The sequence below is a fragment of the Dendrobates tinctorius genome, unplaced genomic scaffold (genome assembly GCF_039654945.1).
Source record: "Dendrobates tinctorius isolate UK_male_01 unplaced genomic scaffold, ASM3965494v1 ptg000173l, whole genome shotgun sequence".
Taxonomy (NCBI): Eukaryota; Metazoa; Chordata; class Amphibia; order Anura; family Dendrobatidae; genus Dendrobates; species Dendrobates tinctorius.
This window is the reverse complement of record NW_027361840.1, coordinates 10,479,474-10,551,269: the sequence shown is the minus strand read 5'-3', so window position 1 is coordinate 10,551,269 and position 71,796 is coordinate 10,479,474. Positions and strand designations below refer to the sequence as shown.

The 71,796-nt window shown below is 46.7% G+C and overlaps 3 protein-coding genes across 3 annotated transcripts in view; 2 read left to right on the top strand and 1 right to left on the bottom strand.

Moving 5' to 3' along the window:
• Window positions 1–21,079, bottom strand: part of LOC141054062 (uncharacterized) — a 30,645-nt gene extending 9,566 nt beyond the window's left edge. The window contains exon 1 of the mRNA XM_073551239.1: window positions 20,804–21,079. Coding sequence (XP_073407340.1) covers window positions 20,804–20,896 — 93 coding nt within the window. The 5' untranslated portion in view covers window positions 20,897–21,079. The remainder of the gene's footprint in view (window positions 1–20,803) is intronic.
• A 9,953-nt stretch (window positions 21,080–31,032) lies between these two features.
• Window positions 31,033–49,615, top strand: LOC141054063 (uncharacterized). The gene is made up of 4 exons (XM_073551240.1): window positions 31,033–31,278; window positions 35,689–36,459; window positions 36,916–36,984; window positions 47,265–49,615. The coding sequence occupies exons 2-4, from the start codon at window positions 35,724–35,726 to the stop codon at window positions 48,410–48,412; spliced, it is 1,953 nt and encodes a 650-aa protein (XP_073407341.1). The 5' UTR covers window positions 31,033–31,278; window positions 35,689–35,723; the 3' UTR covers window positions 48,413–49,615.
• A 12,633-nt stretch (window positions 49,616–62,248) lies between these two features.
• LOC141054060 (uncharacterized) lies at window positions 62,249–68,694 on the top strand. Its single transcript, XM_073551237.1, has 4 exons — window positions 62,249–62,405; window positions 63,914–63,998; window positions 64,472–64,561; window positions 64,662–68,694. The coding sequence occupies exons 1-4, from the start codon at window positions 62,388–62,390 to the stop codon at window positions 68,417–68,419; spliced, it is 3,951 nt and encodes a 1,316-aa protein (XP_073407338.1). The 5' UTR covers window positions 62,249–62,387; the 3' UTR covers window positions 68,420–68,694.
• Window positions 68,695–71,796: the final 3,102 nt, after the last annotated feature.

The following is a 71,796-nucleotide window of genomic DNA, read 5'->3' as shown; positions in this document are numbered from 1 at the left end:
GAATAGCTTTGCCAGAAGGATCATAGTTTTGGAATGACCCAGCCCAAACCTAGATATTAATACAATTGAAAATCTGTGATGACCTGTAGAGGGTTCTGTACACAAGAGATGCCTCAGCAATCTGACATGTGGAGCGACTGCAAGGAAGAAGGGGCAAAAATTGCCAATTTCTCGATGTGCCGCGCCAATAGACTCTGACCACACAACACTGAATGCTGTCATAAATCCAAAGGGAACTTAAATAATTATTTTTCCACCTCCCCAAACAATTAAGTTTGTTTTTCTATTGAATTGTATTTATTATAGGTGACATTAAAAATGGAGAAAGTTCTGAAATGATTCTTCTTAGAAGGATTTTTTACATGACGAAAACCTGGCATTTTAATAGGGGTGTGTAGACTTTAATATTCACTGTATATATAATGAGTTCCCCCTAGTGGTGGCTATATAAAAGTATGTTGTGAGCTCCATCTAGTGGTGACAGTATAAATCTGTATGTAGTGAGCTGTATCTAGTGGTGGCTGTATAAATCTGTATGTAGTGAGCTCCCTCTAGTGGTGAGTGTATAAATCTGTATGTAGTGAGCTCCCTCTAGTGGTGACTGTATAAATCTGTATGTAGCGAGCTCCCTTTAGTGGTGACTGTATAAATCTGTATGTAGTGAGCTCCCCCTAGTGATGGCTGTATAATCTGTATGTAGTGAACGCCCTCCAGTGGTGACTGTATAAATCTATATATAGTGAGCTCCCACTAGTGGTGGCTGTATAAATCTGTATGTAGTGAGCTCCCTCTAGTGGTGACTGTATAAATCTGTATGTAGTGAGCTTCCCCCTAGTGGTGGCTGTATAAATCTGTATGTAGTGAGCTCCCCCTAGTGGTGGCTGTATAAATCTATAAGTAGTGAACTCCCCCTAGTGGTGGCTGTATAAATCTTTATGTAGTGAACTCCCCCTAGTGGTGGCTGTATAAATCTGTATGTAGTGAGCTCCCCCTAGTGGTGGCTGTATAAATCTGTATGTAGTGAACTCCCCCTAGTTGTGACTGTATAAATCTGTATGTAGTGAGCTCCTCCTAGTGGTGGCTGTATAAATCTGTATGTAGTGAGCTCCATCTAGTGGTGACTGTATAAATCTGTATGTAGTGAGCTTCCCCCTAGTGGTGACTGTATAAATCTGTATGTAGTGAGCTCCCTCTAGTGGTGACTATAAATCTGTATGTAGTGAGCTCCCCCTAGTGGAGGGTGTATAAATCTGTATGTAGTGAGCTCCCTCTAGTGGTGACTGTATAAATCTGTATGTAGTGAACTCCCCCTAGTGGTAGCTGTATAAGTCTGTTTCAGGGCTTTGGAGTCATAGTCGTGTAGCATTTTTGCTGAAGTAGGTGTCCATTTTGGTGGAGTTGAAGGTGGACTCTGTATCTATTTTGGTGGCATCGGTATAAAATGGATCGACTTCGACTAGTAAAAATATAATTGGGTACAGTAGTTCAATGCAATTTTTTTAATATGGGAAAGTTATGAAATCTCCTGTTAATGTCTGTCTTGTTCCTGATCTGAGGCTCTTGGCTTTTAGTTGAGATAAATCTGTGCTGCACTTTATGTACATGCTCAGTAGTGACCAGAGCTGTAAAGTCAGAAGTCAGGGAAATTGAGGGGTCAAAATCAGGGGTTTGGCTAACCAATTTCACAGCCCTGGTCTGTATGTAGTGAGCTCCTCTAGTAGTTACTGTATAAATCCATATGTAGTGAACTCCATCTATCAGCGTCTGTACATATCTCTAAGTAGTGTGTGATCCCTCTAGTAGTGGGTGTTTAAATCCATATGTAGAGAGCTCCCCCTAGTGGTGACTGTATAAATCTGTATGTAGTGAGCTCCCCCTAGTGGTGACTGTATAAATCTGTATGTAGTGAGCTCCATCTAGTGGTGGCTATATAAATATATATGTAGTCAGCTCCCCCTAGTGGTGACTGTATAAATCTGTATGTAGTGGGCTCCCTCTAGTGTTGGCTGTATAAATCTGTATGTAGTGGGCTCCATTTAGTGGTGGCTATATCAATCTGTATGTTGTAAGTTCCCTCTAGTGGTGGCTGTATAAATCTGTATTTTGTAAGTTCCCTCTAGTAGTGGCTGTATAAATCTTTATGTAGTGAGCTCCCCTAGTGGTGGCTGTATAAATCTCTATGTAGTGAACTCCACCTAATGGTAGCTGTATAAATCTGTATGTAGTGAGCTCCCCTAGTGGTGGCTGTATAAATCTCTATGTAGTGAACTCCATCTAGTGGTGGCTGTATAAATCTGTATTTAGTGAGCTCCATCTAGTGGTGACTGTATAAATCTGTATGTAGTGAGCTCCCCCTAGTGGTGGCTGTATAAATCTATATGTAGTGAACTCCCCCTAGTGGTGGCTGTATAAATCTTTATGTAGTGAACTCCCCCTAGTGGTGGCTGTATAAATCTGTATGTAGTGAGCTCCCCCTAGTGGTGGCTGTATAAATCTGTATGTAGTGAACTCCCCCTAGTGGTGACTGTATAAATCTGTATGTAGTGAGCTCCTCCTAGTGGTGGCTGTATAAATCTGTATGTAGTGAGCTCCATCTAGTGGTGACTGTATAAATCTGTATGTAGTGAGCTTCCCCCTAGTGGTGACTGTATAAATCTGTATGTAGTGAGCTCCCTCTAGTGGTGACTGTATAAATCTGTATGTAGTGAGCTCCCCCTAGTGGTGGGTGTATAAATCTGTATGTAGTGAGCTCCCTCTAGTGATGACTGTATAAATCTGTATGTAGTGAACTCCCCCTAGTGGTAGCTGTATAAGTCTGTTTCAGGGCTTTGGAGTCATAGTCGTGTAGCATTTTTGCTGAAGTAGGTGTCCATTTTGGTGGAGTTGAAGGTGGACTCTGTATCTATTTTGGTGGCATCGGTATAAAATGGATCGACTTCGACTAGTAAAAATATAATTGGGTACAGTAGTTCAATGCAATTTTTTTAATATGGGAAAGTTATGAAATCTCCTGTTAATGTCTGTCTTGTTCCTGATCTGAGGCTCTTGGCTTTTAGTTGAGATAAATCTGTGCTGCACTTTATGTACATGCTCAGTAGTGACCAGAGCTGTAAAGTCAGAAGTCAGGGAAATTGAGGGGTCAAAATCAGGGGTTTGGCTAACCAATTTCACAGCCCTGGTCTGTATGTAGTGAGCTCCTCTAGTAGTTACTGTATAAATCCATATGTAGTGAACTCCATCTATCAGCGTCTGTACATATCTCTAAGTAGTGTGTGATCCCTCTAGTAGTGGGTGTTTAAATCCATATGTAGAGAGCTCCCCCTAGTGGTGACTGTATAAATCTGTATGTAGTGAGCTCCCCCTAGTGGTGACTGTATAAATCTGTATGTAGTGAGCTCCATCTAGTGGTGGCTATATAAATATATATGTAGTCAGCTCCCCCTAGTGGTGACTGTATAAATCTGTATGTAGTGGGCTCCCTCTAGTGTTGGCTGTATAAATCTGTATGTAGTGGGCTCCATTTAGTGGTGGCTATATCAATCTGTATGTTGTAAGTTCCCTCTAGTGGTGGCTGTATAAATCTGTATTTTGTAAGTTCCCTCTAGTAGTGGCTGTATAAATCTTTATGTAGTGAGCTCCCCTAGTGGTGGCTGTATAAATCTCTATGTAGTGAACTCCACCTAATGGTAGCTGTATAAATCTGTATGTAGTGAGCTCCCCTAGTGGTGGCTGTATAAATCTCTATGTAGTGAACTCCATCTAGTGGTGGCTGTATAAATCTGTATTTAGTGAGCTCCATCTAGTGGTGACTGTATAAATCTGTATGTAGTGAGCTCCCCCTAGTGGTGGCTGTATAAATCTATATGTAGTGAACTCCCCCTAGTGGTGGCTGTATAAATCTTTATGTAGTGAACTCCCCCTAGTGGTGGCTGTATAAATCTGTATGTAGTGAGCTCCCCCTAGTGGTGGCTGTATAAATCTGTATGTAGTGAACTCCCCCTAGTGGTGACTGTATAAATCTGTATGTAGTGAGCTCCTCCTAGTGGTGGCTGTATAAATCTGTATGTAGTGAGCTCCATCTAGTGGTGACTGTATAAATCTGTATGTAGTGAGCTTCCCCCTAGTGGTGACTGTATAAATCTGTATGTAGTGAGCTCCCTCTAGTGGTGACTGTATAAATCTGTATGTAGTGAGCTCCCCCTAGTGGTGGGTGTATAAATCTGTATGTAGTGAGCTCCCTCTAGTGATGACTGTATAAATCTGTATGTAGTGAACTCCCCCTAGTGGTAGCTGTATAAGTCTGTTTCAGGGCTGTGGAGTCATAGTCGTGTAGCATTTTTGCTGAAGTAGGTGTCCATTTTGGTGGAGTTGAAGGTGGACTCTGTTTCTATTTTGGTGGCATCGGTATAAAATGGATCGACTTCGACTAGTAAAAATATAATTGGGTACAGTAGTTCAATGCAATTTTTTTAATATGGGAAAGTTATGAAATCTCCTGTTAATGTCTGTCTTGTTCCTGATCTGAGGATCTTGGCTTTTAGTTGAGATAAATCTGTGCTGCACTTTATGTACATGCTCAGTAGTGACCAGAGCTGTAAAGTCAGAAGTCAGGGAAATTGAGGGGTCAAAATCAGGGGTTTGGCTAACCAATTTCACAGCCCTGGTCTGTATGTAGTGAGCTCCTTTAGTAGTTACTGTATAAATCCATATGTATTGAACTCCATCTATCAGCGTCTGTACATATCTCTAAGTAGTGTGTGATCCCTCTAGTAGTGGGTGTTTAAATCCATATGTAGAGAGCTCCCCCTAGTGGTGACTGTATAAATCTGTATGTAGTGAGCTCCCCTAGTGGTGACTGTATAAATCTGTATGTAGTGAGCTCCCCCTAGTGGTGGCTATATAAATATGTATGTAGTCAGCTCCCCCTAGTGGTGACTGTATAAATCTGTATGTAGTGGGCTCCCTCTAGTGTTGGCTGTATAAATCTGTACATAGTGAGCTCCTCTGAGTAATGACTGTATAAATCTTTATGTATTGAGCTCCCCTAGTGGTAGCTGTATAAATTTTTACATAGTGAGCGCCTCCTAGTGGTGGCTATATAAATTTGTATGTAGGGAGACCCCCCCCAGTGGTGACTGTATAAATCTCTATGTAGTGAGCCCCCCTTTGTGGTCACTGTATACATCTGTATGTAATGAGCTCCCCCTATTGGAGAATGTGTAAATCAATATGTAGTGAGCTCCCCCTAGTGGTGACTGTATAAATCTGTTTGTAGTGAGCTCCCCTAGTGGTGGCTGTGTAAATCAGTATGTAGTGAGCTCCCTCTAGTGTTGGCTGTATAAATCTGTATGTAGTGGGCTCCATTTAGTGGTGGCTATATCAATCTGTATGTTGTAAGTTCCCTCTAGTGGTGGCTGTATAAATCTGTATTTTGTAAGTTCCCTCTAGTAGTGGCTGTATAAATCTTTATGTAGTGAGCTCCCCCTAGTGGTGACTGTATAAATCTATATGTAGTGAACTCCACCTAATGGTAGCTGTTTAAATCTGTATGTAGTGAGCTCCCCCTAGTGGTGGCTGTATAAATCTCTATGTAGTGAACTCCATCTAGTGGTGGCTGTATAAATCTGTATTTAGTGAGCTCCATCTAGTGGTGACTGTATAAATCTGTATGTAGTGAGCTCCCCCTAGTGGTGGCTGTATAAATCTATATGTAGTGAACTCCCCCTAGTGGTGGCTGTATAAATCTTTATGTAGTGAACTCCCCCTAGTGGTGGCTGTATAAATCTGTATGTAGTGAGCTCCCCCTAGTGGTGGCTGTATAAATCTGTATGTAGTGAACTCCCCCTAGTGGTGACTGTATAAATCTGTATGTAGTGAGCTCCTCCTAGTGGTGGCTGTATAAATCTGTATGTAGTGAGCTCCATCTAGTGGTGACTGTATAAATCTGTATGTAGTGAGCTTTCCCCTAGTGGTGACTGTATAAATCTGTATGTAGTGAGCTCCCTCTAGTGGTGACTGTATAAATCTGTATGTAGTGAGCTCCCCCTAGTGGTGGGTGTATAAATCTGTATGTAGTGAGCTCCCTCTAGTGGTGACTGTATAAATCTGTATGTAGTGAACTCCCCCTAGTGGTAGCTGTATAAGTCTGTTTCAGGGCTGTGGAGTCATAGTCGTGTAGCATTTTTGCTGAAGTAGGTGTCCATTTTGGTGGAGTTGAAGGTGGACTCTGTTTCTATTTTGGTGGCATCGGTATAAAATGGATCGACTTCGACTAGTAAAAATATAATTGGGTACAGTAGTTCAATGCAATTTTTTTAATATGGGAAAGTTATGAAATCTCCTGTTAATGTCTGTCTTGTTCCTGATCTGAGGCTCTTGGCTTTTAGTTGAGATAAATCTGTGCTGCACTTTATGTACATGCTCAGTAGTGACCAGAGCTGTAAAGTCAGAAGTCAGGGAAATTGAGGGGTCAAAATCAGGGGTTTGGCTAACCAATTTCACAGCCCTGGTCTGTATGTAGTGAGCTCCTCTAGTAGTTACTGTATAAATCCATATGTAGTGAACTCCATCTATCAGCGTCTGTACATATCTCTAAGTAGTGTGTGATCCCTCTAGTAGTGGGTGTTTAAATCCATATGTAGAGAGCTCCCCCTAGTGGTGACTGTATAAATCTGTATGTAGTGAGCTCCCCTTAGTGGTGACTGTATAAATCTGTATGTAGTGGGCTCCCTCTAGTGTTGGCTGTATAAATCTGTACGTAGTGAGCTCCTCCTAGTAATGACTGTATAAATCTTTATGTATTGAGCTCCCCTAGTGGTAGCTGTATAAATTTTTACATAGTGAGCGCCTCCTAGTGGTGGCTATATAAATTTATGTAGGGAGACCCCCCCAGTGGTGACTGTATAAATCTCTATGTAGTGAGCCCCCCCTTTGTGGTCACTGTATATATCTGTATGTAATGAGCTCCCCCTATTGGAGAATGTGTAAATCAATATGTAGTGAGCTCCCCCTAGTGGTGACTGTATAAATCTGTTTGTAGTGAGCTCCCCTAGTGGTGGCTGTATAAATCAGTATGTAGTGAGCTCCCTCTAGTGGTGGCTGTATAAATCTGTATGTAGTGAGCTCCCCCTAGTGGTGACTGTATGAATCTGTTTGTAGTGAGCTCCTCCTATTGGTGACTGTATAAATCTGTATGTAGTGAGCTCCCCCTAGTGGTGACTGTATGAATCTGTTTGTAGTGAGCTCCCCTAGTGGTGGCTGTATAAATCTGTATGTAGTGAGCTGTATCTAGTGGTGGCTGTATAAATCTGTATGTAGTGAGCTCCCTCTAGTGGTGAGTGTATAAATCTGTATGTAGTGAGCTCCCTCTAGTGGTGACTGTATAAATCTGTATGTAGTGAGCTCCCTTTAGTGGTGACTGTATAAATCTGTATGTAGTGAGCTCCCCCTAGTGGTGGCTGTATAATCTGTATGTAGTGAACGCCCTCCAGTGGTGACTGTATAACTCTATATGTAGTGAGCTCCCACTAGTGGCTGTATAAATCTGTATGTAGTGAGCTTCCCCCTAGTGGTGGCTGTATAAATCTGTATGTAGTGAACTCCCCCTAGTGGTGACTGTATAAATCTGTACGTAGTGAACTCCCTCTAGTGGTGACTGTATAAATCTGTATGTAGTGAGCTTCCCCCTAGTGGTGACTGTATAAATCTGTATGTAGTGAGCTTCCCCTAGTGGTTGCTGTATAAATCTATATGTAGTGAACTCCCCCTAGTGGTGGCTGTATAAATCTTTATATAATGAACTCCCCCTAGTGGTGGCTGTATAAATCTGTATGTAGTGAGCTCCCCCTAGTGGTGGCTGTATAAATCTGTATGTAGTGAACTCCCCCTAGTGGTGACTATAAATCTGTAGTGAGCTCCTCCTAGTGGTGGCTGTATAAATCTGTATGTAGTGAGCTCCCTCTAGTGTTGGCTGTATAAATCTGTACGTAGTGAGCTCCTCCTAGTAATGACTGTATAAATCTTTATGTATTGAGCTCCCCTAGTGGTAGCTGTATAAATTTTTACATAGTGAGCGCCTCCTAGTGGTGGCTATATAAATTTATGTAGGGAGACCCCCCCAGTGGTGACTGTATAAATCTCTATGTAGTGAGCCCCCCCTTTGTGGTCACTGTATACATCTGTATGTAATGAGCTCCCCCTATTGGAGAATGTGTAAATCAATATGTAGTGAGCTCCCCCTAGTGGTGACTGTATAAATCTGTTTGTAGTGAGCTCCCCTAGTGGTGGCTGTATAAATCAGTATGTAGTGAGCTCCCTCTAGTGGTGGCTGTATAAATCTGTATGTAGTGAGCTCCCCCTAGTGGTGACTGTATGAATCTGTTTGTAGTGAGCTCCCCCTATTGGTGACTGTATAAATCTGTATGTAGTGAGCTCCCCCTAGTGGTGACTGTATGAATCTGTTTGTAGTGAGCTCCCCCTATTGGTGACTGTATAAATCTGTATGTAGTGAGCTCCCCCTAGTGGTGACTGTATGAATCTGTTTGTAGTGAGCTCCCCTAGTGGTGGCTGTATAAATCTGTATGTAGTGAGCTGTATCTAGTGGTGGCTGTATAAATCTGTATGTAGTGAGCTCCCTCTAGTGGTGAGTGTATAAATCTGTATGTAGTGAGCTCCCTCTAGTGGTGACTGTATAAATCTGTATGTAGTGAGCTCCCTTTAGTGGTGACTGTATAAATCTGTATGTAGTGAGCTCCCCCTAGTGGTGGCTGTATAATCTGTATGTAGTGAACGCCCTCCAGTGGTGACTGTATAACTCTATATGTAGTGAGCTCCCACTAGTGGTGGCTGTATAAATCTGTATGTAGTGAGCTTCCCCCTAGTGGTGGCTGTATAAATCTGTATGTAGTGAACTCCCCCTAGTGGTGACTGTATAAATCTGTACGTAGTGAACTCCCTCTAGTGGTGACTGTATAAATCTGTATGTAGTGAGCTTCCCCCTAGTGGTGACTGTATAAATCTGTATGTAGTGAGCTTCCCCTAGTGGTTGCTGTATAAATCTATATGTAGTGAACTCCCCCTAGTGGTGGCTGTATAAATCTTTATATAGTGAACTCCCCCTAGTGGTGGCTGTATAAATCTGTATGTAGTGAGCTCCCCCTAGTGGTGGCTGTATAAATCTGTATGTAGTGAACTCCCCCTAGTGGTGACTATAAATCTGTATGTAGTGAGCTCCTCCTAGTGGTGGCTGTATAAATCTGTATGTAGTGAGCTCCATCTAGTGGTGACTGTATAAATCTGTATGTAGTGAGCTTCCCCCTAGTGGTGACTGTATAAATCTGTATGTAGTGAGCTCCCTCTAGTGGTGACTGTATAAATCTGTATGTAGTGAGCTCCCCCTAGTGGTGGGTGTATAAATCTGTATGTAGTGAGCTCCCTCTAGTGGTGACTGTATAAATCTGTATGTAGTGAACTCCCCCTAGTGGTAGCTGTATAAGTCTGTTTCAGGGCTGTGGAGTCATAGTCGTGTAGCATTTTTGCTGAAGTAGGTGTCCATTTTGGTGGAGTTGAAGGTGGACTCTGTATCTATTTTGGTGGCATCGGTATAAAATGGATCGACTTCGACTAGTAAAAATATAATTGGGTACAGTAGTTCAATGCAATTTTTTTATAATATGGGAAAGTTATGAAATCTCCTGTTAATGTCTGTCTTGTTCCTGATCTGAGGCTCTTGGCTTTTAGTTGAGATAAATCTGTGCTGCACTTTATGTACATGCTCAGTAGTGACCAGAGCTGTAAAGTCAGAAGTCAGGGAAATTGAGGGGTCAAAATCAGGGGTTTGGCTAACCAATTCCACAGCCCTGGTCTGTATGTAGTGAGCTCCTCTAGAAGTTACTGTATAAATCCATATGTAGTGAACTCCATCTATCAGCGTCTGTACATATCTCTAAGTAGTGTGTGATCCCTCTAGTAGTGGGTGTTTAAATCCATATGTAGAGAGCTCCCCCTAGTGGTGACTGTATAAATCTGTATGTAGTGAGCTCCCCCTAGTGGTGACTGTATAAATCTGTATGTAGTGAGCTCCCCCTAGTGGTGGCTATATAAATATGTATGTAGTCAGCTCCCCCTAGTGGTGACTGTATAAATCTGTATGTAGTGGGCTCCCTCTAGTGTTGGCTGTATAAATCTGTACGTAGTGAGCTCCTCTGAGTAATGACTGTATAAATCTTTATGTATTGAGCTCCCCTAGTGGTAGCTGTATAAATTTTTACATAGTGAGCGCCTCCTAGTGGTGGCTATATAAATTTGTATGTAGGGAGACCCCCCCCAGTGGTGACTGTATAAATCTCTATGTAGTGAGCCCCCCTTTGTGGTCACTGTATACATCTGTATGTAATGAGCTCCCCCTATTGGAGAATGTGTAAATCAATATGTAGTGAGCTCCCCCTAGTGGTGACTGTATAAATCTGTTTGTAGTGAGCTCCCCTAGTGGTGGCTGTGTAAATCAGTATGTAGTGAGCTCCCTCTAGTGGTGGCTGTATAAATCTGTATGTAGTGAGCTCCCCCTAGTGGTGACTGTATGAATCTGTTTGTAGTGAGCTCCCCCTATTGGTGACTGTATAAATCTGTATGTAGTGAGCTCCCCCTAGTGGTGACTGTATGAATCTGTTTGTAGTGAGCTCCCCTAGTGGTGGCTGTATAAATCAGTATGTAGTGAGCTCCCTCTAGTGGTGGCTGTATGAATCTGTTTGTAGTGAGCTCCCCTAGTGGTGGCTGTATAAATCAGTATGTAGTGAGCTCCCCCTAGTGGTGACTGTATGAATCTGTTTGTAGTGAGCTCCCCTAGTGGTGGCTGTATAAATCAGTATGTAGTGAGCTCCCCCTAGTGGTGATTGTATAAATCTGTATGTAGTGAGCTCCCCCTAGTGGTGACTATGAATCTGTATGTAGTGAGCTCCCTCTAGTAGTGGCTGTATAAATCAGTATGTAGTGAGCTCCCTCTAGTGGTGGCTGTATAAATCAGTATGTAGTGAGCTCCCCCTAGTGATGACTGTATGATTCTGTTTGTAGTGAGCTCCCCTAGTGGTGGCTGTATAAATCAGTATGTAGTGAGCTCCCCCTAGTGGTGACTGTATAAATCTGTATGTAGTGAGCTCCCCCTAGTGGTGACTGTATGAATCTGTTTGTAGTGAGCTCCCCTAGTGGTGGCTGTATAAATCAGTATGTAGTGATCTCCCTCTAGTGGTGGCTGTATAAATCTGTATGTAGTGAGCTCCCCCTAGTGGTGGCTGTATAAATCAGTATGTAGTGATCTCCCTCTAGTGGTGGCTGTATAAATCAGTATGTAGTGAGCTCCCCCTAGTGGTCACTGTATGAATCTGTACTGAGCTCCCCCTAGTGGTGGCTGTATGAATCTGTAGTGAGCTCCCTCTAGTGGTGGCTGTATAAATCAGTATGTAGTGAGCTTTCTGTCTTATTCAGCATAGAATTTTGCATGTAAAAATGGAATGGTGAATATAACTGTTCTTCTAATTAAAAAAAATTGACATTTGATCCCATACCAGCTGATGTATCTCTCTTGGGCCTAGTTTAAAGGGCAAGTAGTATCCACCTCTAATTACAGGGAGTACATGTTTCAGATCACCATACAGATTTAAATATTAGACAAAAATAGCATAACTAAACAAAAAAATGCAGTTTTTAAATAAAGGTCTTTATTATTAAGGGATTAAGAGAAAAATAAATCCAAAACGATCTACTTACAGCCAAAGCTAACGGACAATACTCTATACTCCTGCTTCTAGACCTGTCCTCTGCTTTCGAAATAGTTGACCACTGCCTTCTACTACAGATCCTCTCCTCATTTGGCATCAAAGACCTCACCCTATCCTGCTTCTCCTCATACCTTTCCAACCGCACATTCAGCGTCTCCCACTCCCACACTACCTCCTCATCCCACCCTCTCTCTGTTGGAGTCCCCCAAGGCTCTGTTCTAGGACCCCTACTCTTCTCAAAATATACACTTGGCCTGGGGCAACTTATAAAGTCCCATGGATTCCACTACCACCTTTATGCTGATGACACTCAGATCTTCCTCTCTGGCCCAGACGTCACCTCTCTGCTGTCCAGAATCACAGAGTGTCTATCAGCCACATCCTCCTTCTTCTCCTCTCGCTTCCTCAAGCTCAGTGTGGACAAATCTGAACTCATCATCTTTCCCCCATCTCACAGATCTTCCTTACCCGACCTTTCTATACCAATTGATGACATCACGCTTTCCCCCGTACCAGAGGTCCACTGCCTCGGATTAACCCTTGACTCTGCTCTGTCCTTCAAACCGCACATCCAAGCTCTCTCCACCTCCTGTCGCCTCCAGCTGAAAAATATTTCCAGAATCCGTCCCTTCCTCAACCATCATTCTACTAAAATGCTTGTACATGCCCTCATCATCTCCCGCCTCGACTATTGCAACATCCTTTTCTGTGGCCTCCCTGCTAACACCCTCGCACCTCTCCAGTCCATCCTTAACTCTGCCGCCCGACTAATTCATCTCTCTCCTCGCTACTCCTTTGCTTCTCCCCTCTTCAAATCTCTTCACTGGCTCCCATTCCTTCAGCGTATGCAATTCAAATTACTAATACTGACCTACAAGGCCACCTATAACCTGTCTCCCCCATATATCTCTGAACTAATCTCCCGATATCTTCCCTCACGTAATTTTCGGTCCTCTCAAGACCTCCTTCTCTCCTCCACACTTATTCGCTCCTCACCCAACCGCCTCCAAGACTTCTCCCGAAGAGCCCCTATTCTCTGGAATTCTTTGCCCCAACACGTCCGACTATCAACCACAATCGGATCCTTCAGACGGAACCTGAAAACCCATCTCTTCAGGAAAGCTTACAGCCTGCAATCATCCCCGCTGCCTCCTCACCACTACTGGAGCTACCGCCTCACCATCACTGGAGCTGCTGCAACCCCCCAACCTACTGTCTCCTTCCCCCACCATCCTGTAGAATGTAAGCCCGAAAGGGCAGGGTCCTCTCCCCTCTGTATCAGTCTGTGATTGTTTGTTTACTGTAAGTGATATCTGTACTTTGTATGTAACCCCTTCTCATGTACAGCACCATGGAATCAATGGCGATAGATAAATAATAATAATTTAAAAAAAAACCTACAGGGCCCTGTGTGAAAAAGTGATTGCCCCCCCCTTAAAACCTAAATTAACTGTGGTTTATCACATCTTTGAGAAGCTCAGTTCACATTCTCTAGCCACACGCAGCCTGATTACTGCCACACCTGTTCTCAATCAAGAAATCACTTAAATAGGATCTGCCTGACAAAGTGAAGTACACCAAAAGCTAGACATCATGCCACAATCCAAAGAAATTCTGAAACAAATGAGTAACAAAGTAACTGAGATTTCTTAGTCTGGAAAAAGTTATAAAACCATTTCTAAAGCTTTGTGACTCCAGTGAACCATAGGAAAGTCTATTATCCACAAATAGCGAAAAAACTGAACAGTGGTGAACCTTCCCAGGAGTGGCCAAGAGCACAGCGGCAACTTATCAAAGAAGTCACAAAAGATCCCACTATAAGAAAGATCGTGTGCGCTACCCGAGAAGGTGCTGTTGTAGGATCCTACACCATATAATGAAAAACTAGGCACTCAACTTAGATACTTTTGGTGATTTTACAAAATAAAACGTTTCAGCCACATCCGGCCTTTGTCAATTACAGACTGTTTTCAAGTGTTGTGGATTTATGGGAATCCTAATTATTAAGGCAGGACACGTCTCGGTTTATGTGAATTTGTAGACTTGGGGGTACTGTTGCATAAACCCCACGGAATAGTAGTCCGAGTGCTTCAGTGTGTCAGCATGTCTGTGTCAGACGCGGTATACCACCGCTTGTCTATTTCAAGCGGTGGGCTGCATTAAAAATCACCAAAAGTATCTCTCTAAGTTGAGTGCCTAGTTTTTCATTATATACAAAAGATCCCCCAACATCGAAATAACTGCAGGTCTTACTTGCCTCAGTTAAGGTTAATGTTCATGATGACTTCACTATAAGAAAGAAACTGGGTAAAAATGGTCTGCATGCCAGAGTTCCAAGACGAAAACCACTGCTGAACAATAAGAACATAAGTCCTTGAAGTCCTTGGAGAGAATTGTACTTGCCTACTTGTGTCCGAGGGTGTCTGCTTTTACGGACCCCCTTCAGTTTGCGTATCGGCAGAGTCTGGGGGTGGACGATGCTGTAGCGTATCTACTACAAACAGTACATTCCTTTTTGGACAATGATAGAACCACTGTGCGTGCCATGTTCTTCGATTTCTCCAGTGCATTCAACACCTTACAGCCACTATTATTACGTAAAAAGCTGGTTGAAATGGCGGTTGATGAGGGACTAGTGAATTGGATCATTGATTATCTGTCGGACAGGCCACAGTTTGTGAGGTTGGGGGCGGCCGTATCGGATAGTGTGCGGAGTAGTGTTGGAGCCCCTCAGGGAACGGTGCTGTCGCCATTCCTTTTTACGTTATACACAGCTGATTTTCAGTATAAATCAGACCTTTGTCACCTTCAGAAGTACTCTGATGACTCAGTGATAGTCGGAGGTATTGAGAGAGACCGGGGGGAGGAGGAATACAGAAGGGTGGTTTTGGACTTTGTTGACTGGTGCCAGGCTAACCATTTAGAACTCAACGTAAAGAAAACCAGGGAGCTGGTGTTGAGTTATGGAAGGTGCATGAAGGATTGCTTACCTATCACTATTGATGGTCAGGATGTGGAGATGGTGGAGAATTTCAAATATTTGGGGGTTCACCTGGACAGCAAGCTTGATTGGAGGTGCCATATGGAGAAGGTTTGCAAGAAAGGGATGAGTAGACTTTACTTCCTAAGGAAGTTAAGGTCGTTTAATGTGTGTAGCAAAATGCTTGAAATGTTCTACCAATCCATTGTGGCGAGTGCAATCTTTGATGCAATTATATGCTGGGGTAGTAGTGTGCGCACAGCTGACGCGAATAAGCTGAATAAACTTATCAAGAAGGCTAGTGCGGCGGTGGGTCTACAACTCAGGACTTTCGAGGAGGTATTAGAGGATAGAATTACTAAGAAATGCAAGGCTATAATGAGCAACAATACACACCCGCTCTATGAACTGTTTGCGAAGCAAAAGAGCACATTCAGCAAGCGTCTACTCCAACTAATGTGTAAAAAGGAAAGATATAGAAAATCGTTTGTTCCGACAGCTGTGGGGATGTTTAACAAATGTATAAGTGTAAAGCATCCCAAGACTAAATGAAGTTCAAAGTGTATGGGGGGGAATTGGTGAGTTACAAGTACCAGTCTATCCGCATCTGCTGTCCATATAGACTTATTTTGTAAAGTGTGTATTGTTCTTGTAATGTTCTTGATCTTTGTTCTGCTGCTGTAATACTGTAATTTCCTCCGGGATCAATAAAGTTTATCTAATCTAATCTAATCTAATCTAATCTAAGGGCTCGTCTCAGTTTTGGCAGAAAACATCTTAATGATCCCCAAGACTTTTGGGAGAATATTCTGTGGACTGATGAGACAAAAGTTCAACTTTTTGGAAGGTGTATGTCCCATTGCATCTAGTGTAGAAGTAATACAGTATTTCAGAAAAGAAGCATCATACCAACAATAAAATATGGTGGTGGTAGGGTAATGGTCTGGGGCTGTTTTGCTGCTTCAAGACCTGGAAGACTCGCTATGGTAAATGGAACCATGAATTCTGCTGTCTACTAAAAAAATCCTGAAGGAGAATGTCCAGCCATCTGTTTGTGACCACAAGCTGAAGCACACTTGGGTTATGCAGCAGGACAATGATCCAAAACACACCAGCAAGTCGACCTCTGAATGGATTAAGGAAAACAAAATCAAGTCTCAAGACCTTAAAAAGGCGGATTATGCTCAGAAACCTCCAATGTGGATGAATTTACAACAATTGTGCAAAGATGAGTGGCCAAAATTCATCCAGAGCGTTGTAAAAGACTCATTGCCCATTATCACAGTTGATTGCAGTTATTGCTGCTAAGGGTCCAACCAGTTGTTAGGTTTAGGGGGCAATCACTTTTTCACACAGGCCTCTGTAGGTTTGGATTTCTTTTTTCCTTAATAATAAAGACCTTCATTTATAAACTGCATTTTGTGATTACTTGTGTTTATGTTTGTGTAATATTTACATTTGTTTGGTGATCGGAAACAATAAAGTGTGATAAAAGAAACTAGGCTGGAAAGTGAAGGAACTGGGAACGCAGGATGTCTTCTCATCCATCCTCCCACTGGATGGACATGGACCAAGGAGATTGAACAGGATTCTACAGGATAACAACTGGCTACGTCGATGGTGCCATGAGCAACGTTTTGGGTTTCTTGACCATGGAGTGAATTACTTGTACGATGGACTCCTTGCTAGAGATGGGTTGCATTTTACAAAAACAGGAAAACACATATTTGGTAGACGCCTTGCTACACACTCATCAGGAGAGCTACTACAGCAATATGGGATGGGAAATAAACGGCCAGGAAGAAATATGCAGCTAATGAATTCTTTTGAGAACCCTGCTATTAGAAGTGGAAATAACAAAAACAACAAACTCTGAATGAAAATAGAGGAGCAAGAGTAACTGACTACAAACTAAAATGTGTCTATACAAATGCACACAGCATGGAAAACAAACAAGGAGAATTGGAGCTGTTAACACAGGAAGAGGAAAGATATGTCAAAGGCATCACTGAAACTTGGTGGGATGATACACATGCTTGGAATACAAACCTTGAAGGCTACAACTTATTTATTAGAAACAGGATTAACTGTTAAGGGAGGAGATGTTGCCTTGTATGTTACGGAAAACGTGTATCTCCGCAGAGATCCAAGCGTCAGAAACTGGTAGCTCTGTAGAAACTGTTTGATTTAGAATTCAAGGAGAGAAGAACACTATTGTAGATGTTTACTATAGGCCACCTGGAAATACTGAAGATATGGCTGAACTCTTCTTACATCAGATGTCTCTGTTCTCAAAAAAGTATGACATAGTGATCATGGGAAATTTTAACTATCTGGATGTTTGTTGGGAATCTCAGGCAAATGTACGGGGTCCAGAAAATTCTTATCTTCTCTTGCTGACAACTTTATCTTTCAAAAGGTTGGAGAGAACACGAGGATCTGCCATCTTGGACCTAATTCTTACCAACAGGGAAGAAATGGTTGAGTAAATAAAGGTGGCTGGAATTTAGGAGGCAGCAATCATGCTATCCTCGAATTTTGGATTACAAGAGGAGGAAGACCAGCAAGGACTCAGACTTTAACCTTGGACTCGAGAAAGAAAGATTTTAATGGATTCAGAAAGAGGGTAGGAAAGGTCCAATGCTGGGATGTTCTAAAGGACGGAAACGTCCAAGAAGGATGGGAGATTTTGCTAAATGAAATTCTCTTCTCACATTCTTGAAAAGAAGGAAAAATTGGAAGCATTTAAAGAGACCAGGATGGATGGAACACAGAACTTAATCACTTCTTAAAAAGGAAAAAAGAAATGTATATGAAATGGAAAGAGAAGGGCATATCTAAAGAAGAATATAATACTGTCTGCAGGGAATGCATGGCAAGTGTTAGAAGAGCTAAAGTCAGTAATGGAGTGAGGCTTGCAAGGAAGACCAAAAGTAGCAAAAAAGGATTTGTGTGGTAAGTCAAAAGCAAAAGAAAAGTCAAAGATGCGATAGGATTTTTACAGGATGAAAAATATGAAGTGGTAAAAAATGATATTGAGAAGGCTGAACTTTTACATTCCTATTTTGCATCTTTGTTCGCTAAGAAAGCAAATGCAACATCAACTGATCTTCACAGTGCCATCAAAGGAATAAAAGAAGCCACACTGTCCATAAACAGAGAGATGGTGAGGGAACACTTAGCTACTTTACATGAATTTAAATCTCCTGGTCCAGATGAATTACATCCCAGGGTACTGAAAGAGTTAGCAGAGGAAACTGCAGAACCACTAGACAGAATCTTTGAAAAATCCTGGAAAACAGAAGTACCAGAAGATTGGAGAAGGGCAAATGTTGTCCCTATATTCAAAATAGGGAAATAAGATGGAGCCAGGAAATTGCAGGCCAGTGAGCCTTACTTCTATACGAGGAAAGATCTGTGAACAAATTATTAAACAGCATGAATGTAAGTAATTGGATAAGAATACAGTCATTAACCAGAGCCAGCAAGTGTTTGTAGCAAACAAGTCATGCCAGACTAATCTAATTTCCTTCTATGATGGAATCACTGACTGGGTGGATCAGGGAAATGTGGTAGATATAGTAGATCTTGACTTCAGCAAATCATTTGATAAAGTATCTCATACTATCCTTATTGAAAAAATGACCAAGTATGGGATTGACAAGGTTAGGTGGATTCATAACTGGCTCAGTGATCGTACTCAGAGTGGTGATAAATAGATGTACATCTAATTGGAAAAGTGTTTCAAGTGGGGTACCAAAAGGCTCTGTCCTGGCCCCAGTGTTGTTACACATTTTTATAAATTATCTAGATAAGGGAAATGAAGGTAAACTGATAACATTTACAGAGGATGCAAAGCTAGGAGGGATAGCTAACACTAGAGAAGGCAGAGAAAGGATTCAGAAGGATCTAGATAAGCTTGAACAATGGGCAGCAACTAATAGAATGGTATTTAACAGGGAGAAATGCAAGATTCTACATCCTGGCAAGAAAAACGAAAATTAGCAGGCAGAGGCAGCTGCCACCAAAGCAAATAGGGTCATGTGATGCATCAGAAGAGGTCTGGGGACACGAGATGAAAACATAATTCTCTCTCTGTACAAATCACTCGTCAGACCACACTTGGAGGATTGTGTGCAATTTTGGACGCCGGTGCTCAAGAAAGACATTACAGAAGTTGAAAGGGTTCAAAGGCGGGCTACTAAAATGATAAATGGAGTTGGTTCACTACAATACCCAGAAAGGTTATCAAAATTAGGTCTATTTACTCTAGAAAAGAGAAGACTTAGGGGAGACTTAATATATATGTGCAAGTATATCAGAGGGCAATACAGAGATCTCTCCAATGAACTGTTTGTACCAAGAACTGTGACAAGAACAAGGGGGCATTCTCTTCGTTTGGAGGAAAGAATTTCTGCACCAGCACAGAAGAGGGTTCTTCACGGTAAGAGCAGTGAGGCTCTGGAATTCTCTTCCTGAGGAAGTGGTGATGGCCAACTCACTGAATGAATTTAAGAAAGGAATGGATGCTTTTCTTGTAACAGTATAGAAGGTTACGAATAACAGAATATTATAGGTAGATGGGTGACCCAGCTTAGGGGGAAGGAATTTTTTTCCCTATGGAGAAAATTGGCTTCTACTCTGTGGATTTTTTGGATTCCCCAGGAACCATAATGCAGAACAGCTGCACTAAAAATAGGCTGAACTAGATGGACATAAGGTCTTCCTTCAGCCTTCAAAACTATGTTACTATGTTACTATCTGCAGAATGGGAAGAATAGACCTAAGTAACAGCATGTGTGAAAAAGACTTGGATATTCTAATAGATCACAGACTGCACATGAGTTAACAGTGTGATGCAGCAGAAAAAAAGGCAAACACAGTTCTAGGATGTATTAAGAGAAGCATACAGTCTAGATCACGTGAAGTCATTATCCCCCTCTACTCCTCTTTGGTCAGACCTCATCTGGAATACTGTGTCCAATTTTGGGCACCACATTTTATAAAAGACATTGAAAAACTGGAGCAAGTTCAGAGAAGAGCAACCAGGATGATGATCGAACTGCAAAGTATGTCCTACGAGGAACAGTTAATGGATCTGGGAATGTTTAGCTAAGAAGGCTAAGAGGAGACGTAATAGCTGTCTACAAATATCTGAAGCGCTGTCACAGTGTAGAGGGATCATCATTATTCTCATTTGCACATGGAAACACGAGAAGCAATGGGATGAAACTGAAAGGGAGAAGATACAGACTAGATAATAGAAAAAACTTTTTGACAGTGAGGGTGATCAATAAATGGAACATGCTGCCACCAGAGGTGGTGAGTTCTCCTTCAATGGAGGTCTTCACACAGAGGCTGGACAGACATCTGTCTGAGATTTTTTAGTGACTCCTGCATTGAGCTGGGGGTTGGACACGGCAACCCTGGAGATCCCTTCCAACTCCAACATTCTATGATTTCTATGAACATGCAAAAGAATAGGAAATCAGGAAGGGGGCAAACACTTTTTCACACAGCTGTAATGTGAGAGCTGCATGATGCAGAGGCCCTGACTCCAGCAATGTATCATTTACTGTGCTGCTTGGAGCAGTTTTTATGAAATCCCTGTTTATCACTAGAGTAGTAAACCAGCTGCCGGGTTGTTGGAGCAGTGGTGTGGGCAGGAATATACAGAGCTCCCCACATCATGCTGCTCTCAGAAGTGGTAGCAGAAGCTTGACACTTTATTACAGCTCGCAGCTTAGCCTTATGCTGTGCAGTGTTCCGCATGGGAGCTGTATACCAGACCGGTCCAGCTATCTCCAGCAATATTACAACTGCCAGATAATGGCCTAACGGCGGTCATATGAGCAGGGGGTGATGATCGCCAGGATCGTTCCCATTCCTTCTGTGCCTAATATCGGTGCAGATGTGATGTGCCGCTCGGCATTCGCACATCTGTAACCAAGGTGAAGGGCGCCGGGTTTCGATATATTTATGGTATTTGTGTTGCAGGTGTATAGATACACGTGTGCCCGGCCGTGCTGCCCCTCACCCCCATCGGCAGTACCTGCGCTGCGTCTCCCTCCGGTAGGGGCTTCTCTAGCTCTCTCCGGGTGGACGAGAGGCTCAGCCTGTCTCCAGCTGTCACCGAGCAGATCATGTGGAAGCCAAACTCGGGGCTGTCGCCGGCTTAAGACAACCTGACCACGGCCGAGAGCTTCTCCTCTAACGCCATGGACGGGGGCTGCAACCCCAAACACCCTGCAGCCGAGCCTAGGCCTGAAAAAAACCCTCAGTGAGCTGCAGGGAAGGCAAGGAAGCAGGAAGTTCCTCCCTCAGCCTGACATCAAGAGATGCTGCTCCACTCACCCTCTCCTCCTCCTCCTCCTCCACCCCCTGTCAGCTCCACTCCCTCCTCACTGCAACACACAGCAGATCTGAACGACCACCCACTCACCGTACAGATATGACCCATACCGCCACACTGTGCACACAACATATACCATAACACACCTCACATACAGAACACACACTGCAACACATAGAATACACATGTAACTCATACCATAACACACCGCACACATAAGACATATTGCAACACACTAACACATAACGTACACACATAACACATACGAAACACATGCCGTACAGACACACGTTAGAAACCGTACATACATGTACCGTTACACACCGTAAAATTGAGAGCCCACTGCACAGTTGTATAAGAATCCGCTTCTCTCCATGTCTGACAGCCATTCCTCCATTCCAGTGTCAGCTGAATTCCAACCGGAGTCCACCTCATTCTACTTAATGTGCTTCTGATTAGGTGATCACCTGAGACAAATCTTATTTAACGAAGGAAAGTATAAAAACCCTGCTGTGGTGTCCACAATCCTCCTGCAATAGGACAAGCTGGATGGCAAAACAAGTGCTAGTAATAGCTCAAAAGTAATAGCAATGAAAAAATAACTTTTAACCATGCCAAAGGAGTTGTGAGGAAAAGAAGGGCTCAATTCTGGCGTTACTAGCAGAGGGATACAGTGAGCGTCATGTTGCCTCCATCCTTAAAATGTCTAAGATGGCAGTCCATTACAACAAGGTCAAGCAGCAGACATTGGGGACAACAAAGCTACAGACCGGCAGAGGGCGAAAACGACTCTCCACTGACCGGGATGACCGTCATCTTGTTCAAGTGTCACTCAGCAACCACAGGATGACATCAAGTGACCTACAAAAGGAATGGCAAATGGCAGCTGGGGTGAAGTGCACGGCAAGAACAGTCCGTAACAGGCTCCTAGAGGCAGGGCTCAAGTCATGTAAAGGTAGAAAAAAGCCTTTCATCAATGAGAAGCAAAAGGAGAGCCAGGCTGAAGTTTGCCAAAGACCATAAGGATTGGACCATAGAGGACGGCAGTAAGGTAATCTTCTCTGATGAGTCTAATTTTCAGCTCTGGCCAACACCTGGTCGTCTAATGGTTAGACGGAGACCTGGAGAGGCGTACAAGCCACAGTGTCTTGTACCTACTGTGAAATTTGGTGGAGGATCGGTGATGATCTGGGGATGCTTCAGCAAAGGCTGGAATTGGGCAGGTTACTCTTTGTGAAGGACTTATGAATCAAGCTGCATACAAGGTTATCCTGGAAAAACAGCTGATTCCTTCTGCTCAGGCAATGTTCCCCAACTCTGAGGACAATGCGCCATGCCACACAGCTAGGTCAGTCAATGTGTGGATGAAGGACCACCACATCCAATCCCTGTCATGGCCGCCCGATCTCCAGACCTGAACCCCACTGAGAACCTCCGGAATGTAATCAGGAGGAAGATGGAGAGTCACAAGCCATCAGACAAAGAAGAACTGCTGACATGTGTGTCCCAGGAGCGGCATAAGGTCACCCAAAAGCCGTGTGAGAGACTGGAGGAAAGCAGCCAAGACGCAGGAAAGCCGGGATTAACAATCATGGGGATCCCACAGAATATTGATTTCTGAACTCTTCCTGAGGTAAAACATTAGTATTGTTGTTTCTACATGATTATGAACTTGTTTTCTTTGCATTATGTGAGCTCTGAAAGCACTGGGTTTTTTTTTCTAATTTTGACCATTTCTCCTTTTTTGCTAAAAAAAAAAATATTGCTTGGAAATTCGGAGACATGTTGTCAGAAGTTTATAGACTAAAAGAGCAATTTACATTTTACTCATATACCTATAAAGAGAAAAATCAGACCCCCTGAGATAAAGCTAACGCGAAACGCGCGTTGGGGACCGGGATACTGCAAGGTCGTATGTTTCTTATATTTGGGACTGTTTTCATATGCACTGGGAGTGGTAGTGGTATACCGTACGGGTCCTATGGACAATTTACATACGGGCACTTATGACGATTTTGAGTATGCTGACCACTCCAGGGTGCCACGCTGTAGACATTACCTATAAAATAGGAGCACCACTATTTACTTTTATATGTTTAACCATTGCCACGCTGTAGGCATTACCTGTTTGATACAATAGAAGCACCACTATGTACTTTTTTCATACTAGCAACCAGCTATATATATATATTGTGGCGTAGTGACCACTATGTCCGCTGGGGGGCGCTGTGTGGGTGTCCCAGGATGGGTATACAGGCACATTCAGTGTGGTAACAGGAGCAGGGTCCTAAATGACCATTATGGGGCTCAAGGTGGGTGGCCTTGGGATGCAGGCTCCAGGGTGTATTAATCAGCAGAGGTACTGCTGATATTTCTGTTACACTGTGTCAGGGAAGCCTGTGTGTGTCTATGTGCAATAGAACCTTTAGTGAGGTCATAGCCATGTGATCACCTGTGGGTGTGGTTACAGGGCTATGTAATTGAGGTGTTTGGCACATGTGAGAGTGTGAGGGAGTCTGTCAGAGTGTGGACAGACTTCCATGTGTCCAGGTGGGACACTACAGAAAGTGTATATGGGGAGGACTACAGCTCCCAGCATGTGCTGAGACTCTCGGTCCGAGTCTCCAACCACGGACGATTTGTGTTCTTTTGCCTAAGCTAGAGGCTATTTTGGCAATGTGCTGCCTTGTGGGTTTATGATGCAAATAATCCTCATGAACTTTGGGAAGAACCTGTCGCATATTTGTCTCCCGCTGCACCTAAGCGAGTCAAACCCCTACAATTGGTGGAGAATGCGGGCAGCGACTCCCAGAAGCACATGTGGCAGCGCTGGCGATTCTGAGCCAGGAGAGCAGACGGTCTGACAACCGTGAGTAATACTGACCGAGGTCAGAGAAAGTGACTGTGTTAATATTTGTGGGATACCTCTGAGGAGAAGAGGCGTCCAGGAACCTGTGTGGCCGACACAGGTAACAGACAGGAGTCCGTGTTGCAGTGACCAGGGTCAGTGAGAGACTGTGTTCCTGGAGGGTCAGTGTTGGGAGGTTCTGGGAGAGGAATCGGATCCCTGGAACACGTGATATGACCTTGGACCTGGTGAGGCGTGAGTGTTGGGAGACCCTGGGAGGAGGGTTGGCTCTCTGAATAGCACCCGGTGTGCCCTGTGTTGGACGTTCTCAGGTGGAGACGGTACGTCCTGAGTGGCACACGGACAGGACACGTGAGAGACTGTGCATGTGTTTTTTTTTTCTCTACAAAACCTGAAGGTGCTTGCTGTGGCTCAGTGGGGTCACGAAGGTCTCGCAGCACAGGGACCTGGTGTTTTTCCTTTTTGGGATTTCCTCCTTGAGCATTGGTAGCAGACGCTGTCTGTCTACACCATCCTGCTGCAGCTTTATTGCATGCGACTAAGCGGATACAGTAGTTGTGGCTTTACACAACTATTAAGGGTGAGTACCCGGTATTATTGCTTCATAACCCATTATACCTGCACTGGTAAGGCGCTATGGGCGCACTTTTGTGGTTTTTTTATCTTTGAGGGTGACAAGCGGCTTCAGGTAACCTGGCGGGGTTACGAAGGGGACAAGCGGCTTCCGGTGGATCGGCGGGTCCACGAAGATGGCGCAGCAGGAGCTGCAGTGACACCAGCCGCTGTGTGTGTGTGAACGGCAGCCGGAGGTGTCGGTGGTTTGTGACAGCAGAAGCTGTGGTGGTGCCAGCAAGGACTTGTCTGGTATCGTGAGAGACAAACTGTACGGTGTGAACTGTGGCATAAGAAGTTCTGCAGAATGGACATGGGGAAATCCCAAAAGGGAGTGGTAACCCCAAAAGAGGTGGAGTCCCAAAAGGGGGTGGTGACCCAAAAGGGAGTGGTAACCAAAAAAAGGGGTGGAGTCACAAAAGGGGCGGTGACCCAAATTGGAGTGGTAACCCAAAAAGGGGTGGAGTCCCAAAAGGGGGCTGTGACCCAAATTGGGGTGGCAACCCAAAGCGGGGTGGTGGTCCAGAAAGGGGCCAAGTGTGAAGAAATGACAGCACTGGATGACTCAGTAGGTATGTCTGGAGTACCGCAGTGTATGTGCAGGTCTTTTTCAGAATGTGGAATACCCTTTCCGGGTAGTAATGACGGGCCACAGATGTGTACAGTGATGCTGCACCGGGAAGGAGCCTTTGGTTGGCTGGACTCAGAGAGTCAGGTGACTCTGACAGGAACTCCTCTCGTTTTCTCTCTGACCGAGAAAAACGTCAGGGTTCGCTGTAAACACGGGGTAACGGTGAACTACGCAGTAGACAGAGTAGTGTTTGAGGGGACCAAAGGTGGTGAGTGCCAAGGTAGAGGGATACCACGGGACTTAGTCTATTCCTGGGGCCGGGACTTTCTTTTGTTTGATGACGTTTGGTCGGACGATGGAGATGCTTCGACTGTGGGGAAAGCAGACACTGAGACAGTGATGGCTCCTGACATGGACAGGTCAGAGGTAGAACTGACCAGAGGAAGAAGTACATCTGCCCAACTGACGGACCTGACGTCTCGTGATAAGACAGATGGTGGGCTGGGAGATGAGACGACTGGACTAGACACATTGGTGCTGGACAGTACCTGGAGGGTTCACTCGACTGGTGTGACTGACCCAGTGGTACCCTTTGACGATATAATTAAAGAAGTGGTGGTGCGACACGTGATGGACAAACGAGAACAAGATCGTGAGATACAGCTGATAAAGGAGACTGTATCAGAACATGTCGAACGGGAAAGAGTCCTAAGGCAAGCAGCTGAGCACAGAGTGGATGAGCTGGAGAAGGAAGTCTCTGAGCTCAGAGGTCACCTGTCAGCGTGTAAAACCATGAACAAGACCCTGTTAGAAGATATGGAGGTGCTCAGAGAGGCCCAAGAGAAGCATCAACCGCAGATTCTCAGGAGAGAGGATCAGCGTCGCTACCTGGCAGAGGAGCGAGATAAAGTTCTGCAAGAACTCAGTGGAGTAGTAAAAGGTCTTCTACGGGAGAAGAAGTGGATGGGCGAAGATGTACAGCGGCCGTGCCCGACTGATAGCAAGGCAGAACTGCCAAAGCCCATCTTGGAAAAGGGTCCTGAAGACTGTAAATCTCAGGAAGATGGTGAGCCAAGAGCTACACAAGACAGTCACCCGGTCTTGGCAGATACCTTGAGGGAAGTGTATCCGTGGGGAACCCAGAGCCATCTGTCCAGGATGAGAGCAAGTCCATGACCTTCAAGTGCGTGATGGAGGTACCCGAAGACGTGCGAGAAGCGTGTGCCAGCGAAGGTGTGCATGAGACCTTTAAAAAGGCAGTAAAGGCCTATAGTGTGAGTTGGGCACCAGAAACAGACCAGTTGGTGATACTGGCAGAAACGGAAGACACAGAGAGAAGTGTGGCTGTCCTGAAGGAGATGCACCTACAATGTCTCCGTACAAAACAGATGCTCGTGGAGCGTAATAGGAAAGCCGCTCAACGTCTGGAGCTTGCAAGGGAAGCTCAAAGTCGGCTGGGCTTTGAGGAAGACATAATTCCGGTACCCAGAAATCTGGTGGGGAAAGTCGTTGGCAGACTTGGAAAGGTGATGCAGGAGATGGTGAATCGATCCAGTGTGAAGAGAGTGAGGATCCCACCTGCTGGTGAAATCCAAGTCGCTGTTGAAGATGACATGGTTCCTGTCATTGTGGTTGGTTCGGTGGAAAGCATTGGGATGCTCCGCATGCTCCTGGAATATCGGGTAGCGTACCTGAAGGAGATTGAGCAGCTAAGACAGGATTGACTGCGGATGAATAAGCAGATACAGAACGTCAGGTGGCATCCACCTCCAACCCAAGGTGTAAGGACCCGAAGGGATTCTCCAAGGAATGAAAGGACAGGTAGTCGAAGGCAAGAACATCGAGAGTCCGCAAATGGCCATTCTAATCTTAGTAGCATAGGCACGAGACCAGGTGGCGGACATAGCGACAGAGGGTCAGACTCAGACCAGCCAGTTAGCCCAACTGGACGTGGGACTCATGACCGTACGAACTGTGAGAGCTGGCCAGTGAGAGAAAGGTCGGGTGACGGAGCGCACGGCAGACAGGTGGAGACTAAAGAGTGTCTGGTCACACTGACGGACGTTGACAGGAAGGCCAAAGACCAAGGCCGAGATACTGACCGCTGGGGGCGGGGGAGGCCTAACGTAAATATCATGCAGTATGATCACCGAAACAGACGGAGATGGTCCTCTCGACTTGTAGGGCAAGGTGACATGGGTGCCCGGTCTCAAGATCCCTGGGTGATGTCAAGTGTTCAACCCCACAAGTTTGAACAGAGGGGGGAGGTATGTGGTGTAGTGACCACTATGTCTGCTGGGGGGCGCTGTGTGTGTCCCAGGACGGGTGTACAGGCACATTCAGTGTGGTAACAGGAGCAGGGTCCTAAATGACCATTATGGGGCTCAAGGTGGGTGGCCTTGGGATGCAGGCTCCAGGGTGTATTGATCAGCAGAGGTACTGCTGATATTTCTGTTACACTGTGTCAGGGAAGCCTGTGTGTGTCTATGTGCAATAGAACCTTTAGTGATGTCATAGCCATGTGATCACCTGTGGGTGTGGTTACAGGGCTATGTAATTGAGGTGTTTAGCACATATGGGGAGAGTGTGAGGGAGTCTGTCAGAGTGTGGACAGACTTCCATGTGTCCAGGTGGGACACTACAGAAAGTGTATATGGGGAGGACTACAGCTCCCAGCATGTGCTGAGACTCTCGGTCCGAGTCTCCAACCACGGACGATTTGTGTTCTTTTGCCTAAGCTAGAGGCTATTTTGGTAATGTGCTGCCTTGTGGGTTTATGATGCAAATAAACCTCATGAACTCTGGGAAGAACCTGTCGCATATTTGTCTCCCGCTGCACCTAAGCGAGTCAAACCCCTACAATATATATATATATATATTTTTTTTTTTTTACTATCTTATAATTTAGGGTTGATATTGCTGATAACAGTAGGGCCTACTTGTTCCTTAATAGATACTGAGCCTTTATATGTGTAACTTTACCAAACCTATGGAAAATACATTTGTACCTTTTAGGAATAGTGGTACTATGGCACAGATTTCCTTTTGGTGCTTTATATGATCATTTTTACACACTATTGTGCATGATTTGTGGTAATGGTTTTTGGATCATACTGCAGCACTAAATATGTTACCATTCTGATCCATGGTGATGTCCCTTTGATTACACTGCAGCACTTAGCATATTATTGTCTGTAATTTATGATTGATTAACATATGTACTTTGCAGTATTACATTGGATATGTATCTCATTTTAACCATTGTCTATGTCTTTTGGTATTGACTTTAATAAAGCTATGCAATTTTATGGCTATATGCTTCCTTAGACCTTTTTGGATGATATGTTTGTTGGGTAGTGCCATTCTTCTAGGCCATATATTTTGGATTTACCCTGTGATAATTAGTTACCAGGTGCCCAATTACAGGAAAACTACTAACAAAAATCGTTCCACATTATTAAGCAGCCGCAGGTTTCCAGCAATATGGGAAAGAAAGAGGATCTCTGCTGCCGAAAAGGGTCACATAGTGTGATGCCTCGGACCAAGTATGAAAACATTAGATATTTCACAAAAATCTAAGCGCAATCATCGTACTGTGAAGAGATTGTGGCTGATACAGATGGTATGTGCAGATGAAGGCATAATGAGGAAGGTTCCTGCCAGACAGATTCATTGCATTAAGAGAGCAGCTGCTAAAATACCAATGCAAAAAGCAAAAAGGTATATGAATCTGCTGGAGCCTCTGGAGCAGGGCCAGTTCCAGGTTTTCATGGGCCCCGAGTGAGAGTATCAGTGGCCCCTTTAATACATACCACAACTCATGATCCACAGATACGGCAGAGAAATATAGGTACAGTACAATGTCAAAGATTTCACTCACTTCTTACATTACATGAGTGAAATAGTTTGTAAATTCTACAATAGCTCAGAAACTGGACAGTATAGCCCTCCATACAGTATTATGGGCAGCACATAGTTCTCCATACAGAATAATGGACTCCATATATTGCTCCATATATAATGGGCCCCATATGATGCTCCATATATAATGGGCCCCATATATTACTCCATATACAATTGTCCCCATATGATGCTCTATATATAATGGACCCCATATAATCCTCCATATATAATGGACCCCGTATGATGCTTCATATATAATGGGCCCCGTATGAGGCTCCATATATAATGGGCCCCGTATGAAGCTCCATATATAATGGGCCCCAAATGATACGGCAGATTCTATGTATTAAACATAGAAATAAATAATGAAATCCTCGCCTCTCCTCGCGGTCGCTGCTCTGCTCCGGACTCTTCGGCGTCGCCGTCTTCCGGCTCTCTGTGCTGTGACTGTTAAGGCAGAGGGTGCACATACCTGATGTCACAGTCAGGAGAAGTGGAAGACGCCGCAGCGCGGGAACAGGGAGAGGTAAGTATCACAAGTGCCGGGGCCCTGAGCAACCGAGGGCCATTTTGCGGGCGCTGGGACCAGTCCCCCAGAGCGCTAGTGTCCCCAACAGCGAGTGGGCCCCCCAACTGCTCGGGGCCCCTGCACTTGCCTGGGTGCTGACACTGGCCCTGCTCTGGAGTCCGAGAACTTCAAGGTGTCAGATCCTCCAGAGGCTGCAGTTGTGCATGAACCTACTATCGGCCATCGCTGAACAGCGCTCATAAGCAGAGACGGCTGCAGTGGCCCCGACGTACATGAAGACTCACTGTAAACCAGTGCTGGTTACTGATGCCATGAAACCCTGGATGGTCCAGATGGAGGAGTAGTGGATGGCTGGTGGACGGCCACCATATTCCAACAAGGCTCTGACGTCAGCAAGGAGGTGGCGGAGTCATGTTTTGGGCCAGAATCATGGGGAGGGAGCTGGAAGCCCCTTTAGGGTCCCTGATGGTATCAAAATGACTTTGGCAAAGTATATAGAGTTTCTGATCGACAACTTTTCTCAATGAGGCAAAAAGAAGAACCGTCCATAGAACAATGTCCCAGCTCACACTGCAAACAAACCTCCGAGTTTCTCAAGAGGCTGATGCTGCCAAAACATAGGCCAAACTGCAGACAGGGACTCAGTCTGCCTCATTAAAGTCCATGGCCCTGTCAGAGGTTCCACGCGAATCCTATTTGTCAGGCCCTCGGAAACCCTGATTGTCACTGATTTATGGGAAAAACGCAATGTGAACCTATGCTTAAAAAAATAAAACATACAAATGATACTATGAATTGAATAAAGGTGATGTAAGCATGTAACTTTTTTTTTTTACTTGTTGCATAGCTACAGCAATTCTCCTGTAGTTTTCCTACTGCGCATTACCTCGTTCTTACCACTAGATGTCGCCATAATTCCACTAATAGCGCATTACCTCGTGTCACCACTAGATGTCTCAGTATTGCTACTAACATCATTCATGTTACTTCGCTACCTCGTTCTCATTAGGTGCAGTCATACCTCATTCTCACCAGTAAGGCTATGTGCCCACGTAGCGTTTTAAAACGCTCACTAAAAACCGGACTCCTTCCCAGAAATGAATGATCATGCTGCAATTTTTTCCGCGATGCGATTCCGCCGCGGAAAAAAGCGCAGCATTAGCACAGCATGTGCGGAATGCCATAGGAATGCATGGGGGGCGTTCTGTACACGATTTTTAAACGTTTTCGCAGCATTTTCGCGCCGAAAATCGAGGCAAAAACGCTTAAAAATCGCTACGTGGGCACACAGCCTGAATGTCTCTATAGTCCAAATATCAGCATGCTACCTCGTTCTGGCCAATAGATATCGTCATAGACTATTTACAGCGCGTTACCTGGATTTACCACTAGATGTCGACGTATTCACAGCAACAAAGCATCATTATCTCGGCTCACCACCAGGTGTCGCCACCAATAGTACCGCGATGCTTTGTCTGTAAGCTCCGGTAGGTGGCGCTGCCGTGGGGGAGGGGGAGGAAATGATGCAGCCAGTTCCTCTGGGTCGGGAGCCATTATCCGCACGCTGCATGGACGGGCTGGAGCTCCGCGGGCCGCTGTGACCCGGACGCCGCTGAACCCCGCGCTGCTCAGCACACGCGGCCGAGAGCCGCGCACACAGCACGGGCCGAAGCCGCCCGGAGGACAGAGCGGTGAGTGAACAATGGAGCCACGAGCCGGACAGCGGGAGGGCAGTGCCGGGAAACGCGGGAGGAGAGCAGCAGCACGCCGCCGGGGGGAGGGGCCGCCCGGAGACCCCCGGAATGAGCGAGCGAGGGAGACCCCCGGGACTGTGCGTGCGAGGGAGACCCCCGGGACTGTGCGTGCGAGACCCCCGGAGACCCCCGGACTGAGAGAGCGAGACCCCCGGGACTGTGCGTGCGAGACCCCCGGAGACCCCCGGACTGAGAGAGCGAGACCCCCGGGACTGTGCGTGCGAGACCCCCGGGACTGTGCGAGGGAGACCCCCGGGACTGTGCGTGCGAGACCCCCGGAGACCCCCGGGACTGTGCGAGGGAGACCCCCGGGACTGTGCGAGGGAGACCCCCGGAGACCCCCGGACTGAGAGAGGGAGACCCCCGGGACTGTGCGAGGGAGACCCCCGGGACTGTGCGAGGGAGACCCCCGGGACTGTGCGAGGGAGACCCCCGGGACTGTGCGAGGGAGACCCCCGGGACTGTGCGAGGGAGACCCCCGGGACTGTGCGAGGGAGACCCCCGGGACTGTGCGAGGGAGACCCCCGGGACTGTGCGAGGGAGACCCCCGGGACTGTGCGAGGGAGACCCCCGGGACTGTGCGTGCGAGACCCCCGGGACTGTGCGTGCGAGACCCCCGGGACTGTGCGTGCGAGACCCCCGGGACTGTGCGTGCGAGACCCCCGGGACTGTGCGTGCGAGACCCCCGGGACTGTGCGTGCGAGACCCCCGGGACTGTGCGTGCGAGACCCCCGGGACTGTGCGTGCGAGACCCCCGGGACTGTGCGTGCGAGACCCCCGGGACTGTGCGTGCGAGACCCCCGGGACTGTGCGGCCTGTGTACTGGGGGGTTACGGGGTGATGGGGTGCGGGCTCTGTATATAGGGGGACAATATGGGGGTGACTGGGGTGCGGGCTCTGTATATGGGGGTGACTGGGGTGCGGGCTTTGTATATGGGGGACAATATTGGGGCGACTGGGGTACGGGCTCTGTATATGGGGGGACAATATTGGGGCGACTGGGGTGCGGGCTCTGTATATGGGGGCACAATATGGGGGGGACTGGGGTGCGGGCTCTGTATATGGGGGCACAATATGGGGGGGACTGGGGTGCGGGCTCTGTATATGGGGGCACAATATGGGGGGGACTGGGGTGCGGGCTCTGTATATGGGGGCGACGGGTGCGGGCTCTGTATATGGGGGCGACTGGGGTGCGGGCTCTGTATATGGGGGCATAATATGGGGGTGACTGGGGTGCGGGCTCTGTATATGGGGGTGACTGGGGTGCGGGCTCTGTATATAGGGGGACAATATGGGGGTGACTGGGGTGTGGGCTCTGTATATGGGGGCGACTGGGGTGCGGGCTGTTTATATGGGGGGACAATATGGGGGTGACTGGGGTGCGGGCTCTGTATATGGGGGCACAATATGGGGGTGACTGGGGTGCGGGCTCTGTATATGGGGGCGACTGGGGTGGGGGCTCTGTATATGGGGGCACAATATGGGGGTGACTGGGGTGCGGGCTCTGTATATGGAGGTGACTGGGGTGCGGGCTCTGTATATGGGGGCACAATACGGGGGTGACTGGGGTGCGAGCTCTGTATATGGGGGCACAATATGGGGGTGACTGGGGTGCGGGCTCTGTATATGGGGGCACAATATGGGGGTGACTGGGGTGCGGGCTCTATATGGGGGCACAATACGGGGTGACTGGGGTGCGGGCTTTGTATGTGGGGTGACTGGGGTGCGGGCTCTGTATGGGGGGCACAATATGGGGGTGACTGGGGTGCGGGCTCTGTATATGGGGGTGACTGGGGTGCGGACTTTGTATATGGGGGTGACTGGGGTGCGGGCTCTGTATATGGGGGTGACTGGGGTGCAGGCTCTGTAAATGGGACAATATGGGGGTGACTGGGGTGCGGGCTCTGTATATGGGGGTGACTGGGGTGTGGGCTCTGTATATGGGGTGACTGGAGTGCGGGCTCTGCATATGGGGCACAATATGGGGGTGACTGGGGTGCGGGCTCTGTATATGGTGGGACAATATGGTGGTGACTGGGGTGCGGGCCATGTATGTGGGGGGACAATATGGGGAGACCCCCCCGGGCTGTGCGGCCTGTGTACGGGGGGGATACAGGGGGACTAGGCTCTGTATATGGGGGTAATATAGGGAGACTGGGCTCTGTATATGGGGGGGTGACTGGGGTGCGGGCTCTTTATGGGGGGGTGACTGGGGTGCGGGCTCTGTATATGGGGGGATAATAAGGGGGGGTGACTGGGGTGCGGGCCCTGTATATGGGGGATAATATGGGGGTGACTGGGGTGCAGGCCCTGTATATGGGAGGATAATATGGGGGTGACGTGGGTGCAGGCCCTGTATATGGGAAGGTGACTGGGGTGCGGGCTCTGTATATGGGGGGATATGGTGGAATACTGGGCTCTGTATATGGGGGGGATACTGGGGTGCCGACTCAATATGGGGGAATACCGTGTTGTGGACTGACTATATGGGAGAATACAGGGGTCTGTACGTGGGCAAATAGTGGGGTGCAAGCTCTGAATATGGGGGGTACTGTGTTTCTGGCTCTGTATAGGGAGGATGCTGGGGATAATATGGGGATGACTAGAGTGTGGGCTCTGTATATGGGGGCACAATATGGGGGGGGACTGGGGTGCGGGCTCTGAATATGGGGGTGACTGGGGTGTGGGCTCTGAATATGGGGGCACAATATGGGGGTGACGGGTGCGGGCTCTGTATATGGGGGCACAATATGGAGGTGACTGGGGTGTGGGCTCTGTATATGGGGGCACAATATGGGGGGGGACTGGGGTGCGGGCTCTGAATATGGGGGTGACTGGGGTGTGGGCTCTGAATATGGGGGCACAATATGGGGGTGACGGGTGCGGGCTCTGTATATGGGGGCACAATATGGAGGTGACTGGGGTGTGGGCTCTGTATATGGGGGCACAATATGGGGGGGACTGGGGTGCGGGCTCTGTATATGGGGGCACAATATGGAGGTGACTGGGGTGCGGGCACTGTATATGGGGGCACAATATGGAGGTGACTGGGGTGCGGGCTCTGTATATGGGGGCAAAATATGGGGGTGACTGGGGTGCGGGCTCTGTATATGGGGGCACAATATGGGGGTGACTGGGGTGCGGGCTCTGTATATGGGGGTAATCCTGGGTTGGGGTCTCTACGTATTGAGGTGGGGGGCTCTGCATGTGGCGGGGATCCTGGGATTGGGGCTCTGCATATATGGGGGGATAATGGGATGCTCTGTGTTTGGGGGGTAACGTTTGGGCGACCTGCCCTCCCCATAGGCAGTTATTACAATGTTGGGGTGCGTGGCTGGGCCGGCCGCCGCCTTTCCTTGCATGTAGCCCTCCTGTTCTCGTGGTCCCGAGCTTTGGCTCCTTTGTGTGCGGCTGGGACATTGTCGCATCTCCTCCCTTCCATGATTGTCGGGAAAGTTCTGCTTCTTTCTCGTTTCTTTCGAGCTTCGTGATTTTCAGATCATCGCCATTATCGCGCCGACATGGAGAATCTGACCAGGAGATTTTTAGGCTGTGTGCACACGCTGCGGATTTTGCTGCGGTTCCGCAGCGGTTTTGGCCGCTGCGGACCCGCAGCAGTTTCTGCTGCGGTGTACAGTACAATGATTCCCTATGGGAATCAAAAACCGCAGTGCAGACGGTGCGGAATTTTCCGCGCGGATTATCTGCGGTTTTCAATCCGCAGAAAGAATTGACATGTCAATTCTTTCTGCGGATTCTCCTGCGGTTTGCCATCTCCTCCATTGAGGAGATGAAAAACCGCAGGGCAAAACCACAGAGCAATCCGCAGGTAAAACCGCAGGTATTTTGACCTGCGGTTTCACCTGCGGATTGTACAAAATCCGCACCTTTTCCGCAGCGTGTGCACACAGCCTTACTGCACAATGAACGCCATAAAAACGTAGCTCCTGAGATCATCCTGGTGTAGTCGCAGTTTTTGACCATTTCTCCTATTTGGATTTTTTTTTTTTCCATTTTCCAGATATTGCTGATATCAGATGCATCTTCTCATGTGACACATTGTAACTTTCTTCCTGGTGCACATGAAGAGGTTAATCAGCAGCTTGTGTTTCCATGTTCTCTCTGTGAGTCCAGCCCACCCCTATTACACATGCATTGTGCCCCCATGTCTGTCCGATTGATATTCTGTCCCTCCTTATATAGTTATCCTCCCCTCTTTCTGCTGTCAGAATGGTAGCTCCCACTCGCAGCTCTTATGTCGCATTGGTTGGAGCGGTGCATTGTATTATCGGCGGGGGGGATATTTATGTGATGTTCTTATTTATCTCATGTTTTTCCCCGTTGCAGATTCATATACTGAGAGTTTGCGTCCAGCCGCCCTTATGTCTGGCGGAAGCCTTCCTGTTCGGAGAATCGGCACCAGAGCAGTCGTACGGCAAGAGGCCTCTATCATGGCGGAATCTGACGCTTCTTCTTCCTCGGACCCAGCTCCATCTGCCGTCCCGAGCACCGACGCCCCAGAAAGTTCTCCAAACGTGGAACCTAAATTGGTACCAAAACTAGAACCGATGGACACGTCGCCCCCCACACCTGCCGAGACCCCAGAGTTTCCACTGTCGTCCATTATAACCATACCACCCACTCCCATGACCACCACCACCGCCCTGCAGCTCAGGGAAAATCTTCTCTTGCAGCCCCTCGTGCCGCTGAACTACGGCAGGAAAAGAAAAGCCAACTTTTCCAATGAAGAGACGGAGACTTTGGTGCGGGACGTGGTGACGCATTTCAGTGCTTTGTACGGCTCCGAGGCGCTGCGTACAGAGTCCACCCGCCGGAACCAGCGCCGGAGCCAACTGTGGTCCCAGATACAAAAAAATGTTAATGAGTTGGGGTACACGCCCCGGAGCATTGACGACCTGAAACACAAATGGCGAGACCTCCGCCTAGAGGTGAAGAGGAAGATCACCCAAAGGAAAACTGGCACCAAAGTGCCCCCTGTTCCTGGGGTAGCCCCAATAATTGACACTAAGCTCACCGCAATGGAGGACCTGGTGGCATCCACTATCGGCCACCACTGCACGCTGGACGGGGAGCAGGAGGGCATGTACATGGAGCCTGGTAAGTGGCCTTATAAATACTGGGACTGATCAGTGGACTGCAGCCCCCTGTTATAAGACTGCTGGGGTATGACATCCATTGGGAGTAATAGTCGACTGGGTTGGGAGTTGTAGTGTTAACATCAGGCTCCTTACATCTCCCGCAATGCATCTATGCAGGTTATACCAGCACTGGAGCATTATAAGAGGGGTTGATGTCAGTCAAACTCATCCCATTAACCAACACTACAGCCAGCCTCTTGGCGCAGCTTGAAGTGGCTGATAACAGAGAGCAGTAGACTCTATCCATCTCTGTACAGGAGGATTCTCCCCAGCCTGAACTGTTTGATATCAGGGCGCCATTGACTTTATATACCTGCATAGAAGATGGGTTGAAGGTTTATTGTCCCTTTAAGGCTTTCGGTTTTGTCACATGTTCGCTCCCATTACTGATGATGTCTGTGTCCTTCCCTTCCAGGTGTTCCCCGACAATCCATATTCTTCACATGTAGAGGAGAAATGGGCAGTGACATGGTGGGCTCCACCGGTGAGTACCTGCACCCTTTTCTTCCTGCACCCTTTTCTTCCTGCACCCTTTTCTTCCTGCACCCCTTCTTCCTTCCTGGTCTTGGCTGACACAACTTTTCAGACGTCAGTCGGTGATTTCATCTGACCTTGGATTAGTGTTTGCGCCACTCCACTTACTGATGGGTTTCTTCTATTTTCTGAGCTATTAGTGGACAACATGAAAACGTCCAAAAACTTTCCAATATACGCTGTTTTTGAGCGGTCACTATTCAAGTCTTCTGCTTTCTGCTATTTAATGAGAATATTCACATACTTGGGTAACTATTTTTTGGAGAAGTCATGCTGTTAATCTCTATTAATAATTTCTTCTCCATCCTCTATACAGTGCCTTGAAAAAACATTCATACCCTGAGAGCTTTTCCACATTTTTTTCACATTACACCCAGAAACTTAAATGTATCTTATTTGGATTTCGTGATACCAACACAAAGTAGCAAGTATTAATGAAGTGTAAAGCAAATTGTCATAGAGAAAAATTAAAATCCATAAGACTTCTCCAGAAGAGCGGACACTCCAATCTCTTTTGAAGTATTGAACATGTGTAGCCAATTATATCTAGGGAGAGAGAAACAAAATGGAAGAGGGGAAATAGGGAGAGAGATAACACTTCAACCTCCTTTGAAGCAGAGGCCTCCTGCAGGGACCTGTTAATTACAGCCGTGAAATGCTTTGAGAAAGACGGCAAGCTTTGAGATTAATTTACGCAGAAGAGAAGCGCCTTCCCAGGCATAAACTTCCTCTCATCAAAGCATGTTTCGTTGGACACTATCTCCGGTGTCCAGTAATGACTATTGAGGTTTGCATTGATCTGATATTTATGGGAGATATATTTTTGGCAGCGTAGCCAGGGGACAAACAAATCACTTTCACTCACATCACTGTAAGGCCATTCTAACCCCTCCAAATTAATAACGATCCAATAGATAATGGCCATGTTTGATCTCTACGTATAGGTAAAATTGCAATAAGAAATATGACGTCAATATCTAACACCTGGGACCTCCAGGGGTGAAGATATCCTGTAAGTTGGGGATCTCATAGAATACAAACAGACCTACCACATCCCACAATCCGCACCCACAAGAGTTCATCAAGGGGCGGTATGAGGATGTATCCTTGAGTTAATAAAAAGCAGAATTTGGGTTTAGGTCATTGTTCATTCTGGAAGTCCTAGTTTGCTGTGAGGGTTGTCCATTTTGCCAATCTTGAGTGATTTCCTCCTCTAAGCTCTGAGCAGTTTTCGTGATATCAGGTTTAGTTATTTATTTTCTTTACTTTTTATTTTAGGTAATTGTACAGTTAGGTCCATATATATTTGGGCAGACACAACATTTTTCTAATTTTGGTTCTAGACATTACCACAATGAATTTTAAACAAAACAATTGGATGAAGGGTTTAGGATTTTCTGCTCCTTAACATGCGCCTCCCTGTTTTTAAAGGGACCAAAAGTAATTGGACAGATGAAATCATTGTAAATAAAATGTTCATTTCTAGTACTTGGTTGAAAACCCTTTGTTGGCAATGACTGCCTGAAGTCTTGTACTCATGGACATCACCAGACGCTGTGTTTCCTCCTTTTTGATGCTCTGCCAGGCCTTCACTGCGGTGGTTTTCAGTTGCTGTTTGTTTGTGGGCCTTTCTGTCTGAAGTTTAGTCTTTAACAAGTGAAATGCATGCTCAATTGGGTTGAGATCAGGTGACTTGGCCATTCAAGAATATTCCACTTCTTTGCTTTAATAAACTCCTGGGTTGCTTTGGCTTTATGTTTTGGGCCATTGTTCATCTGTAGTATGAAACGACGACCAATCAGTTTGGCTGCATTTGGCTGGATCTGAGCGCACAGTATGGCTCTGAATACCTCAGAATTCATCCGGCTGCTTCTGTCCTGTGTCACATCATCAATAAACACTAGTGACCCAGTGCCACTGGCTGCCATGCATGCCCAAGCCATCACACTGCCTCCGCCGTGTCTTACAGATGATGTGGTTTGGATCATGAGCTGTACCACGCCTTCGCCATACTTTTCTCTTTCCATCATTCTGGTAGAGGTTGATCTTGGTTTCATCTGTCCAAAGAATGTTCTTCCAGAACTGTGCTGGATTTTTTAGATATTTTTTAGCAAAGTCCAGTCTAGCCTTTTGATTCTTGATGCTTATGAGTGGCTTGCACCGTGCAGTGACCCCTCTGTATTTACTTTCATGCAGTCTTCTCTGGTAGATTTGGATATTGATACGCCTGCCTCCTGGAGAGTGTTGGTCACTTGGTTGGCTGTTGTGAAGGGGTTTCTCTTCACCATGGAGACTATTCTGCGCTCATCCACCACTGTTGTCTTCCGTGGGCGCCCAGGTCTTTTTGCATTGATGAGTTCACCAGTGCTTTCTTGCTTTCTCAGGATGCACCAAACTGTAGATTTTGCCGCTCCTAATGTTGTAGCAATTTCTCAGATGGGTTTTTTCTGTTTTTGCAGCTTAAGGATGGCTTGTTTCACCTGCATGGAGAGCTCCTTTGGCCACATGTTTCCTTCACAGCAAAACCTTCCAAATGCAAGCACCACACCTCAAATCAACTCCAGGCCTTTTATCTGCTTAACTGAGAATGACAGAACGAAGGGATTGCCCACACCTGTCCATGAAATAGCCTTGGAGTCAATTGTCCAATTACTTTTGGTCCCTTTAAAAACAGGGTGGCACATGTTAAGGAGCTGAAACTCCTAAACCCTTCATCCAATGTTAATGTGGATACCCTCAAATGAAAGCTGAAAGTCTGAACTTCAACTGCACCTGAATTGTTTTGTTTACAATTCACTGTGGTAATGTCTAGAACCAAAATTAGAAAAATGTTGTCTCTGTCCAAATATATATGGACCTAACTGTATATCGTATAGTTTTATTCCCTTTTCGTATCATTATTGTATATTTGTATAAACAATGCCTACCTTTCTGAGTTAAATATATAAAATTGAATAGCTCTGTTCCTCTAGCTCTGGAAACCGGATCCCTGAAGCCATACGCCACCTGTAACGGCTGTCCAATCGGCCTGTATAAACGCGTGACCCACACCCCGCCCGGCTGTTATCCTTGACACAAATGATTCTTGGTTTTCAAATTATATATATATATATATATATATATATATATATATATATATATATATATATATATATATGTGAAAGTTGTGAGGTGCTTTTGTATAAAGCCCCTGAGTCAGTACTTTGTAGTACCCCCTTTCTCTGCAATTACTGCTGCTGTCATTTGGGGTCTGTCTCTACCAGCTTTGCACATCTAGAGGTGACATTTTGACTTGTCGTCTTTGCACTCTCGCTCAGTGAGATTGGTTGAAGATGTTTGATCAGCAATTTTCATGTTGTCACAGATTCTCAATGGGGTTTCATCTGGAAAGTGACTGCACCATCCATACACATGAATATGCTTTGATGATCTTAACCCTCCATTTGTAGCTCTGGCAGGATGTTTAGGGTCGTTGCCCTGCTGGAAGGTGAACCTACTCACCAGTTTCAAGTGTTTTGCAGCCTCTAACAGGTTTTCCTCCAGGATTACCCTGTATTTAGCTCTATCCACTTTCCTATCATCTCTGACCAGCTTCCCTGCCCCCTGCTGAAGAAAAGCTTCACCCCAGCATGATGCCACCACTTATGATGGTGGGGATGGTGTTTTTAGCATGATGTGCAGTGTTAATTTTCCATCACACTTAGCACTTTGCATTTAGCCCCAAAAGTTCTCCTTTGGTCTCATCTTACCAGAGCACCTTCTGCCACATGCTCTCTACAGGGTGGGACATTTTTATGGATACATCTGGGTGGGCCATGTATATGGATATACCTAAATAAAATGGGAATGGTTGGTGATATCAACTTCCTGTTTGTGGCACATTAGTATATGGGAGGGGGAAAACTTTTCAAGATGGGTGGTGACCATGGCGGCCATTTTGGATCCAACTTTATAAATGGCCCACCCAGGTCTACTATTATTATTTATTTATATAGCACCATTGATGCCATGGTGCTGTACATGAGAAGGGGTTATATACAAATTACAGATATCACTTACAGTAAACAAACTAACAATCACAGACTGAGAGCGGATCCTGCCATTTTGGGCTTACATGCTACAGTATGGTGGGGAAGGAGACAGTAGATTGGGGGGTTGCAGCAGCTCCAGTGATGGTGAGGCGGTAGCTCCAGTAGTGGTGAGGAGGCAGCGGGGATCACTGCAGGCTTTCCTGAAGAGATGGGTTTTCAGGTTCTGTCTGAAGGATCCGAGTGTGGTTGATAGTCAGATGTGTTGGGGCAAAGAATTCCAGAGGATGGGGCATATTCGGGAGACGTCTTGGAGGCGGTTGGGTGAGGAGCGAATAAGTGTGGAGGAGAGAAGGCGGTCTTGGGAGGACCAGAGATTACGTGAGGGAAGGTATCGGGAGATTAGTTCAGAGATGTATGTAGGAGACAGGTTGTAGATGGCCTTGTAGGTCAGTATTAGTAATTTGAATTGGATACGCTGAGGGAATGGGAGCCAGTGAAGAGATTTGCAGAGGTGAGAAGCTGAGGAGTAACGAGGAGAGAGATGAATTAGTCGGGCGGCAGAGTTGCAGATGGACTGGAGAGGTGCGAGGGTGTTAGCAGGGAGGCCACAGAAAAGGATGTTGCAATAGTTGAGGTGGAAGATGATGAGGGCATGCGCAAGCATTTTAGTAGATTGAGGGTTGAGGAAGGGGCGGATTCTGGAAATATCTATTATCTATATTATATATATTATACTATCTATATAAATGGCCCACCCTGTATATCCCTTACATGTCTTTTTACAAACTGCAAACAGGACTTCTTGTAGCTTTCAAAACTGTCTTTCTTGCCAACTTCCATAAAGCCAGATTTGTGTAGTTTACAACTAATAGTCGTCCTGTGGACAGATTCTCCCCCCTGAGCTGTGGATCTCTGCAGCTTCTCCAGAGTGACCATGGGCCTCTTGTCTGCTCTCATTAGTGCTCTCCTTGCTTGATGTCAGCTTAGGTGGGCGGCCATGTCTCGGCTGGTTTGCAGAACGCCATACTTTTTAATTTTTGGATGATGGTTTGAGCAGTGCTCCGTGAGATTTTCACAGCTTGGGCTATTTGTTATAACCTTACTGCTTTCCTCTTCTCCACAACTTTATCCCTGACATGTCTGGTGGGCTTCTTGGTTTTGATGATGCTGTTTGATCCCTAATGTTATCACACAAACCTCTGAGGCCTTCACAGAACAACTGTAGTTATACTGAGAAGACTTTACATACAGGTGAACGCAGTGTACTAAATATGTGACTTCTGGAGGTGATTGGTCACTCAAAATCTTATTTTACGGATATCGGGGGGCTGATTCATCTCACAATTTTCAGATTTGTGTTTTTAAACTGATTAGAAAATCCTTTATTTCCTTTACCCATCACAAATTCTTGCTAGTTTGTGTTGGTATCGCATAAAATCCCAATAAAATACATTTTAAGTTTGGGCTTAATGTGGAATAGGGTGTGAATACTTTTCAAGGCACTGTAGTTTACTTAATATCACAAGCTTTAGAATGAGTTATCCATCAGTGAGCCTGGTCTGTAATGCTTCTCTCAATTCTTCATCCTCATTGCATCCCACGTACATAACAGAATGAATTCTCACTGATCAGGAAACCATGCTGCTGCCACGAGTAGGCTGACACTATGCACAAAAAAAATTAGCTCTCTCCCAGCAATGTATACCCCACCAACTGGCACCAAGTTAATCTGTTTAGCTTAGTGGGTCTTTCAGTAGACCCATATCTACCTCAGTTTTTGGCGTTTTTCAGTAATTTCCTCGCTTTTTCCCCTCCCCTGGTCCTTTTGGACGGGGTAGCTTCTCCCCAGTCTTCCCCAGATCCGCCTGGGGTTTTTGTATTTGGACTCTGTTCTGAAGCGGAGTTGGACCTGAAACCTGATCAGGTTTCCTACATGAGACATAGTAAAGAGTCTCATTGTAGCGGTTAATGAGACTCTCAATGTTAAGCATGCCCCTTCGGAGCCCTCCAGTCAGGGAGTTTTCTTCTAGACAAACTCCCTAGAGTTTTTTCCTCCCATAAGGAATTTGAGGGGGTCCTTTCAAAAGAAATGGAAAATCCAACCAGATGCTTCCAGAGAGGGAAGCATCTCGGTATTTTTTGTAGCCATTTGCATCAGACCTTACGGATATTTGGTCCGTCTCCCCGACAGTAGACTCCCCAGTCTCCAGACTGTCCACTAACGCATTCCTTCCCCTTACGGATAGGGCATCTCTTAAGACACACTCGGAGTCAATTTGCCAAGTCAGCAGCAGGTTCTTCCTTATGCCCTGCCTTTGCCACGACATGGTTGTCAGACCAGATCTCTCAAGTGGGAAAATATGTAGTGGCTGCCTCCTGTGCAGCTCAAGCGTCCAGTAATATAGTGACCATCCGTTGAACCATATGGCTAAGACATGGCTGGCAGACTTGTCCTCCACGAAGTACCTGACCAATCTACCCTAGGGATGACAACTATTTGGATCCAAGCTGGACCAGATCATAATGGAGGCCACCGGTGGAAACAGCTCTCCTCTTCCTCAAGCTAAATCTCGCCGCCCTCCTTCCAAGCGTAAATTTCGTCCGTTTCTCATTTACGAGGGATTCCTCCCATCAATGGCAGGAAAAGAAAAGTGTGCCCCCCTACAAGCCATCTCTTTTCTGGCGCTCGCACAATCCTCTAGGAGCCAACATAGTTGATTCTCCTCCACATGCTCCTATTCTGCCCAGGGAGTCCTTCAGGGTGGGCTGTCGTCTCCTGTTCTTCAGGGACACCTGGGTCAGAGAGTTGGTATCGTCAGGATACAATACGTAGTTCATTTCATGGCCGAGACAATTTTTTTGAATCCCGACCCCCATGGGACCCCTCCCTGACTTTGGGGTTCTTTGCAACCATTTCCTCGAACAGGCCAATATCTTGTCTTGTCCCTACCCAGCGTCTGACTTTCCTAAGCATGCTGTTCAACAGTCTTCAGGCGAGTATCTTTCTCCCAGAGGGAAAGAAAACGGCTCTCCAACAAGATGTTCGCTCTCTTCAGGCCACTCTGTCTTCATCCCTTCGCTCTGCCATGGTGGTTTTGGGCAGGTTGGTGGCTGGGGAGGCGATTCCCTTAGCTCAACTTCGCACCAGGCCCTTTCAACAAACCATCCTGTCCAAATGAAACAAGTCTGCTCTCGCTGGATCGTCCAATCCAGATTTCATCCCAAATCAAGGCTTCTCTAAACTGGTGGCTGTCCTCTTCTTGGGGCAGAGAACAAGGTTCTAGCAATATCGGTAGTGCACATCCCCAGCATAGACAGTTTGGCCGCCAACTTTCTCATTCACGAGGGTCTCACGGCGGGAGGATGGGCTCTACATCAGGACCTCTTCCATCAGATTTGTCTCCAGTGGGGCATTCTGGATGTGGATCTCATGGTGTCCCTGCAGATCCGGTGATCCTCTCGCGGTGGGTGTCGATGCTCTGGTGATACCCTGGTCACGGTTCGTGCTGCCTTACCTGCTTCCCCTTCTTCCCAAGCTGTTGAAGAAAATCAAAGTAGAAGGGGTGCTGGTCATCCTGATAGCGCCGGATTGGCCCACGAGGGCTTGGTATGCAGAGGTCGTCAAATCTACTCACAGACACACGTAGGAGCTTCCCAAACTGATCAGATTTCCTTTCTCAGGGTCCCATCTACCTTGAGAATTCTCGGTTGCTCGTTTTGACAGCGTGGCTGTTGAAACCGCGGTTCTAAGAGCATTTGTGTTCTTGGGCTGTGTGATTCAATGATTCAAGCTTGGAAGCCCACATCATCTCGAGTCTATCATCGGACTTGGAAAACTTTTTTCCGTTGGTGTGATTCTAGTCAGACCTCGCCTATGGTCTACTCTCTTCCTTCTATTCTGACCTTCCTTCAAGTGGGATTAGATGAATCCCCCTGGATCCGGGCAGCTATCTTAGAGGCTTACCGGGTTAAGAACCAAACGCCTCCACCTGGGATTAAGGCCCACTCTACCTGAGCGGTAGGTGTCTCCTGAGCCGTTCGCCATCAGGCATCCACCTTACAACTTTCAAAGCGGCGACATGGTCTTCTGTTCACACGTTCTACAGAGTCCATAACTACGCATTGGCAGATTCCAGCCTAGGTAGGAGAATCTTGCAAGCGTCAGGAGCTAGTTCTCTGACCTGAAAGGAGTTTGGACGGTTTTTCCCTCCCCGGGGACTGTTTTGGGATGTCCCATGGTATTCTGTGTCGCCCAGTGAGGCGATAGAGGAAACAGGATTTTTTTGGTTACTCACCGTAAATATGTTTCTTGGAGCTTTCATTGGGTGACACAACACCTTCCTGTGTTTGACAACTGTATTGATGTTTTTCTTTCTATTTGTTTTGGATTTTGTGGTGTATTTTTCCTTTTAGGCCGGGATCACACATGCGAGGAATACGGCCGTGTCTCGCATGTTAATACCTGGCACTGCTGCCGGCACTCAGGAGCGGAGTGTGCGCCTCCATGTATTGCTATGCGGCCACACGCTCCGATCCGAGTGCCTGCGGCAGTGCCGGGTATTAGCATGCGAGACTCGGCCGTATTCCTCGCATGTGTGATCCCGGCCTTATATGTTGCTTCTCCTACTGCTTTCTCATTGATTAAATTGGTGCCAATCGGTGGGGTGTAAACTGCTGGGGAGGAGTTAATTTTTTTTGGGTGCAGTGTCTGCCTTCTAGTGGCAGCAGCATGCACCCATGGCTTCCTGTGTCCCCCGATGAAGGCTCTGAGAAACAGATTTTACTGCGAATAACCAATAAATCATACCACATCGCCCGTGTCAGAACTTCAGCCTTACCATGTATGATCAGTGACACCGAGTGACGAATGATCCTTCTGGGAATATTTACTCATTCTGCAGTCTACGTTCAATGACACACAGGACAGAGAAGAGATATCGTCATTACAAACCAGAGAACAAGCTCGCTCCTAAATCTCTGGTCATTCTACAGTCCACCATGTACAGTGGTACATAAAGGATGGAGAAGACAGCAGACTCAAACACTTTTTACTGAAACCTTAGAAACATGATTTATAGACAGAAATGCATGAATGTATGAAAAAATTACCCCGGAAGGTGTCCTGGTGACAGAACGGCTGGGCTCAGATGATTTAATGAGCGCACACTGGTATTGTTTGGGAGTAATCATAAATACAATGGGCCCAATTCATCGTTTGCATCTTTTTTCTTTTTTTTGTCTTGTATTTGTTGACTTATTTGAACCACATTTATTCAACATGGTACTTGTAGTTCATACATTTTGCACAAAATATGCCTTTTATTTTTGTCTAACTTTTTTTGCCACTTTTTAAAACAAAAAGTTGCTCGTTTCACAAATTGCATACATGCAAAATCACTCCAGGAAGACGGGAGAACATTTGTGCAAACATGTTGCCCCTTTGTAAAGTCGCAATTGATGAATTATCTGTAAACATCCAGAAACCTCGTACTCTGCCGACAATGAGGAACAAACACAATCCCAGGGAATCTAGCACAAAACATTTCTTTAATTTGCTCATATTTTAAAGTCTAAGGCGCAAAAGTGAAAAAAACACCACAGCTATACAAAAAAAAGACGCAATAGTGAATCTGGCCCAATTCCCATTCTCTGTCAGAAGAGAAGTTAAAAACTTTAGGCTCAGAAATTAGTTTCTGTATGTTTTATGTGATATTTAAGGGTGCTTAATTATATTTTGTCATTTTATAACCCTTGCCCCAATGTCCTAGCTTCTGTGCCCCTAGTTCAATCCCAGCAGCTCCACTTCTGGTTTTCAGCAGTCGACTTGTGCTCAATACATTATCTAGCCAGCCTCCTTCTAGATTATGACCAAAGCATAGAACGAGAAGGGGTCTGGCACGGCTTTGAAAATAAGTCTGTAACCACGGTTTGCATATATGTGCTATTATATAACTTCTCAAAAGCAAGCACTTTAAAAGGTGTTAAACTTTGTGAAAGGGGGACTGGCAAAGTTTCCTGGATGCACCTGGCAAGTCTTGGTAAGAGGGTGTACTTTCTTCTTGGGGAATATCTGAGGGGTCATGTAATCCATTATACTCAGCTAGAGGCTGACCTCTATGTGGCCGGGGTAGAATGATTGCATTAATCACGAGTTTTCCTTTTGATCTCTGTAGTTACATTCTTTTTCTTTTATTCACAGCAAGTCCAAGGCCTATCCCAGAAGTTTCGGTCTTGTCCCCTCTCATCAGCACATCTCCTGCTCAGCTCTCCTTTGTTCATGTACCGGAGGATGCAGAGAATGTCGAACGTGATAAAAATCTTACCCAAAAAGTTCAAATCAATCCATTTCCTGAGACCTGGTCGGGCTTAAAAGAGGTGTGCACCCTGGTCACCACTCAGAACATGATCCCGGCACCGCAGACCATCGTCACAGCTGCATCTGAGACCCTTACTGTGAAACAGGAGGTTGTGACTACCCAGCTCGTCTCCGTTCCAGCACGTTGCGAGTCCCAGAACTCCATTGTTTCCTCCCCAGAGGGGTCAGTGGATTATCCATGTGGGCAAACTGAGGGCAATGCTGCTGGAAGCAGTGGTGGCAACAACAGCAGCAGCAGTAACGGCAGTAGCCCAGCCGCTCCAGTTAGTGAAGATGGAGGAATTGTGCAACTAAAGGTGGAGCACGAGGCAGGAGACAGTCAAGAAGCAGGGAAGGCTTCACCTGCACAAGAGGAAGACAGAGCCAACTGGCAAGAGAATCAGGATGAGTGGGACAGACAATCCCAATCCCCACCGCCCAGCGAGAATGCACAGGATGATTCCTTGCCCTCTTCAGCCTCGCAAGATGGGGATGGCGACCCCTCTTCTGGAGGAGAACTTCCCACAAATGGAGATTGCACCTTTGACCCCGACGATCGGAAAGCTCCTTGGAAATCTAAAATGAATCGACTGCTTGAGTTGGAGGAACAGTGGGACCAGTTATACCATCGCGAGATGGGGATATGGGAGGAAGAACGGATTCAACAACAGCAGCAACGCAACCAAGACAGGGAGCTGCAGCAGCAACTTCTCGGTGTGCTCACAGACATTCGAGATGAACTGCGTGAACTTAGACAGGAAAGAGCAGCGGCCCGGCAGAAGCAAGAGTCCACTACTAATGGGCCCCTCGTAACCAATACCTCTCCTGTAGCCATTACCCCCAAGGCTGACAGTCCTGTGGCAGTGGAGAAATTGGCAAAAAGTATTCCTGTAGTTGCTCCAAAGCGTAGAGGGCGGCCTCGTCTTATCAGGCCGGCCGCAGAGAGTGTCCGCCCCATCCGACCTGCACCAGAGCGCTCTACCAAAAGCTGAACCTTATCCCATCCTTGACCACAGCAACTATGCTAGCTCAAACTACTTAATGCACTGGCTGCAAAAAAGTTATTTCCCCAAATACTTCCTGCAATGGTTGGAGTGGTAGTCCACACTGGACAGGCAAGGATTCATATTGGATACATCAATTTATTTTTATATTTTCTATTAGAAGAAAATCTTGTCCCATTCTGTTAGGTTTCTAGTTTGTCAGGAAATTACAAGAAGTTTCTGGACATGAAGAGAGCAGACAGTCCATGTGTGGAGCGGGGTCTCAGGCTGCGGGGGTATTTTGTACAGATGGATTTATAAAGGGGGTGGTGGGTTGCAGCCAGCATATGTGTGTATATATTGTTTTTTTTTTTTTTTACGTAACCCAGGCCTTAAAGAGAGTCAGCATAAAATTACTGTTCAAACAGCGCCCCTTGTCTTGGCCAAGTAGTCCAGTGCTCCTCGCCGACTTCTGTTGTATCCATCTCTGCCCTTACAGAAACCAGATAAGAGTGGAGACAGATGTAAAACCAGTAAGTGGGAAGGTGCGCTAACTGCTCGGCCACTTCAGTCGTGTACTGAACTCCTGTGCGTCGTTTGAGCAGTCGTTTTGTGTTGAGATTCACTTTAAAATTTTTGCTGCTGCATTCCAAGAGTTTCCTCAATAGACTTGTATCCTGCATCATTCACCAACTTCATTAGGCTGTTTACAAAAGATTTCGCTTCATTTTGTTCATTATAAAGCAGGTTCTTGGACCAGAAGATGTAGAGGAAGGAAATGCGAATCTAGCACGAGTAGAAATCACTGTATTGTATAAAGGCATCGTTCAGATTAGAGGAGGTTGTTTAGCTTGAGGTGGAGAAGCCAGAAGTTTTTTTTCTTTATTTAAAGCTTTTATTTTTAAAAGGTAAAACATTTCTAGTTTTCTACAATGAAACCCCCCCTTAGGTTTAGATAATTTTTTTGTTTTGCAAACCAGACGATGTCCCAATGGGACCCTGTTATGAATCCTGACATCTGGGCTGTTCCTGGAAACGTTCAGCATGAAGAATGACAGAAGGGGGATGGCATTTAGCGATTTGCTGAGATGAGTGTAGAGTGGATGAGAATGGATTGACGAGGAGGGTTTTATTCTTGCTGTGACCATCTTCTTCTCGATAGAGGAACTGATATTTTAATCTTTTCATGCAATAAAGGATGCATTTTTAGTATCTTTTCATGTTTTTTAATAAAAAAAAAAAAAAAAAAAAAGTTACACTGCTGAGTTAAAATTTTCAGGAAACTTTGCAACACTTTTCTTTTGTTCTTCTGATGCAAGCGTTGTGGTTCTGCGCTCCATAACATGTGGGGATATTTACATGGGGCAGAATAGTTGCAGGACTGGGGTTGTTTTTGCTGCTCCATTTGGGATCTGTGGCATGTTAATATTCCCTTACACATCAGTCAGCTTCAGAGCGCCATTCAGAATTCTGCTGGCTTGAATCTATCAGTAGCTTTAATCACACCCCTGACATCATAGCTGTGATTCCATAACTTAATCCTGGTTTTCTACACTGTTCTGACTTTTAATGTTGGGGTGAATTAGGGTAACATGGATCCTGGGCTCTTGGGACCGCTCTCCAGTCCACAGTTGTAAAATTCTGCAAAGCAGAATCCATAAAGCTACCTCCATTGTATGTATGGATGACTGGTGCATAGAGCAACCAAAGAGTAAGTACACTGCTCCAGAAAAGACAGGGAATACTCTGAGCAGAGAGTGCTGTCATGCAGCTAGACAAATGGATTGTTACATTTATAAGCTTTTATTAGCCCTGCTGAAGAGGGTTTTGATAAATAAGGTCTAGGGTCATGGCAGAGAAAGGTTACCTTGGCGTGGCTGGTGGGACACACAACTTGAAGGTACTTGGTTCACAAATTGGCCAATTCATAAATAGTGGTAAGACATTTTGTACAGAGGCTGTGGCATTCTTCGGTTTGCATATTATACACTCCTAGCAGCTTGTACCTGTTCAGATTTTCTAACCCATCCATTTAATGTAGCGGTGACATACACAATACCTGATCTGGAGATGCAATCTAGACATTCATTGACCTCAAAACAACATAGAAGCTCATTTTTAAGTGTGACCACATTTATGTTTGGGTGATTCGCAGCCATTGCAGTATAGGTTCCCATCCTCTCTCGAGGTTATGAGTGACCCCTTTCGGGGCAGGAACACTAACCATTTGCCATTCCTGCGAGCTCGACCCTAAAGTGGATTGAGGGAACAGAGGCCCATGCATGGTGCTAACTTGGAAGCGTGCTGGACATTTGGAGTGCCACCATTGATCAGTGTGTGTAGTTTGGAGGGGAAGGAGGACACTAAAGAGTAACCACACACTGAGAAGATATACAAGAGGGAAATGAAGAGGTGGAGTCTCTATGGGTGGAGATAGAATGAGGAAAAAGTAATAAAATCCTCATAGGGGTTTGTTATAAGCCACCAAATATAACAGAAGCCACTGAGAATGTATTATTGAAACAAATAGACAAAGCAGCAAATCCCAATGAGGTGATTATTATGGGGGACTTCAACTACCCCGACATAGACCGGGAACCTGAAACCTGCGGATCTCAGAAAGGAATCTAATTTCTGTCAGTGACCAAGGATAATTATCTGTCACCACTTGTGCAGGGCCCAACTAGAGGGACAGCCCTTCTGGACTTAATGTTAAGCCACAGGCCAGAGAGAATAACAGAAGTCCGAGCCGATGGGCACTGAGGGAACAGTGACCACAATATAATACAATTCCACTTGTCCTTCAGTAAGGACCCTTGAAGGGGGTCACGAAAACGCTGAATTTCAGGAAAGCAAAGTGTAATCAGCTTAGAGAGGACCTTCGCCGAATTGATTGGGACAATGTCCTCAAAAATAGGAGCACAGAAAATAAATGGGAAATATTTAACACAGCCACTGCGAGCTAGCCATACCGTACAGAAATAAAAGGGCTAGAAACAGGAGAACACCAATGTGGCTAAATAAGGATGTAAAAAGGGCAATAAAGAACAAGAATAAGGCATTTAGGAAGCTAAAACAAAAGAAGGCAATGAAGAAGCATTAAAAAGTTATAGAGAAAAAAATAAAATGTGAAAAAACAAATACATTTAGCAAAAGTGGAAACAGACTCATTGCTAAGGAAAGTAAAACAAACCCCAAACAGTAAAATGATTAAAATTGATGTTGTCGGCCCTTTAAAGAACAATGATGGTGAAATCATAGAGAGCGATGTGGGAAAAGCAAATGTTTTAGGCTAGTTTCACACTAGCATTTATTTCCTGCAGCGCACAGTGCTAAGCACCCCCCCCCCCCTGCCGGCTCCCTGCCCACCCCATCCGGTCATCGCCGCCTACTATCGCACACGGCTGCATGCGATCTGCGCACCCTATCTTTAGCATAGGGTGCGCAGATCGTGCGCTGGCAGGATTTTAGTGTGCGCTGCACACTTTTGAAGGTGCGCCGTGCGCGCCAAAATGCAACATGCTGTGTTCGGCGCACACCAGCGCACCTTCAAAAGTGTGAAGCGCATGCTAAAATCCTGCCAGCGCACGATCTACGCACCCTATGCTAAAGATAAGGTGCGCAGATTGCATGCAGCCGTGTGCGATAGTAGCAAATATGGTACCAAAATTCAAAAAGGGGTGTAAAAGGGAACCTGGAAACTATAGGCCGGTAAGCTTAACATCTGTTGTGGGTAAAATTTTTGAAGGGTTTCTAAGGGATACCATTATGGAATATCTCAATGTTAATAAATGTTTAACTCCATATCAACATGGATTTATGAAGGATCGCTCCTGTCACACTAACCTGATCAGCTTCTATGAGGATGTGAGCTCTCAAATGGACCCAGGAGAATCATTGGATGTCATTTATCTCAACTTCTCTAAAGCATTTGACACTGTCCCACATAAAAGATTGGTAAGTAAGATGAGAAAGCTCGGGCTAGGGGAAAATGTGTGTAGATGGGTAGGGAGCTGGCTTAGTGATAGAAAACAAAGAGTGGTTATTAATGGGGCATCCTCAGATTGGGCCAGGGTTACTAGTGGGGACCACAGGGGTCTGTATTGGGCCCCCTACTATTTAATATATTTATTAATGATCTAGTGGATGGCTTACACAGTAAAATATCAGTATTTGCAGATGATACAAAACTATGTAAGGTAGTTAACACAAAGGAGGACAGTTTGCAACTACAGACAGATTTGGGTAAATTGGAGAATTGGGCTGAAAAATGGCAAATGAGGTTTAACACAGATAAGTGTAAGGTTATGCACATGGGAAGGAGAAACAGATGCTACAATTACTTACTAAATGGGAAACTGCTGGGGAAATCAGACATGGAAAAAGACTTAGGCATCTTAGTCAATAAGAAGCTAAATTGGAGTGCCCAGTGTCAAGCAGCTGCCACCAAAGCAAATAGGGTCATGGGATGCATTAGAAGAGGTCTGGGGACATGAGATGAAAACATAATTCTCCCTCTGTACAAATCACTCGTCAGACCACACTTAGAGGATTGTGTGCAATTTTGGACGCCGGTGCTCAAGAAAGACATTACTGAACTTGAAAGGGTTCAAAGGCGGGCTACTAAAATGATAAATGGAGTTGGTTCACTACAATACCCAGAAAGGTTATCAAAATTAGGTCTATTTACTCTGTAATGCAGTAGATAAGCCTCCGATGTAACCTGAAAGATAAGAAAAACACGTTATATTATACTCACCGAGGTGGGTGTTTCGGTCCGGTCTGACGCCTCCCTTCTTCATGCGATGACATCCTCTTCTCCCGTCCTGTAATAGCTGCGGCGCAAGCGCACTGCTCTGCCCTGTTGAGGGCAGAGCACAATTCTGCAGTGCGCAGGCGCCAGACCTCTCCCAACGCCTGCGCACTGCAGGACTCTGCGCTGCCCTCAGCAGGGCAGAGCAGTGCGCTTGCGCTGCAGCCATTACAGGACGGGAGAAGAGGATGTCATCGCATGAAGAAGGGAGGCGTCAGACCAGACCGCAACGCCCACCGGACCGGACCGCCCACCCCGGTGAGTATAATATAACGAGTTTTCCTTCTCTTTCAGGTTACATCGGAGGCTTATCTACAGCATTACAGAATGCATTACAGAATGCTGTAGATGAGCCCCCGATGTCTATGCCGGCAGCTGCAAGCCGAAAAAAAGGGTGACAGATTCCCTTTAAAAACTGGTGACTGGTTCCCTTTAACACTGAAAAAAAAATATTTTAAAGAAAATCAATGATAGCAAAAACTCACACTGAAGAATATATATACAGTATATGTGTTGTGTGTGTGTTTATCAAGCCATGCCCACTCCACACACAAAGTCACGTATAATAGCTAATATATCTATTTCATGGGCACATCTTCTTGACCACAGCAGGTTACACTGCCTGTGTTGCTTATAGCAACCAATCACTAAGCATCTTTAATTTCACCAGAGCTGCTTAAAAGATGAAAGCTGAGCTGTGATTGGTTGCTATGAGCAATAGTTTTCCTGCTCCACAACACCTCAGCAGACACTGCCCTGGTGGGAGCAATCTAGCATACCCGGGAACATAAGCTCCCAGCCATTGTCTGCCCCCAGAAAGGAGCAGAGAGCACATGACAGGAATGAATCACCCCCTTCCTCTATTACTGCCGGTTTCTATTGTTACCGATGTAGAAATCGCATCATCAGTGGCAGCACTGCCAGGTTACATGACCGCACATCTCCAGCCTGCTCAGCGCCCCACCCAGCTCGGAACTATGGAATGGAGGATGTGTGATGGTACATGAGCACTGGACTATGGGATAGAGGATGTGTGATGGGTATAAGGACACTGGACTATGGGATGGAGGATATGTATGCTGGGTATATGGGCACGGGACTATGGGATGGAGGATATGTATGCTGGGTATATGGGCACGGGACTAGGGGATGGAGGATATGTATGATGGGCATATGGGCACGGGACTATGGGATAGAGGATATGTATGATGGGTATATGGGCATGGGACTATGGGATGGAGGATATGTATGATGGGCATATGGGCACGGGACTATGGGATAGAGGATATGTATGATGGGTATATGGGCATGGGACTATGGGATGGCGAATATGTATGATGGGTATATGGGCATGGGACTATGGGATGGAGAATGTATGATGGGTATATGGGCACTGGTCTATGGGATGGAGAATGTATGATGGGTATATGGGCATGGGACTATGGGATGGCGAATATGTATGATGGGTATATGGGCACTGGTCTATGGGATGGAGGATATGTATGCCGGGTATATGGGCACGGGACTATGGGATGGAGGATATGTATGATGGGTATATGGGCATGGGACGGAGGATATGGGCACGGGACTATGGGATGGAGGATATGTATGATGATACGTGAGCACTGGACTATGGGATAGAGGACATGTATGATGGGTATATGGGCACGGGACTATGGGATGGAGGATATGTTTGATGGGTATATGGGATGAAGGATATGTATGATGGGTATATGGGCACAGGACTATGGGATGGAGGATGTGTGATGGTACATGAGCACTGGACTATGGGATGGAGGATATGTATGATGGGTATATGGGCACTGGACTATGGGATGGAGGATATGTATGATGGGTATATGGGCACGGGACTATGGGATGGAGGATGTGTGATGGTACATGAGCACTGGACTATGGAATAGAGGATGTGTGATGGGTATAAGGGCACTGAACTATGGGATGGAGGATATGTATGATGGGTATATGGGTACGGGACAGAGGATAATCATTATAATTTGTTATAACAAACCAGTTAGTTGCTATGCCTGGGCAACGCCAGGCTCTTCAGCTAGTTAGTAATATAAAAGACATCTTAAGTGAAAAGTGCTCAGTGCACAGACCCTGGGTCCAAGGGGTACAGTTTTTCCTTGCAAAGAATGACATTTCAAGGTGAGGAGACTTAAGGCCCCGTCACACTAAGCGACTTACCAGCGACCCTGACAACGATATCAACGTGTCAGGATCGCTGGTGAATCGCTATGTGATCGCTGGTGAGCTGTCAAACAGACAGCTTCACCAGCGATCAGCACAGCGACGCCGCGCTGATTCATGTCAAAAATAGAATTAAAATAAAAAATATTGTTATTCTCATGTTCCGACGTCCCGCGCAGCATTCCCGCCTCTATCCACGCTCCGGTCCCAGTAATCCTTTGCAAGAATGACCGCGAGACTTCGCGATCCCGCGAGAATGGACGTCATCGCGGTAATTCTCGCAAAGGATTACTGGGACCGGGACGTGGAGAGAGGCGGGAATGCTGCGCGGGACGTCGGAAGGTGAGAAACTAATATTTTTTTAAAATTATTTTATCGCTGATCGCTGGTCTCCCGCCTGTCACACGCAGCGATGCGTGCTGGCCAGCGGGAGATCAGCGACGAAAAAAATGTCAAGAGGTTTCCCAGAGCGATCAGCGATACCGGCAGGGAGGCCGGTCGCTGATCGCTGTTGTGTCACAAAACTTGTGACTCAGCAGCGATCTCGCTAGCGAGATCGCTATGTGTGACGGGGCCTTTAAGACTTGCAATGCTCACCCAGGAAATATGCCAATTGTCTCTTCAGAGATGAAGAAGACTTGAACATTAGGTCCACCTATTGGAACTAGCAATCCTAAAAGTCAATATCAACTCCAACGAGCTGTCACATGACTTGGGATAAAAGCCAAAACATCAATTTAAAGACACTGTGTTTCGGGGTATACTTTGCACTGCAAAGGGGCCGTGAGCTTTGGTTTGGCTGGGTGAGAGGCGTCTTACCGTGATCCAAGAGGTAACTTTTCTCTTTGCGGAGAGTGACGTCAAGCCTGCCATGCCAAGGTGAGGAGACCTTTAGGGTATGTCTCCACGTGGCGTATTGGCAGTACTTTGGACACAGCTCTGCCCCCTTTTGTATGCACAGTGATTCTGCATGTGTTCATTGAACCATGCGGAATCACCACATCCCATACATAGACTGTGTAATTTATCTTGCGGAGACTGAGCGTCTCCGCAAGATAGACATGCTGCAGTCTATAAAAACGTGCCGCATGTGCGTATACACAGATCTGCCACCTGCGTCATTGAAGGCATAGTGGAGGTGGGATTTCATAAAATCCCCTCCACTATGCTGTAACATCTGGACGCTGCATCCAAACCTGCTGAACGTGGAAACATACCCTTAAGCCTTGCCATGCTCTGGCAAGAGTCAGTACCCTGAAACACAGTGACTGCAAATTGAGGTTTTGGCTTTTATCCTAACTCGTGACAAGGCCCGATACTGACTTTTAGGATTGCTACTTCCAATAGGTGGCGCTATAGAGTTTTCGTCCTCTTCTCTGAAAAGAACATTTGCAGTAGATGAGCAGATCGGGGGCTCACACCCATTTTACAGTAAAATATCCAAGATCCTATTGTTTGTTCTTGCTTTGTGTCTATAATACAGATTTAGGAAAGTCCTGAAAAAAGTCATTATTACCTGATGCAGCATGCGCAACTGTTTAAAACTTTCAAGAGTGATAATACATACAGGGCTCTGAAAAAGTATTCATCCCGTGAACTATTTCTTCACATTACAACTATAAACTTAATTAATGTATTTTATTGGGATTTTCTGTTGCAATGCAGCAAATATTTGTGAAGTGTAAAGGAAATAACAGGTTCTCTAAGGCCTGTTTCACATTTCCGTTTGTTTCCATCAGTCAAAATCCCCCGTTTTTTTCCCCATTGACTTGCATTAGCGGCGGATTTTGACGGGTGGTCATCCGTTGGATCCATATTTTGATGGATCCGCCAAAATTTTGGCGTCCGCTGACTTGAGTGGACGGACAATGAAACGTTTTTGTCTGCACGGATCCGCAGTTTTACACTGAGCATGCCCGGAAGCATTTCCTTGCCAGAAAATTAACCCTAAATCACGTTCTGGTGGCAGAAAAAATTCTCTCTCTCTCCTCCAGACCGCAGTTCCTTTTCCCTGAATGCCGATTCCAGCGGATCCGTCACACGACGGAGACGGATCCGTATTTAACGGCTCTAGCGGATTTAGCCGGCCGTCAAAATACGGAAATGTGAAACAGGCCTAAATAGTTTAAAGATATAAATCTGAATATTAGGAGATGCATTTGTATTCAGCCCCTGAGTCAGTACTTTGTAGGACCACCTGTCTGCAATCTGTCTCTCCTGGCTTCGCACATCTAGAGGTGACATTTTGCCCCACCTTCTTTGCACTCTCGCTCAGTGACATTGGATGGAGACGTCTGTTATCAGTAATTTTCACGTTTTGTCACAGATTCTCTGGGATTTCGGACTGGACTGTGACTGGGCCACTCACACATAGAAATAAGCTCTGGTCTGAACCCTCCGTTGTAGCTCTAGCAGGATGTTTAGGGTCGGTGTTCTGCTGGAAGGTGAACCTACTCAAACGTTTCAAGTGTTTTGCCTCCTCTAACAGGTTTTCCTCCATGATTACCCTGTATTTAGCTCTACCCACTTTCCCCATCATCTCTGTCCAACTTCCCTGCCCCTGCTGAAGAAAAGCTTCTCCCCTGCATCCAGATGTTACAGCATAGTGGAGGGGATTTTCTTTAATCCCGTCTCCACTATGTGTGCACGGCCGCATCCAGCAGCCATGTAACCAGACATGTGGCACGTCTTTCCAGACCGCAGCATGTCTATTCATCTTGCGGAGACGCTCAGTCTATGTATAGGATGTGGTGATTTCGCATTTGTGTTCAATGAGCACATCCGGAATCACCGTGAAAACCCTGAGGCTATGTGCCCACGTTGCGTGTTAAAACGCACACTAAAAACCGGACTCCTTCCCAGAAATCGCGCATTTTTTTCCACGCGATTTCACCATGATTCTGTTTACGATTTTGCCGCGATTTTCTCAAGCACTTTCCAAGCGATTTGAAGCATCGCTTGGAAAGTGATTGACAGGTTGGTCACACTCGTCCAACATAGTGTTTGACAAGTGTGACCAGCTTTTTACTATTGAGGCCGCCTATGCGGCATCAATAGTAAAAGATAAAATGTTAAAAATGATAAAAAAAAAAAAATCAAAAAAAAAAAAAAATCGGGGTATATTTACCTTCCGACGTCCCGCGCTGCCATCCTGGGCCTCAGCGTTCCTTGCGAGACCTGTGATGACGTTGGTCTCGCGTTATTATAGCGATCTCGCGAGACCGCTAGAGTCACGCGAGACTACGTCATCACAGGACCTTGCCGCAAGGCATTACTGGGAATGCTGAGGCCCGGGAATGCAGCGCGGGACGTCGGAAGGTAAATACGAGGGGCGATCCAAAAGTAATGATAATCGGTTATTTCTATTGCACACAGAAATTAAAATAAAATGTTTTCTTCTCCCTTAGGTACCCACTAGTCCAGGAAAAAAAAATCACTTAAATAGGCCACGATTCCCGGGAGCTACATTCATTTGAATATGAACTGCCAAGGAGTGAACATCAAAATGGAACGAGCTCAGAGCTGTCATCAAATACCTCTGCTTGAAAAAAATGTCTACCAAAGACATACACAGTGACTTGGTGGAAACATATTCCACAGTTGCACGCTGGGCCAAGGAATTTAATCTGGGAAGAACATCGACGGAAGATGAACATCGCGAAGGACGCCCATCCACGTCCCTCAATGAAGAAAACGTGAAAAAAGCTGAAGAAGTTGTGTTGGCAGATCGAAGAGTGACTATCAGGCATGTAGCTGAGGTCACAGGGATCTCATATGGCAGTATTCAAAGAATCCTTGCAAAGGAATTGCATATGAGAAAGGTCTCCGCGCGTTGGGTGCCAAAAATGTTAACCGACGAGCAAAAGAAGAAATGCGTTGACATTTCAATAGCAAGTCTCGAAAAGTTCCAAGTAGACAAGGAGAATTTTTTGTCACTTTTTTGACCATGGATGAGACCTGGATCCACCACTTTGATCCCGAAACTAAACAACAATCGATGACATGGAAACGAGCCGACGCCGAAGAAATTCAAAGTGTCAAGCTCAGCAGGGAAGGTTATGGCGTCCGTTTTTTGGGACGCTGAAGGAATTATTATGGTGGACTATTTGGAGAAGGGAGCCCCTATTACGGGCTCCTACTACGCAGAACAAATAAGAAGATTGCGGGAGGCTATCAAGGAGAAAAGGCACGGCAAACTGCGGGCTGGAGTGCTGTTTCACCAAGATAACGCACCGGCTCACAAAGCTGCAGTTGCCATGGCTACCATTCAAGAAGCGGGCTTTGAACTGGTGGAACACCCCCCCTATTCGCCAGATCTAGCCCACAGTGACTTCTTTCTCTTTCTTCGGCTCAAGGAACACCTCCGGGGCAAGAAATTTGACAATAGCGACGTGATAATCGCTGTTGGGGAGTTTTTTGAGGGTCAAGATCAAGAATTTTTTTCGAAGGGAATTCTAAGTTTAGAAAAGCGATGGACTAAATGTATAGACTTGTTAGGAGACTATGTAGAAAAATAAAAAAATTTTTTTGACTATATTCATTGTGTTTATCATTGATTATCATTACTTTTGGATCACCCCTCGTATATCCGGATTTTTTTTCTTTTTTTTTTTTACAGGGGTATGGTACCCAGGGCCTGGAGGACAGTCTCCTCTCCTCCACACCGTGGGTACCAACCGCACGAGACGCTTAACTTCCCGCATGGTGGGCATAGCCACATGCGGGAAGTAAGCGATTCTCATGCATTCCTATGGGTGCGGAATCGCGGCAATTCTTTGCGATTCCGCACAAAAGAATGAGCATGCTGCGATTTTTTCCGCGATGCGTTTCCGCCGCGGAAAAAAGCGCAGCATTAGCACAGCATGTGCGGAATGCCATAGGAATGCATGGGGGGGCGTTCTGTACACGATTTTTAAACGTTTTCGCGCTGAAAATCGCGGCAAAAACGCTTAAAAAAAAAAAATCGCATCGTGGGCACACAGCCTAAAAGAAATCTGCTTCTGCCTCTACTTACCTGAGTGTTCTAGCTGTGATTAGTGAAGACAGGTCTTCAGCTCAGTGAGGGATCAGATTATAGTTGCTGCCCATAGAAGTCTATGGAGAATGCATAGTAGAGCGCGAGGAAGGCACAAGAGACAGGATTGCGCTCTATTTGCAGCTCAAGCGTAGTCATACGACCACATATAGGTCCATGCAGAGCGGCGATCACCTGCTGATCAGATTCTCACCCACTTATAACACAGGAAGAAAAACGCTGCTAATTGTCTCGTGACCGCTGAAAGCAGATTGTATACGTGTTATCAGGTGACGACAGCTCAGCCTGAAAACAGCACGGACTCCTTAGACCTAAAAAAAAAAAAAACAAAACAAAACAAAAAAAAAAAAACCCTTTAACCGGAAACAGTTTTGAAACTTGAGTGGACGAATTCAACCCCTTCCAGGCCCAAGATGTGCTGTATGGCCTCAGGAGCAGCGCCCACTCCGCACAGGGCAGCCGCTCACCGGCCTCGTACAGCAGCGGCGTCCAGGAAGATATATAGATTAGAAAATCGAAGACCCTGAACCTTTCGGTTTCTGCAGCTCTGCCCAAAAAAAAAAAAAAAAAAAAATGCAGAAAAAAAAAAAAAAAGTGATAAGACCGCCAATAAACGAACCGACACGGCGCCGGCCGCACAAAGACAAGTCCTGGGGCTCAGAAAACGGCAAGATTTTTTATTTTTTTTCTTCCCAGAGTTGAGAACTTGTTCCTCGGTGATAATGATGCTGCAGAGGCCGTACCGGCGGACGCAGAGGCAGTACAGGAGGCTGCAGAGGCCGGACCGGAGACCGCAGAAGACCGACTGGAGGCTGCACCGGAGACAGCAGAGGCCGGACCGGAGACCACAGAGGACTGACAGGAGGCTGCACCGGAGACAGCAGAGGCCGGACCGGAGACCACAGAGGACTGACAGGAGGCTGCACCGGAGACAGCAGAGGCCGGACCGGAGACCACAGAGGACTGACAGGAGGCTGCACCGGAGACAGCAGAGGCCGGACCGGAGACCACAGAGGACTGACAGGAGGCTGCACCGGAGACAGCAGAGGCCGGACCGGAGGCCGCAGAGGCCGTACCGGCGGACGCAGAGGCAGTACAGGAGGCTGCACCGGAGGCCGCAGAGGCCGGACCGGCGGACGCAGAAGACCGACAGGAGGCTGCACCGGAGACAGCAGAGGCCGGACCGGAGACCGCAGAAGACCGACAGGAGGCTGCACCGGAGGCCGCAGAGGCCGGACCGGAGACCGCAGAAGACCGACAGGAGGCTGCACCGGAGGCCGCAGAGGCCGGACCGGAGACCACAGAGGACTGACAGGAGGCTGCACCGGAGACAGCAGAGGCCGGACCGGAGACCACAGAGGACTGACAGGAGGCTGCACCGGAGGCCGCAGAAGACTGACAGGAGGCTGCACCGGAGGCCGCAGAGGCCGGACCGGAGACCGCAGCCAACGCCACAATCAAGACCTAAAAACCACGGAGGAGCGGGGGCTTCTCGCGGCTCCTCCACACTCCGGGGTTTTCTTCATTTATTTTACCAGATCACGTCCTGAAGAAAGCGGCAGTCATGCGGGTAATGTGGCTCCACGGAGACGCTGCTGATCCGGCTCCTCAGAGAGGCCTCTGCCGGAGGGTCTGCGCCTCATCACCTAGACACCTACCGGACACCCCGCACACTGGAAGCCCCTGAGGAGAGACTGACGGCTGAGTCCTCACAGAGACTGCGCGGGAACTGGCACCACAGCCCCCGCTGTACGCAGCCGCAGTGCATTGTGGGATATGTAGTCTGCACATTGTGGGCGTGTCCGGCGCACAGGACTCCGTCCCCAGAATGCCGTGCGGCGGTCACCGACTATGAGCTGCTCCCTCTCTCGGTACTTCCTTTGTCTATCCCTACCGGAGCTGCGGCTAATAGCAAGAGCAGTGTCATGGCGACCGGCAGTCAGGTACCGAGCGCCGCATGTACGGTGTGTTCTGTTCATGTAATGTCCCCACCCCAGCGTCACTGAGAGACCACCATAGGAGCCCTCAAGAAATGCGTCCTCCCACCGATCCCCCACAACAGGGCGCCCTCCCCCGATCTCCCCACAACAGGGCGTCCTCCCACCGATCCCCCACAACAGGGCGTCCTCCCACCGATCCCCCACAACAGGGCGTCCTCCCACCGATCCCCCACAACAGGGCGTCCTCCCACCGATCCCCCACAACAGGGCGTCCTCCCACCGATCCCCCACAACAGGGCGCCCTCCCCCGATTCCCCCACAACAGGGTGTCCCCCCACAACAGGGCGCCCTCCCCCGATCCCCCCACAACAGGGCGCCCTCCCCCGATCCCCCCACAACAGGGCGCCCTCCCCCGATCCCCCCACAACAGGGCGTCCTCCCCCGATCCCCCTACAACAGGGCGCCCTCCCCCGATCCCCCTACAACAGGGCGCCCTCCCCCGATCCCCCTACAACAGGGCGCCCTCCCCCGATCCCCCTACAACAGGGAGTCCTCCCAAACAGGGCGCCCTCCCCCGATCCCCCCACAACAGGGCGCCCTCCCCCAATCCCCCCACAACAGGGCGCCCTCCCCCGATCCCCCCACAACAGGGCGCCCTCCCCCAATCCCCCCACAACAGGGCGCCCTCCCCCGATCCCCCCACAACAGGGCGCCCTCCCCCGATCCCCCCACAACAGGGCGCCCTCCCACGATCCCCCCACAACAGGGCGTCCTCCCCCGATTCCCCCACAACAGGGCGTCCTCCTCAGATCCCCCAACAACAGTGCCTCCTCCACCCATTCCCCCCACAACAGGGCGCCCTCGCCCCCGATCCCCCACAACAGGGCGCCCTCGCCCCCGATCCCCCACAACAGGGCGCCCTCGCCCCCGATCCCCCACAACAGGGCGCCCTCGCCCCCGATCCCCCACAACAGGGCGCCCTCGCCCCCGATCCCCCACAACAGGGCGCCCTCGCCCCCGATCCCCCACAACAGCGCGCCCTCCGCCGATCCCCCCCACAACATGGCATCCTCCCCATTTCCCCCACAGCAAGTCGTCCTCCCCAGATCCCCCATAACAAGGCATCCCCCACAACAGGGTGTGATCCCCAATAAGAGTTTCCTCTGCAGATCCACTATAACAGGGTGGCCTCCCCAGACCCCCCGCAACAGCGCATCCTTTGCAGATCCCCCATGACAGGGCATCCTCCAAAGATCCCCCATAACAGCACATTATACAAAGAAGCACCATACAAGCACGTCCTCCGCAGATTCCCTCATAACAGCATGTCCTCCACAGATCCCCCATAACAGTGCGACTCGCAGATCCCCCATAACATTGCGACATTCGCAGATCCCCATAGCAGCATGTCCTCCGCAGATTCCCCATAACAGTGCGACATTCCCAGATCCCCCTACTCGTCTCTTTAGGTTGAGTGGACATTTGATTATGTTGCTGTTTGTTTCTCCCAGAGTCAGTGGCGGAGCCTCAGCCCGTCCCAGAGGGATCTGTACAAGTCGGTGATGACGGACAATTACAAGAGCGTGCTTTCTTTAGGTAATACCCCGCTGACCTGACTTGACCAGTTATGGGTGGACTGATTCTGGATTTCTCACGGGGGTGCAGAAGATTTATATCCCTTCATTGTAGATAACTTCTCACTTATGTGCCTAGTCGTAAAGTAAGGAAGTTACAGCTCCAAAGCCTGATGTCGAGAGATCCCTCTGACTACATGTGCACTTCTTATTTCTGTGAGGTGCAAAGGTGTTCACAAGTCATCTCTATCTGCATCTACATCCTGCTTAGTGGCAGGTCTAGGTGTGGCCATTCATCAAGATGGTGTTAGGGTTTCTTACAGTCATTGTAGAGCTACAATTTTGGTTAGAGATGACCTCACATCCTGTAGAAGTGTCACAGACGTTCAGAAATGGGTCTCAGAATAATTCCACCACCATCATGGCCACTATACATCTTTCCTTCTACAAAACTCTGCCTGAACGCCACCCGTTAACATCATCTTCTATTTACAGATTACGAGATGTACAAGCCTGAGGTTATGTCTAGAAATGAAGGTGGTCAGGAACCATGGACTGGAGATTGTCCTGGTGGTAAAGACCAAGGTGAGAAATGATTTTTTTTCCCAACCAGCCCGTGAGTCACTCATCTCTGGAGTCTTAAGTTTTTATTCGGTAACTTGGTTTTCTTTATTTTATGTAACAGAGACAGAATACGGAGCAGCCTGGGAAGCTGGTATGGTTGGTCAAGACCTCCAGAAGATGTACCAAGAAGAAATGGGAATAGAACATGAAAATCAGATCTTGCCACCAATTCCTCCAGACATGGAGATCTCTGAAGAGAAACCTCACATTTGTAGCTGCTGCGGTAAAAGCTTCAGTTGTTACACTGCTGTGGAGAGACATCAGACATTGTGCGAAAAGCAGCATATGACCAAACTGCAAAAAACTCGCCAAGGGCAGAGGCCATTCCACTGCTCAGAGTGTAAAAAGAACTTTTCAGAACGATCCGCTCTTTTGCGGCATCGGAAGACACATTCCGGTGAGAGACCGTACAAGTGCTTGGACTGTCACAAGGCGTTTAGTCAGAGTTCTGCATTAACAAAGCATCGGAGGAGCCACACTGGGGAGAGGCCTTACTGCTGCTCTGTATGCTCAAAGGGCTTTATCCAAAATTCTGACCTGGTTAAACACCTTCGCACTCATACCGGAGAAAGGCCGTATCAGTGTTCTACCTGCCCTAAGAGCTTTGCAGAAAGTTCTGCTTTGATTAAACACAAGAGAACACACCTGGCAAATCATCCCCAAAGTAGAAGCAAAATTAAACAGGTGAAGATAGAGGCAAGTTCACCGAGCAAAGGGCAGAGTGTACAGCTTGTTCAGGGGAATATGACTAGAGCAGCAGACTCTCAGTACACATGTGCAGACTGTGGGAAGTCGTGGAAGCAGTGGACATCCTTCATCCGACATCAAGTGATGCATTCGAGAGAGAGATCCCACAAGTGCTTACATTGCAGCAAGAGCTTCATCCAGAGATCTGACTTGGTCAAGCACATGAGGACACATTCTGGAGACAGACCTTATCAGTGTATACAGTGCAACAAAAGCTTCATCCAGAAATCTGACCTGGTGAAACATCACCGGACACACACCGGAGAAAGGCCGTTCCAGTGCACTCACTGTCACAAGATGTTTGCTGAACGATCTGCCTTAGCCAAACACCAGAGAACGCACACGGGGGAAAAGCCCCACAGGTGCCCGACCTGTGGTAGAGGGTTTTCTCAGAAATCAAATCTCTTATTGCACCAAAGAATTCACTCTGGTGAACGTCCTTATAGTTGTTCTCAGTGTGATCGGACATTTATACAGAAGTCAGATATGGTGAAGCATCAGGTAGTGCACACAAGGCAGCAGTGTTCATCTGTCATCCCTACAGCGAAGGAGTCCTGTTCTTACACGTGTGGAGAGTGCGGCCTGAGCTTTAGCCACTGGTCTGATTTCCAAAAGCATACTCTGGTGCACGGTGGACACAATCTTTTCCGGTGCACTGAGTGCAACAAGGACTTCATCCTGAAGTCAGATCTATTGAAACATATCCGGAGCCACAAGGTAGACAAGCCCTTTCTCTGCAAGATATGTTCTAAGAGCTTCATGCACAAGTCCGATCATCTCAAACATTGTCGGACCCACACGGGGGAACGTCCGTACACATGTCAGTGTTGTAACAAGACCTTTGCCGAGAAATCTGCTCTAATTAAGCACGGTCGAATCCACACGGGGGAAAAGCCACATAAATGTGCTCTGTGTGAGAAAGCCTTTCTGCAGAGGTCAGCGCTAACGAAACACATGAGGAAACATACAGGAGAGAGGCCTTATTCCTGTGGTCAGTGTGGAAAGAGCTTCATTCAGAATTCAGATTTAGTCAAGCACCAAAGAATCCACACTGGGGAGAAGCCCTATCATTGCCTGGAATGTAATAAAAGGTTTACCGAAGGGTCTTCTTTGGTGAAGCATCGTAGAACGCACAAAGGAGAGAAGCCGTATAAGTGTCAGCAGTGTGAGAAGACATTTACACAAAGCTCGGACTTGATTAAACATAGTTTTCTTCACATTGTAGAAGAGCCACCGACCGCCACCGCTTTTCATGAAATAATCATTGTAGACCCAGAGAATCTGAACAAGAATACGATGGAAGAGGGTTACCCGTATCGATGCACAGAATGTGCCAATGTGTTCCATAACAGACCAGCCTTTAAGAAGCATCTGAGAACGCACAATGTAGAAAGACAGTACCCATGCAGTAAGTGTCCCAGGACCTTCTTACAGACCTCAGACTTAGTCAAACATTTACGAACCCATACAGGAGAGCGTCCCTTTCATTGTACAAAGTGTGGGAAGACTTTCATTCAGAATTCAGACTTGGTAAAGCATCAAAGAACCCACACAGGGGAACGACCATTCAAGTGTGACATATGTGACCGTGGCTTTGTTCAAAAATCTGCACTGACGAAACACATGAGGACTCACACTGGTGAAAAACCATATCGATGTGAGCTCTGTGGGAAATGTTTTATCCAGAACTCTGATCTAGTGAAGCATCGGAGGATCCACACAGGAGAGAAGCCGTACCGCTGCCCTGAATGTGATAAGACCTTCACCGAGGGGTCGTCCCTGATCAAACACCGCAGGATTCACAATAGAGTGCAGCCATACTCGTGCAAAGAATGTGGAAAAAAGTTTAGTCAGAGCGCCAATCTCCTTAAACATATGAAATGGCACGATGAAGAAAAATCGCGTCTAGCCAACGCACTCAAGAACGAAATCGTAGTGTCTGAGAGACTCAACCACACAGTTTCCCGAACGCACAAGAAGGAGGGAGGTAAAAGGTTGTTTCCGTGCAGTGTGTGTGGAAACAGTTTTACGCACAAGTCTGTGCTAATTAAACACTTGCGTATCCACACGGGAGAACGACCCTACGAGTGCAACCTGTGTGTCAGGAGCTTCATCCAAAAATCAGACCTTGTGAAGCATTACCGTACACACACAGGTGAGAGGCCGTATCACTGCCAGGAATGTGGACGAAACTTTGTTGAACAGTCAACTTTGTCTAAACATCAGAAAAGGCACCGCAAAACTGAGGAGGAAGGCAACGTGCCACAGAGTCCGGGACTTAAGCACCAAATCACCTATTGGGGGGAATCAGCGGACAGTCCTGGGAGTTTGATACCAAAGTTTCACATTATTAAACAAGAAGATAATCTTCCGTTGAGTCGGCCTTTGGGCAGTTCTAAAGGTTTACCCTCTTTGCTTAAACACAAAAGAAAGGTGACAAAAACACAGTCATACACTTGTCCAGAATGCAGTAAGACGTTCAGCCACCGGTCCGTGTTCTTAACCCACAGGAAGACTCATGGGGATCAGCTCCACATCTGCAGTGTGTGTGGCAAGAATGTCAGCCAAAGATCGGCCCTGGTGAAACACATGAGGACGCACACTGGAGAGAAACCCTATCAGTGTCACATGTGTGCAAAAGCTTTCATTCAGAATTCGGATTTAGTGAAGCATGTGAGAACGCACACGGGAGAGAAACCATACAAGTGTGACTTTTGCGAGAAATGCTTCATCGATCGGTCTGCAGTGGTGAAACACCTGAGGACTCACACTAGAGAGCGCCCGCACAAGTGTGAGGAGTGTGGGAAAGGATTTGTGCAAAAGTCTGACCTGGTAAAGCATATGAGGGTTCACACAGGGGAAAACCTGTATCCGTGCAACTTGTGTCACCAAACGTTCAGCTCTCATTCTGCCTTCTTCAGACACCGACATAAGTGCCCCGAGGTGACGTCGTACCAAGACCCCAACCTCTTCTACCCGGAACTGTTAACCTGGGAAGAGCAGCCCCCTCCTGAGGCTCTTCACATAGAAGGTTCTAGGTTACTGATGAGGGCATCAGGAATGGCCCTGTGACGGATGGCAGTTCACAGCGGAGGGGATAAAAAACAAACGTGAATAAAAACTACGTCTGTATAGTTGAAGGTAGAACTGAATTATAAAAATGAAAAGAATTTACAGCATAGTTTATTTAGCATCCTAGGTATGTGGTGAGATTAGGTGGCCAGAATTAAAAATTCAAAATGACCCTTTTTTTTCCTTGCAAAAATAAGGGGAAACCTAAGCCACCAAGAATCTTTATGTTCATGTTTATGAGAATAAAGCGCCATCATGATTTTATCCTCACCCGAGTGCTGGACATAGTTCCGTTTTCTGTTATGTACGATGCTGTAATCGAGTCTGTGCACCTGACTTCTAGGCAAGCTGCTGGCGGTTATCTAGTTCACAGTGTAAGGCCTCCTTCACATGTTCTGATATTTCCGGTACTGTAAAAACCAGTACTCGTGCTATCCGTGTTCTTGTGTAACATACGTGTGGCATCCATGTGCTGCATCAATGTGACACATACTGGTGCCTGGGAAAAACCAGTACTGTTAGCGATGTTCCCATCATTGTCGCCTGGTCTCCCTGTTATCAGGCAACGCTGATGAAACGTGTAGTCAGCACCGGCTGTCTGTGTATTGAGCATATTAAATAAATCTGCATGGGGTCCCCCTTAATTTTCCTAACCAGCTGAGGGGAAGGCAACAGTTAGTGTTAATATTCTGGGAAGTGGACCAATAGCCATAAAGATTCCCAGCGTATTAATAGCTCACAGTGGTTGGCTTAGCCTTTTCTGGTTATTATAGGGGGACCCCCCTATATTTACGAACCAGCAAAGGCAAAACAGACACCTGCGGACTGATATTAATAGGCTTGACGGAGCCATGGCTATTGGTCCCCTCCCAGATTAAGAACATTAGTCCTCAGCTGCCCCAAAAATGGCACATCAATTACATGCACCAAATCTAGTGCTTAGCCTCTGCTCTTCCCACTTGCCTTGATGCGGTGGCAAGTGGGGTAATAGTTTTGGGGTTTGAGTCAGCTGATTTATGTCTGCTGAAATCAAGCCCAGGGGTTAGTAATGGAGAGGTGTTCATTACTAACCCCAGTCAAAATTGATAGAAACATACAAAGTAACCTTAACCCCCAAGGGTGGTTTGCACGTTCATGACCGGGCCAGTTTTTACAATTCTGACCACTGTACCTTTATGAGGTAATAACTCTGGAACGCTTCCATGGATCCCAGTGATTCTGACATTGTTTTTTCGTGACATATTGTACTTCATGTTAGTGGTAAAATTTCATTCAAATAACTTGCGTTTATTTGTGAAAAAAACGGAAATTTGGCGAAAATTTTGAAAATTTCGCAATTTTCCAACTTTGAATTTTTATGCCCTTAAATCACAGAGATATGGCACACAAAAAACTTAATAAGTAACATTTCCCACAAGTTTACTTTCCATCAGCACAATTTTGGAACCCAAATTTTTTTTTCTTAGGAAGTTATAAGGGTTAAAAGTTCACCAGCGATTTCTCATTTTTGCAACACCATTTTATTTTTACGGACCACATCACATTTGAAGCCACTTTGAGGGGTCTATATGATAGAAAATACCTAAAAGAAAAACTGAAACCCTTAAGGTGCTCAAAACCACATTCAAGAAGTTTATTAACCCTTCAGGTGCTTCACAGGAATTTTTTGAATATTTAAAAAAAAAAAAAAAACAACTTTTTTTCACAAAAATACTTATTTACTTTTTATTTTACCAAGGATAACAGGAGAAGTTGGAATGCAAAAGTTATTGTGCAGTTTGTCCTGGCGCCGATACCTGATATGTGGGGGGGAACCACTGTTTCGGCGCATGGCAGAGCTCAGAAGGGAAGGAGCGCCGTTTGACATTTTCAATGCAAAATTGGCTAGAATTTAGATCGAACGCCATGTCACGTTTGGAGAGCCCCTGATGTACCTAAACAGTGGAAACCCCCCACAAGTGACCCCATTTTGGAAACTAGACCCCCCCAAGGAACTTATCTAGATATGTGGTGAGAACTTTGAACCAACAAGGGCTTCACAGAAGTTTATAATGTACAGCGGTACAATTAAAAAATATTTTTTCCATAAAAATGATCTTTTCACCCTCAATTCTTATTTTTCCAAGGGTAACAGGACCCTAAAAGTTATTGTGCAATTTGTCCTGAGTACGCTGATACCCCACATGTGGGGGTAAACCACTATTTGGGCACATGGCAGAGCTTGGAAGGGAAGCAACATCATTTGACTTTTTGGCTGGAATTCAGATCGTACACCATGTCGCGTTTGGAAAGCCCCTGATGTACCAAAACAGTGGAAACTCCTCACAAATGACACAATTTTGGAAACTAGACCCCCCAAGGAACTTATCTAGATGTGTGGTGAGCACTTTGAACCCCCCAGTGCTTCACAGAAGTTTATAACGACCGGGCATGAAAATAAAAAAATCGTATTTTTTCAACAAACATGATCTTTTAGTCCCCATTTTTTTATTTTCCCAAGGGTAACAGGAGAAATTGGACCCCAAAAAGTTGTCCAAATTGTCCGGAGTACGCTGATACCCCAAATGTGGGAGAAAACTACTATATGGGCACACGTCGGGGCTCGGAAGGGAAGTAGTGACGTTTTGGAATGCAGACTTTGATGGAATGCTCTGTGGGTGTCATGTTGCCTTTGGAGAGCCCCGAATGTACCTAAACAGTGCAAACCCCCATAAGTGATACCATTTTGGAAAATAGACCCTGTGATAAAACACTCCGGGATTGGCTTTGCTGGGGTCAAAGGTCACGTGCGTTCAGCATGAAACTCAGGAGCAGAGCTGAGATTCGGGTGTAACTGACCCTGGGTCAGGTTTATTAAAGGTGAAAGCAATGCAAAAAGGAAATAAAACAAATCCTTGCCTGTCCGGCACTAACTAAACAATGGACAACCTAACTACCAACTGGCGGGCTTCTCCCATCCAGCCAAACCACAGTTGCAGTGGGCACTGCTTTCACTCACGTGTGTCTCTCACACAGACAGGCTCTCTGTGTTCCCAGGCTGAGACACTCACACAACCACCTGGCATCCTTTTATATCCACCTCCCATTATTCATTAGCAAGCAGGTGCGATACTGACCAGACTAGGCCACATAGGAAAGGAATCTGGGTGAGATATACCTGCCCTCATCCACTATTCCCACATGATTCTCACATACACCCCCCTCTGCTCAGACCACTCCGGTCGAGCAATGACACCCGCCAAACAGTGCACTCGGGACAGGGCATCTGCATTCCCCATCTGTACCCCTGGGCGGTGCTCCACCGTAAAAGTGTAGGCCTGCAGTGCAAGGAACCACCGGGTCACCCGGCTATTCCGTTCCTTGTTCAAGTGCATCCA

What these genes read in the sequence shown, in the direction of transcription:
- LOC141054063 (XM_073551240.1), top strand. Translation starts at nt 35,724, where the DNA reads ATGTCTGGCGGAAGCCTTCCTGTTCGGAGAATCGGCACCAGAGCAGTC. An exon ending in GGGCATGTACATGGAGCCTG is followed by an intron (nt 36,460 to 36,915) that starts GTAAGTGGCCTT and finishes CTTCCCTTCCAG; the next exon opens with GTGTTCCCCGACAATCCATA. An exon ending in TGACATGGTGGGCTCCACCG is followed by an intron (nt 36,985 to 47,264) that starts GTGAGTACCTGC and finishes TTTTATTCACAG; the next exon opens with CAAGTCCAAGGCCTATCCCA.
- LOC141054060 (XM_073551237.1), top strand. An exon ending in CAAGAGCGTGCTTTCTTTAG is followed by an intron (nt 63,999 to 64,471) that starts GTAATACCCCGC and finishes TTCTATTTACAG; the next exon opens with ATTACGAGATGTACAAGCCT. An exon ending in TCCTGGTGGTAAAGACCAAG is followed by an intron (nt 64,562 to 64,661) that starts GTGAGAAATGAT and finishes TTTATGTAACAG; the next exon opens with AGACAGAATACGGAGCAGCC.